Source organism: Aegilops tauschii, chromosome 5, assembly GCF_002575655.3.
Source record: "Aegilops tauschii subsp. strangulata cultivar AL8/78 chromosome 5, Aet v6.0, whole genome shotgun sequence".
Lineage (NCBI taxonomy): Eukaryota > Viridiplantae > Streptophyta > Magnoliopsida > Poales > Poaceae > Aegilops > Aegilops tauschii.
Genome location: NC_053039.3, coordinates 347,750,112 through 347,821,938, shown reverse-complemented (window position 1 = coordinate 347,821,938; position 71,827 = coordinate 347,750,112). Strand labels below are relative to the sequence as shown.

Sequence of the window (71,827 nt, the reverse complement as noted above, 5' to 3'; positions counted from 1 at the left end):
AATTCTAGCTCCAGTGACCGTACGATGTCCATCCAACGGCCGTAGTGCTTCTTCAACCTCTGGTCTTCTTGCTCCAGCCGCCCAAACCAGCGCCGGTCGTGCCGCCTGCTCCTGCCTCCCGTGGCCGGCTCTGCTGCCGCGCAGGCCTCACCGCCCCACCCCACTCCAACCTCTGGCCAGGCCATCCCTCTACTCACCCACAACCCATGTTATTCTACGGCGACGGCAGCCTCACACCGCAGCCGAACCAGTCAACCCTCATACTCCTCTCCATGTGGGCATCCACTGTCACGTCTTCCCCGGCTCCGTGTCATCCCCTTCCTAGGCCTCGCCGTCGTCAACCGCCTTGGTGCTCTCGGCGCGGCGTGGTCAATGTGGTCAAGGAACGACTTCCATCGGAAGAGTACTGTACGTGGAGAGGCTGACAGCTGGGTCCACAGCCGCAGCAAGGAAGTGCAACCTTATTACGCGTAAAATAATTATTCCTCCACCTGACAGCAAGGACCCATCGGACGGGCTGCCGTATTTGGCAAAAAACCGTTTCCTCCCTGACTGCTGGGACCCACCAGCTACATCTTCGCGCGCAAGAAAGTGCGTCCATATTACGGGCAAAAAAATGATTCTCCCCCTGACAGCTGGGACCCACCAGCAATAACTTCGCACCTCCCTGATAGTCGGGACCCACCTGGTCGAAGCGTACGTAGCGTTGTCATTCTGGTCGCGAACGTGTACGTACATACTGGTCGATCGGTCTGTCTGCAGGCTGCAGCGATGAATCGTGGCCGAGTAAGGAAGGGCACGTGTCGTAGTAGAGGCGCGGACATAGCATGTCACGCAGTCCCGTCAATATTGTGTACACGTACGTACAACCAGAGTGCAAGAAAGTAAATATGGCCACGTACGTACATACGGGCGGGGTCTCGAACGCCTAGTGTCGCATACGTACGGCCAGGGCTCGTGCACATGGAGAGGCAGCGGAGAGCAGCGACAGCATCCTGTTCATCGGCAGCCAACCGGCTGGGTCGGAACGGAGAAACTGCGTCATGTTCATCGGGAGGCAACGGAATACGTCGTGTTCATCGGGAGCCAATCGACTTGGACAGAACAGCTGAAATGAGGCCTGGGGTACCGTAGAACGAAGGAAACGGCCTTCTGTTCGACCGCCTATGGTTGAAACGGGATCCTATTCACCGGGAGAGGTCTGGCGTACCGCAAAACGAAGGAAACGGACTTCTCTTCGACCTCCTACGGTCGAAACGGGGTCCTGTTGATCGGGAGGGGTGTGGCGTACCGCAAAACGGTGGAAACAGACTTCTCTTCGACCTCCTACGGTTGAAACGGGGTCCTATTCATCGGGAGGGGTGTGGCATACCGCAAAACGGGACTCCACGGGCTACTGTTCATCCACCGTCTACTGCCTCGCTCCAGCCTCCATGGGTTACTGTTCATCCACCGTTGACCTCCTCCAGCCTCCACCTGCGACTGTTCATCCACAGCGTCTCCCTCCTGCCTCCACCAGCTACTGTTCAACCACCCCTCCATGGGCTACTGTTCATCCAGCCCTCCACCGGCTACTGTTTAACCAGCCCTCCACGGGGTCATGTTCATCCACCCCCAACCGGCTCGATCGGGGCCCTGTTCATCCAACGGCAACGGCCTCTAATACTATGGGGTCCTGTTCATCCAACCCCCACCGGGAACTGTTCATCCAACCCCCAACAACGCTCACTGTTCATCAAGAGACACCAGGTTCGATCGGCTTCAGTTAGCAGCAGTAGTGAAGGAATCGCTCGATCGGGTTCAGTTAATAGCCAGTGATCGATCGATTGCTCGGGTTCAGTAGTGCATAGCCAGTGCAATCGCTCGGGTTCAGTAGGCGTACGCCTCGCTTGGGTTCAGTTAGAGCCCAACGCCTCGCACCCACGCGTGTACGTGTACGAGAGAAACACGCAATCCCTCGGTCATCGCTCGGCCCCGACCACCCACCGTAACCGGGAACTCCCCGATATTTTTCTCATCCTCGCTCCTACCATGGTTTTTTCGTCATGGACGGCCCAAAGAATGTCATGCAGCTGCGTCTCCGGCCCGCCGAGGAAGAAAAACCCATTTTCTGTCATGATTTTTTGTCATAGAAGGAGGAGCCCACCACATCTATGATGATACCGGGTTTTGTCACAATTATCATTATAGAAGTGTCATAAGCATGACAGAAAAAAAAAACCATTCGGCCCAAAATGTCACGGATGTGTCTTTTTTTTGTAGTGGACGCTACGGCCCGAAGGGCGACTGTGACGCCCGGATAATTAGGCTACAGTAATCCCCTGGTAATGAGTGCCAAGTCATCACAATTAGTTTGCCAAACATCACTTGGTTCCAAATCAAACTCAAATTCAAATTGCATGTCAAATTGTTTTCTTCAAAATTTAAAAGACAAAATGTTTGTTGAGTTGCAAATATTCTCTAAGTAATTAACATATACTAACCAACATTTTATAAGGTATTTAAATGCCCAAAAATAACTAAAACAGGGTCAAAACAGTAACTTAAAATGCTTTTCCAAACTATAAAATTCCAAAACATTTAAGTAACTCCCAAACCTTTTTGTGGCAGAGTCTAAATTAGCAACACTATTTACGGACCAAGTTTCACATTTTATAAAACTAGTTTGCTATTAAAATTAAAGTCAAAACAGAAAGAATAAAAGTTACAAAACTATAAGAATAGTAAAAGAGCTAAAGGGCACTATGCACTTGAGCCCACTAGCTATAGTACAGGCCCAGCCCACCATAGCGGTCATCTCCTTCCCCTGTTCACCAGAGGCGCCGTGGACGCAGCACGCACGTCGACGCCGCCGATGCACACGCGTCGTTGATCCCGCGGTTCCATAGATGGGATAAGACCACCCTGGCCCCTCCTCGAACCCTAGGCCACCCCTTTCCTCTCGCACCCCCATGCCCTCTCACCCGAGCGCCGCCGCTCGCTGTCGTCGTCGCCGTTGCCATGGCCACGACCGCTCCCTGGCCGCACTGACTAGTCCAGGAGGACCGCCACCGTCGACTTCGTCCATCCAGAGCATCAAATCGAGCGGAGCCGTCCCGTGCGCTCGCCATCGACCTCCTATTCACCGCGTACATCACCGGCCGCCGTCGACGATTGCCTCGCCTCCAGTCCACCTCCGGCCTTCCCGTCGCTTCCGTTGGAACCATTGTGAGCTCCTCTTCCAAAACCCCCGCTCCCCCTGCTCTCCCCCTCGATCCGTCGCCTTTTAGCCGCCCGCACTTCGGCCGCCGTGGCCGGAGCTCAAGCTCCCGTGCGTGACCGCGCTGCTGCTGCTCTAGAACGTTGCTGCCTGTCGCCCCCTGCGCGCGCCCGGCCGCCGTGACCGCACCCGGCCGCCCGTGGTCGCGCCCCTGTGCCTGCAGCCGTCTGCCGCGCTGCACGCGGCTCCTCTTACCGCTGCTCCTGCTCCATGCGGCTGCTTGCTGCTGCTCTTTTGTTGTTGCCCCGCTGCTCACCCTGTTGGTTCTCTGCTCCCTGCCGCAAGGCCCTGCCTGTGCCGCTCGCCTTGGCCACCTCGACCGTGCCCTGCGCCCTCCCGCGCATGCCCCGCGTGCACGCCATGCCCACAGCTCGCGCGCCTCTCGTGTGGCTGCTCCTGGATGCCTCGTGTGCTTCAGGCCGTGGCTGCGCATGCCCAGCCGTGAGGCACGACTTGACTAATGGCCGGTCCATTTAATTAGTACTAGGTTAGATTAGGGGCTAAACTATCATATGCCAAGTGGGCCCTTGTACTTAATTAGTTTAGTTAATTGGGTAGGCCTATTTCTATTATTAGGTGTAGTCTATGACATGTGGGCCAAACTCCCTGTTGACTGGTCACCCTGGACTAGGTCAACCCAACCATTGGACCCCACTTGTAAGCCACTGAAACTAAGCTGCTGCTGTGTGCACCTAGCCAATTCCTTTTTAAATTCGAATTAATAATATTCAAAAAAAATAAAACTTCAGAAATTCATAGAAAATAATCCGTAACTCGGATGAAATTACTTTGTACATGAAAGTTGCTCAGAATGACGAGACGAATCCGAATCCGCAGCCCGTTCGTCCGCCACACATCCCTAGCATAGCAAACACGCAACTTTCCCCCTCCGGCTCGTTTGTCCGCAAATGCCAAACACTGGGAATACTTTCCCGGATATTTTCCCCCTTTGCCGGTATCACATACTACTGCGTTAGCTCACCCCTGGCACCGCGTATTGCCTTGTTATATTTTGTGATGCTTTGTTTGCTCCGTATTTACTGTTTCTTCCCCCCTCTTCTTCTCCGGTAGACCCCGAGACCGGCGTTGATGCGATTGAGTACGACTACGTCACCGACGACCCCTCCTTCTCGGTTGAGCTTCCAGGCAAGCCCCCCCTTGATCACCAGATATCGCCTACTCTTCTCTATACTGCTTGCATTAGAGTAGTGTACCATGTTACTGCTTTCCGTTAATCCTATCCTGATGCATAGCCTGTCATTGTTGCTACAGTTGTTACCCTTACCTGCTATCCTACTGCTTAGTATAGGATGCTAGTGTTCCATCAGTGGCCCTACACTCTTGTCCGTCTGCCATGCTATACTACTGGGTCGTGATCACTTCGGGAGGTGATCATGGGTATATACTATATACATTATATACATGACACATGTGGTGACTAAAGTCGGGTCGGCTCGAGGAGTACCCGCAAGTGATTCTGATGAGGGGGCTGAAAGGACAGGTGGCTCCATCCCGGTAGAGGTGGGCCTGGGTTCCTGACGGCCCCCGACTGTTACTCTATGGCGGAGCGACAGGGCAGGTTGAGACCACCTAGGAGAGAGGTGGGCCTGGCCCTGGTCGGCGTTCGCGGATACTTAACACACTTAACGAGATCTTGGTATTTGATCTGAGTCTGGCCATTTGGTCTATACGCACTAACCAACTACGCGGGAACAATTATGGGCACTCGACGTCGTGGTATCAGCCGAAGCTCTTCTTGACGTCAGCGACGGAGCGGCGCGCGCCGGATTGGACTGGAATGCCTGCTAGGCTAGGTCTGCTTCCGGTCGCGTACGCAATGTGCAGGTGTGCAATGGGCGATGGGCCCAGACCCCTGCGCGCATAGGATTTAGACCGGCGTGTTGACCTCTCTGTTGAGCCTAGGTGGGGCTGCGACGTGTTGATCTTCCGAGGCCGGGCATGACCCAGAAAAGTGTGTCCGGCCAAATGGGATCGAGCGTGTTGGGTTATGTGGTGCACCCCTGCAGGGAAGTTTATCTATTCGAATAGCCGTGTCCCTCGGTAAAAGGACGACTCGGAGTTGTACCTTGACCTTATGACAACTAGAACTGGATACTTAATAAAACACACCCTTCCAAGTGCCAGATATAACCCGGTGATCGCTCTCTAACAGGGCGACGAGGAGGGGGTCGCCGGGTAGGATTATGCTATACGATGCTACTTGGAGGACTTCAATCTACTCTCTTCTGCATGCTGCAAGATGGAGATGGCCAGAAGCGTAGTCTTCGATAGGATTAGCTATCCCCCTCTTATTCTGGCATTCTACAGTTCAGTCCACTGATATGGCCCTTTACACATATACCCATGCATATGTAGTGCAGCTCCTTGCTTGCGAGTACTTTGGATGAGTACTCACGGTTGCTTTTCTCCCTCTTTTCCCCTTTCTATACCTGATTGTCGCAACCAGATGCTGGAGTCCAGGAGCTAGAGATCCCGAGGATGATTCTACATGGAGTTCGGCTTCGAGGAGTAGTTAGGAGGTCTCAGGCAGGAGGCCTTGCCTTTTCGATCATTGCTACTTTTGTGCTAGCCTTCTTAAGGCAAACTTGTTTAACTTATGTCTGTACTCAGATATTGTTGCTTCCGCTGACTCGTCTATGATCGAGCAATTGTATTCGAGCCCTCGAGGCCCCTGGCTTGTATTATGATGCTTGTATGACTTATTTATGTTGTAGAGTTGTGTTGTGATATCTTCCCGTGAGTCCCTGATCTTGATCGTACACATTGCGTGCATGATTAGTGTACGGTCGAATCGGGGGCGTCACAGCGACGCAGCGGCAGCAAGCGGGTCGGGGCGACGGCGGGGAAGACCTCAGGGCGGTTGTAGGGACCGCGTGCCACGCTCGCTACGGCCCGACGGGGCGACGCAGCGGCAGCGCAAGGGTCGGTGCAGCCTCGGGGACAGCCTGGAGCGGACGGCCTCGGGGCGGGGTTGACCGCGGGCTACGGCACTACGGCCCGAAGGGGCAACGCAGTGGCAGCACGCGGGGTGGTGCAACCACGGGAACGGCCTCAGGGCGACGGCGGGGACCATGTGCTGCGGCGCTACGGCCCGAAGGGGCAACGCAGCGGCGACGCGGATCGGTGCAGCCACGGGGAGAACCACAGGGCGGCAGCACTGCGGCCCGATGGGGCGACGCAGCGGCAGCCCGTTGCTCGATCGGTGGTGGGGAGCGCTGAACTCGGGGATAGGGCGTTGATGGCCGGCGCAGGCGACGGGCGGGCCGATGCGCGGACGGCGGCTGGCCCGTCAGGGCGGCCTCGGCGCGCGCGGCCGCCAGGTCAGAGGAAGGCTGGCTGGTCGCGCCGGGGTCGAAGTAGAGGCGCGCGGGGTCGATGATGGCGGCGGGCGACGCAAACCAATCAAGCATAGGCCGGAAACCCAAAAATAAAACGCCGATCAAGATGACCGACGGGAAAGTGAAAAAACACAGAGCAAGGGCTCGGGAAAAGGACTTTCTAGGGCAGCCGGTCAACACGACCGGCGGGCGAAGCAAGCCACACTCACGGAGGTCAAGGTGGGGCTCATCATTGACACCACCTCACGTCCTCACCGATCGGCAAGATCGCCATGTCCACCATCCCATGGCCCTCGAGGACTCATACGCCGCCTTCTCCAATTGCTCCGTTCGGGTTAGGATCCTGCATCACAACTCCGGCGAAGATGCCGTCGCCGTTGCGTCCGCTAGTATCGGCAACGCTTCTGATCCTCCCGCGCACTAGAGCGTTTCGGTGGTCATTAAATTTAAAAAAAAACATGAATATTTAAAAAACAGGGCTGGGCCGGCAAAATTCAGGGCCCTGTGCGAAACTAAAAATGGGGCCGCATCTCACTAGAAAGATAAACTATCGAGCAATTATAAAGTATGTGATATATTGTCTGACATAAAAATTCTTTTGTACTGAAACACAATTTACTAAAGATGAATAAAATAAAATTAAAGTGATACGGCAACAGATATCAATTGGAGATTATATGTCAATGTTTGGCAATTAGACGAACCGTCTTACTCACCTAGTCTTCTATCTTATCCGGTTGAACTGCTATACTGTGATCTTTAATCGAGGAGGCAATCATGCAAGAATCTATCTCCGTAATGATCCCTGCAAAAATTTAATTAGAAAATAGAAATTAAAATAATAGGAGTAGAAGCCAGCAGTATTCCTATCAAACCCTCTGAGAACCTGAGAACACTGTACATCGCTGCAAAACTGTACATCGCCCTTCAGTTTCTGATCGATCTATTTTTTAGGAGAGATTTACGTATCGAGCAGATCAGCATGCCCTGGCGGCTGGCATCCAGCAATCGAGGCATCGAGCCATCAAAGGCATCGAGCAGCGGCCTGGTGGACTCACGTGCGGGGGGAGTACGCGCCAGCAGGCAGCGGGCCAACTCCATGCGCGGCCCAACACCTACCCAAGGAATAATATGTACATAGACATGTAAATTTTTTGGGGCCCCTCAAATTTATGGGCCCTGTGCGGGCCGCACAGTTTGCACCACTATGGGCCCGGCCCTGTTAAAAAACACTCGGAGTTTTAAAACGCGAACATTGTTAATATTTTTTTTAGAAGTCAAGCATTTTTTTGAAATTTTCAAACATTTTATGAACTAACTTTTTCTGAATAATTGTTTTAAGCTAAAAACGAATTTTGAACTCCGAACAGTTTTTATAATCATGTTTTTCTCTATAAAAAAGTAACCTAATTTTTTTAGTATTTTTATTTTTATTTTTTGGAAATATAAATAAAACACAATATAGAGAAAATAGCAAAAACGAAAAAAAAAGGGTTCCTAAAACCGCCAAGAACCCACTAGAAGATTCCTCAAATCGGGCACGTGTGCTACCTTATGGGGCGTGCCATATTCTTGTTCAGTTGTGGCACCCTTCTTTATAGAAGTTGGAGATCTAGCTAGCGTTTTATTTCTTTTGTTATTTAACATGTAACACGATCAACTAATGGTTCGGCACATATCTATGTTAAGCATGTTTGTACGATTGCCGTGATCGAAAGATGGATCAGTGAGACCCCTAGCTGCCAAGTGGCTGACTCTCCAACAAATGCTTTCAGTTGAATAAAGCTCACAATTTCTCCTTGCAAAAAAAAAATTATTTGCGTCATTTCTACAATAATTTGTAACAAAGAGTGTCAAATGGAGAATACATAAATATGCGGCCTGGAAAATTGAGAGCAACAAACTAAGGGGTACCCTTTTGCGGGAGCCCCTCAAGGGTAATTTTTTATGGGCTGAGAGTACGTCACTTGACACCCTCTCAGCCACCGTCACGTGTCGCGTGCCGGGCGCTCCCTTGGGCTTCCCCTAGATTTTGAAGAAAAAGTCTGACTTTTTTTCTAGTTTTAGATGCGTTTTTTATTTTTTGGCTTTCCGGTTTTCGTAGGCTTCCCCTAGATTTTGAAGAAAAAGTCTGACTTTTTTTCATGAAAAACCCGTTTTATTTCTTCCAGCTGAGGCACATATTTGCTTCCGCTCATAAAAAACATGTTTTTTTTCTTCCATGAGAGACATAGGTTTACTTTTTGTTAAGGCACGGATTTGCTTCCACGAGAGGCACATACTTACTTCTTGTGAAGGCACAGATTTGCTTTCGCAGTAGACATATATTTGTTTCTCGTGGAGGCAGAACTTTGCCTCTCGAAAAAAATAAGAAAAATTTGACGAGGGGCACATGTTTGTTTCTTGTGGAGGTACATGTTTGCCTCTTGTGGAGGCACATGTGTACTTCGACAAGAGGCACTATGCCTCTCGAAAAAGGAAACAAAACACGTTTTTTTTGTTCCACAAGAGGTATAGATTTCCTTCTCGTGGATGCACGTATTTCCTTCTGTGAGAATCATAATTGTGCCTCTCGGAAAGGGAGAAAAAGTAAAAAAAAAATGTTTCTTGCAATGTTTTTATCCTGTCAATTCTTTCTGGGTTTTTTCATGAAAAAATGTTCTCGAAACTGTTGGGAAACGTTGCATGGAAAATAAAAAAATTACTACACACACGCAAGATCTATCCATGGAGGTGCATAGCAACGAGGGGGGAGAGTGTGCCTACGTACCCTCGTAGACCGTAAGCGGAAGCGTTTGACAACGCGGTTGATGTAGTCGAACTTCTTTGCGTTCCAAACGATCGAGCACCGAACGTACGGCACCTCCGCGTTCAGCATACGTTCAACTCGATGACGTCCTCCGCCTTCTTGATCCAGCAAGACGGCGAGGTAGTGGATGAGTTCTGGCAGCACGACGGCGTGGTGACTGTGATGGTAAATCTATCTCCACAAGGCTTCGCCTAAGCACTACGAAAATATGACCGGGGATGTAAACGGTGGAGGGGGACGCCACACACGGCTAAGACAATGTTCTGGCTATGCTAGGCGCCCCCTCCCACATATATATAGGTGGGAGGGAGAGGGGAGAGGCCAAGAGGCGCCCCAAGTAGGACCGAATCCTACTTGGGCTCCTGCCCTTTGCCGCGCCCCTTCCTTATTTGTCGGAGGGGGAAAGGAAAGAGCGGAGAGGGAAGGAAGGGAGAGGGCGAATCCCCCCTTTCCTTTCTCCCATGGGTCGGCTTCCTTAGGGGGGGGGCGCTGATGACCCACAAGCATAGGAGATCTACGTAGTCCTTTCGATAAGTAAGAGTGTCGAACCCAACGAGGAGCAGAAGGAAATGACAAGCGGTTTTCAGCAAGCTATTCTCTGCAAGCACTGAAATTATCGGTAACATATAGTTGTGTGATAAGATAATTCGTAACAGGTAACAAGTAACCAAAGTAACTAAGGTGCAGCAAGGTGGCACAATCCTTTTTGTAGCAAAGGACAAGCCTGGACAAACTCTTATATAAAGCACAGCGCTCCCGAGGACACATGGGAATTATTGTCAAGCTAATTTTCATCATGCTCATATGATTCGTGTTTGTTACTTTGATAATTTGATATGTGGATGGACCGGTGCTTGGGTTCTGCCCTTCCTTGGACGAACCTCCCACTTATGATTAAACCCTCTCGCAAGCATCCGCAACTACAAAAGAAGAATTAAGATAAATCTAACCATAGCATGAAACATATGGATCCAAATCAGCCCCTTACGAAGCAACACATAAACTAGGGTTTAAACTTCTGTCACTCTAGCAACCCATCATCTACTTATTACTTCCCAATGCTTCCCCTAGGCCCAAATAATGGTGAAGTGTCATGTAGTCGACGTTCACATAACACCACTAGAGGAAAGACAACATACATCTCATCAAAATATCGAACAAATACCAAATTCACATGATTACTGATAACAAGACTTCTCCCATGTCCTCAGGAACAAACGTAACTACTCACAAAGCATATTCATGTTTATAATCAAAGGAGTGTTGATTATCATTAAGGATCTGGACATATGATCTTCCACCAAATAAACCAACTAGCATCAACTACAAGGAGTAATCAGCACTACTAGGCCACAGGTACCAATCTGAGGTTTTGAGACAAAGATCAGATACAAGAGATGAACTAGGGTTTGAGAGGAGATGGTCCTGGTGAAGATGTTCATGGAGATTGACCCCCTCTCGATAAGAGGATCGTTGGTGATGACAATGCCTTCAATTTCCCCCTCCCGGATGGAAGTTTCCCCGGCAGAACAGCTCCGTCGGAGCGCTAGATTGGTTTTTCCCAAGTTCCACCTCGAGACGGCGGCGCTTCGTCCCGAAAGCTTCCTTCTGATTTTTCCAGGTCAAAACACACCATATAGAAGAAGATGGGCATCGGGGGCCTGCCAGGTGGCCCACAAGGCAGGGGGCGCGCCCTCCACCCTTGTGGATGGCAGGTGGCCCCCCTCTGGTGCTTTCTTCGCCCAATATTTTTTTTATATTCCAAACAATTCTACGTGAAGTTTCAGGACTTTTGGAGTTGTGCAGAATAGGTCTCCAATATTTTCTCCTTTTCCAGTCCAGAATTCCAGCTGCCGGCATTCTCCCTCTTCATGTAAACCTTATAAAATAAGAGAGAAAAGGCATAAGTATTGTGATATAAATTATAATAACAACCCGTAATGCAATAAATATCAATATTAAAGCATGATGCAAAATGGACGTATCAACTCCCCAAGCTTAGACCTCGCTTGTCCTCAAGCGAAAGCCGATATCGAAAAATATGTCCACATGTTTAGAGATAGAGGTGTCGATAAAATGAAATACGGACATGAGGGCATCATGATCATCTTTAGAACAGCAACATATATTGTCATATAATTTCTTATGCTAAAGTAACAATTCGTTCACAAGGTAAAGTATGAATCAGAAACTCTACTGAAAACTAACAAACTATGATCTCAGTCATTGAAGCAATTGCAATTTATCATAACATCGGTAAGAGTCAATATAAGAGCTTTTCAGCAAGTCCACATATGATACGTCTCCAATGTATCTATAATTTTTTATTGTTCCATGCTATATTATATTCTGTTTTGGATGATTAATGGGATTTGTTATACACTTTTATATTATTTTTGGGACTAACCTATCAACCGGAGGCCCAGCCCAAATTGCTGTTTTTTTGTCTATTTCAGTGTTTCGCAGAAAAAGACTATCAAACGGAGTCCAAACGGAATGAAACCTTCGGGAACGTGATTTTTGGAACAAACGGGATCCAGAGGACTTGGAGTGGACGTCAAGTAACAGACGAGGAAGCCACGAGGTAGGGGGCGCGCCTACCCCCCAGGGCGCGCCCTCCACCCTCGTGGGCCCCTCGTGGCTCCACCGACCTACTTCTTCCTCCTATATATACCTACGTACCCCCAAACCATCAGAAGCATCCACGAAAACCTAATTCCACCGCCGCAACCTTCTGTACCCATGAGATCCCATCTTGGGGCCTTTTCTGGCTCTCCGCCGGAGGGGGCATTGATCGCAGAGGGCTTCTACATCAACACCATAGCCTCTCCAATGATGTGTGAGTAGTTTACCTAAGACCTTCGGGTCCATAGTTATTAGCTAGATGGCTTCTTCTCTCTCTTTGGATCTCAATACAAAGTTCTCCTCGATTCTCTTGGAGATCTATTTGATGTAACTCTTCTTTTGCGGTGTGTTTGTCGAGATCCGATGAATTGTGGGTTTATGATCAAGTTTATCTATGAACAATATTTGAATCTCCTCTGAATTCTTTTATGTATGATTGGTTATCTTTGCAAGTCTCTTCAAATTATCAGTTTGGATTGGCCTACTAGATTGATCTTTCTTGCAATGGGAGATGTGCTTAGCTTTGGGTTCAATCTTGCGGTGTCCTTTCCCAGTGACAGCAGGGGCAGCAAGGCACGTATTGTATTGTTGCCATTCAGGATAAAAAGATGGGGTTTATATCATATTGCATGAGTTTATCCCTCTACATCATGTCATCTTGCTTAAAGCATTACTCTGTTCTTATGAACTTAATACTCTAGATGCATGCTGGATAGCGGTCGATGTGTGGAGTAATAGTAGTAGATGCAGAATCGTTTCGGTCTACTTGTCGCGGACGTGATGCCTATATACATGATCATACCTAGATATTCTCATAACTATGCTCAATTCTATCAATTGCTCGACAGTAATTCGTTTACCCACCGTAATACTTATGCTCTTGAGAGAAGCCACTAGTGAAACCTATGGCCCCCGGGTCTATTTTCCATCATATTAATCTTCCAACACTTAGTTATTTCTATTGCCGTTTATTTTACTTTGCATCTTTATTTCTCTTTATCAGAAAAATACCAAAAATATTATCTATCATATCTCACTCTCGTAAGTGACCGTGAAGGGATTGACAACCCCTTTATCGCGTTGGTTGCGAGGTTCTTATTTGTTTGTGTAGGTCTGTGGGACTCGAGCGTGGTCTCCTACTGGATTGATACCTTGGTTCTCAAAAACTGAGGGAAATACTTACGCTACTTTACTGCATCACCCTTTCCTCTTCAAGGGAAAACCAACGCAGTGCTCAAGAGGTAGCAACATACTCAATAATCATTTAGTCTTTCACAATTGCTAACACTCACGCGATACTTATGGGTTCAAAGCTTTAATCGGACACAGAGAAAGATAGGGGCTTATAATTTCTCCTCCCAACCTTTTACCTCAAGGGTAATGTCAACAATAATACTTTATGAAAACCTACATCCCAGTGGACATATATATCCGGATCTCTCCAACACATAGTGCTTGCCAAAAGAAAAAGTGTAAAAAAGGAAAGGTGAAGATCACCATGACTCTTGTATAAGGGTAGAAGATAAAGGTAAAAGATGGGTGATGTGTCTCCAACGTATCTATAATTTTTGATTGCTCCATGCTATATTATATTCTGTTTTGGACATTATTGGGCTTTATTATACACATTTATATTATTTTTGGGACTAACCTATTAACCGGAGGCCCAGCCCAGAATTGCTTTTTTGGCCTATTTTAGAGTTTCGCAGAAAAAGAATATCAAACGGAGTCCAAACGGAATGAAACCTTCAGGGACGTGATTTTCGGAACGAACGTGATCCAGAGGACTTGGACCCTACGTCAAGACATCAACCAGGAAGGCATGAGGTAGGGGCCGCGCCTACCCCCCTGGGCGTGCCCTCCACCCTCGTGGGCCCCATGTTGCTCCACCGACGTACTTCTTCCTCCTATATATACCTACGTACCCCCAAACTACCAGATACGGAGCCAAAAACCTAATTCCACCGCCGCAACCTTCTGTACCCGTGAGATCCCATCTTGGGGCCTTTTCCGGAGCTCCGCCGGAGGGGGCATCGATCACGGAGGGCTTCTACATCAACACCATAGCCTCTCCGATGATGTGTGAGTAGTTTACCTCAGACCTTCGGGTCCATAGTTATTAGCTAGATGGCTTCTTCTCTCTTTTTGGATCTCAATACAATGTTCTCCCCCTCTCTTGTGGAGATCTATCCGATGTAATCTTCTTTTGCGGTGTGTTTGTTGAGATCGATGAATTGTGGGTTTATGATCAAGTTTATCTATGAACAATATTTGAATCTTCTCTGAATTCTTTTATGTATGATTGGTTATCTTTGCAAGTCTCTTCGAATTATCAGTTTGGTTTGGCCTACTAGATTGATATTTCTTGCAATGGGAGATGTGCTTAGCTTTGGGTTCAATCTTGCGGTGTCCTTTCCCAGTGACAGCAGGGGCAGCAAGGCACGTATTGTATTGTTGCCATTCAGGATAAAAAGATGGGGTTTATATCATATTGCATGAGTTTATCCCTCTACATCATGTCATCTTGCTTAAAGCATTACTCTGTTCTTATGAACTTAATACTCTAGATGCATGCTGGATAGCGGTCGATGTGTGGAGTAATAGTAGTAGATGCAGGCAGGAGTCGGTCTACTTGTCTCGGACATGATGCCTATATACATGATCATACCTAGATATTCTCATAACTATGCTCAATTCTATCAATTCCTCAACAGTAATTTGTTCACCCACCGTAATACTTATGCTCATGAGAGAAGCCACTAGTGAAACCTATGGCCCCCGGGTCTATTTTCCATCATATTAATCTTCCAACACTTAGCTATTTTTATTGCCTTTTATTTTACTTTGCATCTTTATCATAAAAATACCAAAAATATTATCTTATCATATCTATCAGATCTCACTCTTGTAAGTGACTGTGAAGGGATTGACAACCCCTTTGTTGCGTTGGTTGCGAGGATTTATTTGTTTGTGTAGGTGCGAGGGACTTGTGCGTGGCCTCCTACTGGATTGATACCTTGGTTCTCAAAAGCTGAGGGAAATACTTACGCTACTTTGCTGCATCACCCTTTCCACTTCAAGGGAAAACCAATGCAGTGCTCAAGAGGTAGCAATGGGCCCTTCGCAGAGGGAAGCAGAGGTTGTCATGCGCTTTTATGGTTGGATGCACAAAATCTTAATGTAAAATAACGCCACTTTATATTGCCGCTTGTGATAAAGAACTTTATTATGCAGTCCGTCGCTTTTATTTCTTCCATATCACAAGTTCATATAAAGCTTATTTTCTTCACACTAATAGATCGTACATATTTAGAGAGCAATTTTTAGTGCTTGCACCGATGACAACTTACTTGAAGGATCTTACTCAATCCATAGGTAGGTATGGTGGACTCTCATAGCAAAAATAGTTTAAGGGATGTTTGGAAGCACAAGTAGTATCTCTACTTGGTGCAAAGAATTTGGCTAGCATGAGAGGGAAAGGCAAGCTCAACATGTTGGAGGATCCATGACAATATAACTTCTATTCGGATATAAGAAAACATAACTCATTATGTTGTCTTCCTTGTCCAACATCAACCTTTCAGCATGTCATATTTTAATGAGTGCTCACAATTACAAAAGATGTCCAAGATAGTATATTTATATGTGAAGTCTCTCTTTCTTTATTACTTCCTATTAATCGCAACAATGACCAAAACTATGTTTGTCAACTCTCAACAAATTGTATTCGTCATACTCTTTATTTGTGAAGTCATTACTCTCCATAAGATCAATATATGGTCTTTTTATTCTTTCTTTAATTCTTATACCCTCAAGATCATAACAAGAAAGCAAAGCCCTCAACTCAATACTACTCTTTTATTATATAGCTCACGGACTCGATTACATAGGTAGATCTCAAAACAAAACTCAAAGCTAGATCATACTAAAAACTTTATTCTACTAGGTCAAGATATAATCAAAAGGATCGAACTAAGAAAAATGATAAAGGTAAAGATGTGATGGTGATACGATACCGGGGCACCTCCCCCAAGCTTGGCAGTTGCCAAGGGGAGTGCCCATGCATACCCATGTATTTAGATCTCTTTCTTCGGAGGTGGTGATGTGATATTCTTGGCGATGATGCCCCTTAGGATGCGATTTTCCTCCTCAAGCCTATTATTTTACTGCTTAAGATCCATTACCTCCTTGCGGAGTTTACCCGTGACGGCTAGAGCTCCATTCACCCCTGGATGTTTCATAGCTGCGGGGGGAAAGCAACACTCTTTTTCATATTTTCATAAGAGAGAAAGTTAGCACTGGGAGGGATGGCCGAATTTGGTATTGTTGAGCTCTGAAGTTCCTCCAGCATGAATCTAGTTTGAAGACGAGAGGTAACTTCTTGATCCTCCTCCATGGCATCCACCCTTTTCAAGTCGGCCTCCATCTCTTCCTCCGTTAATGGCTCGAAGTGGTCAGCTTCGCTGTTTGCTCTTGTGCCCGGCATCGGATGAGAGACACGACTCTCCCCACTGACTCTTGCGAAGACATCTTGCTCCAAATCTGCTGCAGAAACAACTCAAAACGAAAACAGGGGATTTTGCCATGGTACGGTGGTCAAAACCTTCGGGAGATTATATAATGAATTTTTACCGACCAAAAGAAGTATTATGCAAGAAAACAGAGTCCGGAGGGCACACGAGGTGGCCACAAGGCAGGGGGGTAGGGCGCGACCTCCACCCTTGTGGTCTCCTCGTGTCTCTTTCGGACTACTTTTTTCTTAATTTTTTAAATATTCCAAAACAGAGAAAAATTGCTGTTGGAAGCGTTTTGGAGTCGGTTTACTTACCGTACCACATATCTATTCCTTTTCGGAGTCTGAAACGTGCTGAAAAGTATCCCTTATGTACTCCTCCGGTGTTATGGTATTAATTATATTGGTCTCAACATTTATGGGAGTACCTAAGATATAATGTTTGATTCTTTGACCGTTTACCACCTTCGGATTTGTGCCTTCGGCGTTGTTGATTTTGATGGCATCGTAACAATAGACCTCCTCGATAATGTAGGGACTTCCCATTTAGAGAGAAGTTTTCCTGCAAAAAATCTTAAACGAGAGTTGTATAGAAAAACATGATCACCTACATTAAACTCACGCTTTTGTATCCTTTTGTCATGCCATCTTTTAACCTTTTCTTTAAACAACTTGGCATTCTCATAGGCTTGGGTTCTCCATTCATCAAGCGAGCTAATGTCAAATAACCTGTTTTCACCGGCAAGTTTGAATTCATAGTTCAGCTCTTTAATAGCCCAATAAGCTTTATGTTCTAGTTCGAGAGGTAAGTGACATGCCTTTCCATAAACCATTTTATAGGGAGACATACCCATAGGATTCTTATAAGCAGTTCTATAAGCCCATAATGCATCATCAAGTTTCTTAGACCAATTCTTTCTAGATTTATTAACAGTTTGCAAAATCAATTTAATCTCTCTATTGCTCAATTCTACTTGACCGCTAGACTAAGGATGATAAGGAGATGCAATTCTATGGTTAACATCATATTTAGCAAGCATTTTACGGAAAGCACCATGAATAAAATGTGAACCACCATCAGCCATTAAATATCTAGGGACTCCAAACCTCGGAAAAATAACTTCTTTAAGCATCTTAATAGAAGTGTTATGATCAGCACTACTAGTTGGAATAGCTTCTACCCACTTAGTAACATAAGCAATAGCAACTAAAATATGTGTATACCCATTAGAGGAACGAAAAGGTCCCATATAATCAAAGACCCAAACATCAAATGGTTCAATAACAAGTGAATAATTCATAGGCATTTCCTGACATCTACTAATATTGCCAATTCTCTAGCATTCATCACAAGACAAGAAAGACTTACGAGCATCCTTGAAGAGAGTAGGCCAATAAAAACCGGATTGCAATACATTGTGTGCAGTTCTATCTCCAGCATGGTGTCCTCCGTAAGACTCGGAGTGGCACTTGCGTAGTATCTGTTCATGTTCATGCTCAGGTACACAACATCTAATAACACCATCTACTCCTTCTTTATAAAGGTGTGGGTCATCCCAAAAGTAATGTCTTAAATCATAGAAAAACTTTTTATTTTGCTGGTATGTGAAACTAGGTGGTATAAATTTAGCAACAATGTAATTAGCATAATCAACATACCATGGAGTATTACGAGAAGCATTTATGACAGCTAATTGCTCATCAGAAAGCTATCATCAATAGGCAGTGGGTCATCAAGAACATTTTCTAAACTAGACAAGTTGTCTGCAACGGGGTTCTCAGCTCCCTTTCTATCAATAATATGCAAATCAAATTCTTGTAACAAGACAACCCATCTAATAAGTCTAGGTTTAGCATCTTTCTTTTCCATAAGATATTTAATAGCAGCATGATTAGTGTGAACAGTTACTTTGGAATCAACAATATAAGATCTGAACTTATCACAAGCAAATACAACTGCTAAAAATTCCTTTTCAGTAGTAGCATAATTTCTCTGGGCACTGTCTAGAGTTTTACTAGCATAACGAATAACATTCAATTTCTTATCAAACCTTTGTCCTAGAACAGCACCAACAACATAATCACTAGCATCACACATAATTTCAAAGAGTAAACTCCAATCAGGCGATTGAACAATAGGTGCAGAAATCAAGGCTTTCTGAAGTATTTCAAATGCTTCTACACAATCATCATCAAAAACAAAAGGAACATCTTTTTGCAAGAGATTAGTGAGAGGCCTAGAAATTTTAGAGAAGTATTTAATAAACCTCCTATAGAAATCAACATGACCAAGGAAACTTCTTATACCTTTGATATCTTTAGGACACTGCATCTTTTCAATAGCATCTACTTTAGCTTTATCAACTTTAATACCTCTTTCAGAAATTTTATGCCCCAAGACAATACCTTCATTAACCATTAAGTGGCACTTCTCCCAATTCAAGACAATATTAGTTTCTTCACATCTTTGTAAAACTCGATCAAGATTGCTTAAGCAATCATCAAAACACGTTCCATAAATGGAGAAATCATCCATGAAAACCTCAACAATCTTTTCACAAAAATCAGAGAATATAGCAGTCATACATCTTTGAAAGGTAGCATGTGCATTGCATAAACCAAAAGGCATACGTCCATAAGCGAAGGTACCGAAAGGGCATGTAAAAGTGGTCTTTTCTTGGTCCTCCTTTGACACAGGTATTTGAGAGAAACCAGAATAACCATCTAGAAAGCAAAAATGTGTATGTTTGGATAATATTTCTAGCATTTGATCAATAAAAGGTAGAGGGTAATGATCTTTTCTAGTATCTTTATTTAATTTACGGAAATCAATTACCATTCTATAACCTATAACAATTCTTTGTGGAATCAATTCATTCTTATCATTAGGAACAACAGTAATACCTCCCTTCTTAGGGACAAATGAACATGACTTACCCATCTACTATCAGCAATAGGATAAATTATACATGCCTCCAGAAGCTTTAGTATTTCATTTCTTACCACTTCTTTCATCTTAGGATTTAACTGTCATTGGTGATCAACAACTGGTTTAGCATCAGGCTCCAAATTAATTCTGTGCTGACATAGAGTGGGACTAATGCCTTTAAGATCATCAAGAGTATATCCAATAGTGGCACGGTGCTTCTTCAGAGTTTTCAATAATTTCTTTTCTTCATGCTCTAAAAGGTTAGCACTAATAATAACATGATATATCTTCTTTTCATCAAGATAAGCATATTTCAAAGTATCAGGTAATTGTTTAAGCTCAAACACGGGATCACCCTTGGGTGGAGGAGGATACCCAAGGATTTCAACAGGCAAATTGTGTTTCAAAACAAGTCCTTGATTAAAGAATATTTAATCTATTTCCCTTCTTTCATTCATAAACATATCATTTTCATGGTCTAGCAAATATTGTTCTAAAGGATCAGTAGGAGGCACAACAATAGAAGCAAGACCAATAATTTCATCCTTACTAGGTAATTCTTTATCATAGGGGTTGTCTACGAAATTTAGAGAAATTAAAATCATGAGACATATCCCCTAAACCAACAGTGACAATATTTTTCTCACAGTCTATCTTAGCATTAATAGTATTCAAGAAAGGTCTACCAAATATAATGGGACAAAAATCATCTTGTGGGGAAGCAAGAACAAGAAAATCAGTAGGGTATTTTACTTTCCCACACAAGACTTCAACATCTCTAACAATCCCAATTGGTGATATAGTATCTTTATTAGCAAGCTTAATAGTAACATCAATATCTATCTCAGCAGGTGCAATATCATTCATAATTTCTTTATATAGAGTAAAAGAAATTGCACTCACACTAGCACCCACATCACATAAGCCATGATAACAATGATCTCCTATTTTAACAGAAACAACAGGCATGCCAACACAACAATTCTAGCAGCTTCATCACAAAAATAAATAATATGCCCATCAATATTATCAACCAAGAGATCTTTAACCATAGCAATACTAGGTTCAACTTTAATTTGTTTAGGGGGTGTAGGTGTTCTAGTATAACTCTTACGAACCACAGTTGAAGCTTTAGCATGATCCTTTATTCTAACAGGAAAGGGTGGTTTCTCAATATAAGCAGTAGGAACAATAGGGTCAACATTATAAGTAATGGTTTCTTCTTCAACTTTATTAGCTTCTACTACTTTCACTTCAATGGGAGGATGATATTTCAACCACTTGTCCTTAGGGAGATCAACATGAGTAGCAAAAGATTCACAGAAGGAAGCTACTATCTTAGAGTCAAGTCCATATTTAGTGCTAACATCACGAAAAGCATCGGTATCCATAAAAGATTTAACACAATCAAACCTAAGGTTTATACCTGACTCCTTACCTTCTTCGAGTTCCCAATCTTCAGAGTTGTGTTTAATTCTTTCCAATAAATCACATTTGAATTCAATGTCCTTCTTCATAAAAGAACCAGTACAAGAAGTATCGAGCATGGATCGATCATTATGAGAAAGCCGAGCATAAATTTTTTGTATAATAATTTCTCTTGAGAGCTCATGATTGGGGCATCAATATAACATTGACTTAAGCCTCCCCAAGCTTGAGCGATACTTTCTCCTTCACGAGGCCAAAAATTATATATATAATTCCGGTCACGATGAACCAGATGCATAGGATAAAACTTCTCATGAAATCCCAATTTCAATCGGTTGTAGTTCCAAGATCCAATATCATCACATAGCCTATACCATGTCAATGCCTTTCCCTTGAAAGATAAAGGGAAGACCTTCTTCTTGACAACATCCTCGGGCAAACCTGCAAGCTTAAATAATCCACAAACTTCATCCACATAGATTAGGTGCATATCAGGATGTAATGTTCCATCTCTTGCATAAGGATTAGCTAGCAGTTTCTCTATCATACTCGAAGGAATTTCATAATAAATATTTTTAGTAGGTGCAGTATGTTGAGGAGCAACTCTTTGCTCTTCCGGTCGAGGTGAAGATACCCCGAACAAGCCTCTCAAAGGATTATTTTCCATAGTAACAAGTGACAATAAATTTCAGCACACTATATAAATGTTTCCTTACCAAAGGCGCTTCACTCCCCGGCAATGGCGCCAGAAAAGAGTCTTGATGACCCACAAGTATAGGGGATCTATCTTAGTCCTTTCGATAAGTAAGAGTGTCGAACCCAATGAGGAGCAGAAGGAAATGACAGGCGGTTTTCAGCAAGGTATTCTCTGCAAGCACTGAGATTATCGGTAACAGATAGTTGTGTGATAAGATAATTCGTAACAGGTAACAAGTAACCAAAGTAACTAAGGTGCAGCAAGGTGGCCCAATCCTTTTTGTAGCAAAGGACAGGCCTGGACAAACTCTTATATAAAGCAAAGCGCTCCCGAGGACACATGGGAATTATTGTCAAGCTAGTTTTCATCATGCTCATATGATTCATGTTCGTTACTTTGATAATTTGATATGTGGGAGGACCGGTGCTTGGGTGCTCCCCTTCCTTGGAAAAGCCTCCCACTTATGATTAACCCCTCTCGCAAGCATCCGCAACTATGACAGAATAATTAAGACAAATCCAACCATAGCATGTAAAATATGGATCCAAATCATCCCCTTACGAAGCAACACATAAACTAGGGTTTAAGCTTCTGTCACTCTAGCAACCCGTCATCTAATTATTACTTCCCAATGCCTTCCCCTAGGCCCAATAATGGTGAAGTGTCATGTAGACGACGTTCACATAACACCACTAGAGGAAAGACAACATACATCTCATCAAAATATCGAACGAATACCAAATTCACATGATTACTTATAACAAGACTTCTCCCATGTCCTCAGGAACAAACGTAACTACTCACAAAGCATATTCATGTTCATAATCAGAGGAGTATTAATTATCATTAAGGATCTGAACATATGATCTTCCACCGAATAAACCAACTAGCATCAACTACAAGGAGTAATCAACACTACTAGCAACCCACAGGTACCAATCTGAGGTTTTGAGACAAAGATCGGATACAAGAGATGAACTAGGGTGTGAGAGGAGATGGTGCTGGTATAGAAGTTGATGGAGATTGACCCCCTCTCGATGAGAGGATCGTTGGTGATGACGATGGCTTCAATTTCCCCCTCCCGGAGGGAAGTTTCCTCGGCAGAACAGCTCCGCCGGAGCCCTAGATTGGTTCTGCCCAAGTTCCGCCTCGTGATGGCAGCGTTTCGTCCCGAAAGCTTCCTTCAGATTTTTTCCAGGTCAAAACACGCCATATAGTAGAAGATGGGCATCGGGGGCCTGCAAGTTGGCCCACAAGGCAGGGGGCGCGCCCTCCACCCTTATGGATGGCAGGTGGCCCCCCTCTGGTGCTTTCTTCGCCCAATATTTTTTATATATTCCAAATCAATTCTCCGTGAAGTTTCGGGACTTTTGGAGATGTGAAGAATAGGTCTCTAATATTTTCTCCTTTTCCAGTCCAGAATTCCAGCTGCCGGCATTCTCCCTCTTCGTGTAAACCTTATAAAATAAGAGAGAAAAGGCATAAGTATTGTGATATAAAGTATAATAACAACCCATAATGCAATAAATATCAATATAAAAGCATGATGCAAAATGGACGTATCATGCGCCAGCCCCCTGTGGGCTGGTGTGCTCCCCTCTAATGGCCCAATAGGCTCATCACCCTTCTTGGGGTGCCCGGTAACCCTTCCGGTACTTCGATGATCACCCGGTACACTCCAAAACACTTCCGGTGTCCGTATATCATCGTGCTATATATCAATCTTTACCTCTCAATCATTTTGAGACTCCTCGTCATGTCCATGATCACATCCGGGACTCCGTACAACATTCGGTTACCAAATCATATAACTCATATAAGACTATATCGTCAACGAACGTTAAGCGTGCGGACCCTACGGGTTCGAGAACTGTGTAGACATGACCGAGACACCTCTCCAGTCAGCGAAACCTGGATGCCCATATTGGTTCCTACATATTCTACGAAGATCTTTATCGGTTGAACTGTTATGACAACATACGGAATTCCCTTTGTCCATCGGTATGTTACTTGCCCGAGATTGATCGTCGGTATCTTCATACCTTGTTCAATCTCATTACCGGCAAGTCTCTTTACTCGTTCCGTAATACATCACCTCGTAACTAACTCCTTAGTCATTTGCTTGCAAGCTTATGATGTGTATTACCGAGAGAGCTCAGAGATACCTCTCCGATACTCGGAGTTACAAATCCTAATCTCGATCTATGCCAACTCAATAAACAGCTTTGGAGATACCTGTAGAGCATCTTTATGATCACCCAGTTACGTTGTGACGTTTGATAGCACACAAGGTATTCCTCCGGTATCCGGGAGTTGCATAATCTCATAGTCGAAGGAATATGTATTTGACATGAAGAAAGCAATAGCAATAAACTGAATGATCAATATGCTAAGCTAACGGATGGATCTTGTCCATCACATCATTCTCCTAATGATGTGATCCCGTTATCAAATGACAACACATGTCTATGGTTAGGAAACCTTAACCATCTTGGATCAACGAGCTAGTCTAGTAGATGCTTACTAGGGACACTCTATTTGTTTATGTATTCACACATCTATTTAAGTTTTCGATCAATACAATTCTAGCATGAATAATAAACCTTTATCATGAATAAGTAAATATAAAATAACAACTTTATTATTGCCTCCAGGGCATATTTTCTTCAGAAACCTATTAACATGGATATATAGTTTTGAAGATCTCGACTCGAGGAATCCAACGGTGAAGACAGTTTGATATTTTGACACACGGTTTAAGAGATAAAATGGTTTGAAAAGCGAATCTACGATAAAATGGAAAAACTCCCAGGTTGCCACTTGTCGGCACCTGAGGAGGTGGGAGTGACCTTTGCAAGGGATACCCCTTACTCAAATCCTATTTCACAGGTTCAGCGTCAAATAATTTGTATTTGGTACAGGTCGCATACCCCCCTCCTCGCTAGACTAAATGTGCTGCCGACCCATTTCTTCCCCCTACCGATTTTTGTTTAGTTTTCTTTTTTTCCCTTTTCATTTTCATGACCTTTCTAAATATTCGTGAACTTTTTTAGATTCGCTTCAAATTTATGGATATTGCTTAAATTCATGAACTTTTGTTCACATTCATGACCTTTTTTCAAACCCGTATAATTTTTCTTTCGAATTTGTAAAAAACAATTGTATTTGTTACCCTTTTTTGATGTTTTTTTCGAATTCATGGTTTTTTTGATATTCGTGAACTTTTTTTGTTTTTCATGAACTTTCTTTTTAAGTTCGCAAACTTTTCCATCGTTTCAAATTCATGAATGTTTTCAAATTTTTAATTCCTGTTCAAATTTATGAAAAAAATCAAATTCATGAAACCTTTTTTTTCAAACTCATGAACTTGTACCGTATTCATCAACTTTTTTTCAAATTTGCAAACTTTCTTTTCATGATTTTTTTCCAAATTCATGAACTTTGTAAAACTCGTGAACTTTTTTTATCCTTCATGAATTTTTTTAAGTTCAAGAACCTTTTGAAACTCATGAACTTTTTCAAATTGATGAACTTTTTTGCAGTCATGATTTGTTTTTGTTTTTCATGAAAGTTTTTAAGGTTTGTGGTTTTTCCAAAATTGTGAACATTTTTGTGTTCATGAACTTTTTCAAATTCCTGAACTTTTATTTATCAATTTCTTGAAAAAAAACAAATTCGCCATTTTTTTTAATTTTAAAAGCCAACGGTCAACAAGTCAAATGGTTTGTTGTCAAGGTCAACCGAGCAATCAAATGAATAGACTGAGCATGCGACGAAGCGAGTGTTGTGCTTTTAATGGGCTGGCCTATGTGACCATGTGTATAGGCACTAAAAAGTTCAACCGACGCTTAAGGCACCGTGTAGGAGCTCTCTGCACCTTAGCTAGCGATTTCAAGGAAAAATCAGGAAACGTCTAATCAGTGAGTACTTAGTCCTCGGAAGGGTCACTTGGGATGGGTTGGGAGCGCGTCACTTGATGTGTGCTTAGTTGGTGCCATGTGTTGCGCTCTAGGCACTTCCTCTCGATATTTTTTTATTTTTCTATACTTCTTCAACTTTTATATGTTTTTTTTCAGTTTTTTCGGCTTTTCGGCTTCCCCCCGGCTTTTCTTAGGTTTTGGACCCTTTAAAAAAATGCATTTTCCCCCTTTAGTGAGAGGCGTGGATTTACTTCTCGTCCAGGCACGAATTTTCTTTCGCGAGAGGCACCGCCGTGCCTTTCGGAAAAGGGAAAAACATGTTATCTTTTTCTTCCGTGAGAGGCATGACCGTGCCTCCCGAAAAAGGAAAAAAACCTCTCGCGAGCCTCCGTGCCTCTCGTGAAAGAAAAAAAAGACATTTTATTTTTTTCCTACCACGAGAGGCACGGATTTACTTCTCGTGAATGCACGAATTTGCTTCCGCGAGGCACAGCGTGCCTCTGTGAAAATGAAAAAAAAACACATTTTTTTTCTTCCGCGAGAGGCATGGATTTACTCCTCGTGGTGGCACGGATTTAGTTTTCATGGAGGCACGGGTTTGCTTATCCAAGAGGCATGACCGTGCCTCTCGCAAAAGAAAAAACGCGTTTTCTTCTTTTCCTTTCGTGGGAGGAACACATTTATTTCTCGTGGAGGCACATATTTGCTTCCGCGAAAGGCACGGTTGTGCCTCACAGAAAGGGAAAAAACGTGCTCCCATTTCGATTTTTTCATGAAAAATAGTTCGTCGAAACTTATCAACATGGGATCTAGTTTTGAAGATCTCGAGCGAGGAATCCAATGGTAAAAAGGTTCGAGATATGAACACGCGGTTTGAGAGATAAAATGTTTTGAATAAATGAATGTACGAAAAAGGAAAACTCCTCGGTAGCGACAAGTGGCGCATATACAATGTGACACTTGTCACAACCTGGGAAGGTGGGAGTGACCTTTGCAAATAGTACTTTTTTATGGGAAGGCCTCATAGCTATTTTAAAATTCTCAAATCGAATCAATTAAGAACCAGTTCAAATTCATATAGCTTTATTAAAACTCAAACAATGATTACATCATCCGCTGAAAATTTAGCAATAAAAACCGAAGGTGCATCCACCATTCGTATGCCCCCACTCAGCTAGCTCATGAGCAATAACATTAGACTCTCTATTACAATGCTCAACGTAACCTCCCCGAACTCTCTCAATAACTCCCTACAATCATCTAAAACTGGAGCCCATCGTAGCCCTATTAGCAACATCTTCGACCCTTCTCTAGTTCAGGTCCTATTAGGGCATGTATAATGCATAGCTCAGGGTGATGTCCCGTATGCCATGTAGGATCGGATGCCAGAAAAAGTAGTTTCGGATGAGAAAGTGGGATCCTTTGCGGGAGACAGGTGTTTGAAGAGAAAAAAGTGTGATTCGGTGTAAAAAGTTGAAAAAGTTAGAGTGAAAAGTAGAGGTACATATGTAGTAGAGTCTTTATTTTCTATTCTTTGATGAGGCCCACTAATGATACCTTGCATTGCGGAGAAAAAAATCTATATAAATGTCTCAAACTACTTTTTCTTGAAAGGCATATGCATATATATCCATATGCCACAATTGTACATGCCAAAAGCGTGTTGACGACCACTTCGAAGTTTCTGTCCACCCGACCCAATTGCCCAAGTTGCACGCGCGCAAATCAGCATCCGATCCAACCAAAAACAAACAAAGCTCTCTACACATGTGGTGACTATACAAAGCTGCCACGCAGCGCAGGGCGTCCGTCTTCGCGGACTGCAAACAAACTGCTCCCTCGACGCAGCAGTTGACTCTCCTGATCTCTCTGCCATGGCTGGGCACACCCACGCTCGCTTCCTCCTGGCATGCCTCGCCGCCTCGATCCTGTTGACGTCGCAGGCGCAGCCGGCCACGCCGACGGAGGTCAAGGTGGGGTTCATCGTCGACGCCGGCTCGCCAGTCGGCAAGATCGCCACGACCACAATCCCCATGGCCCTGGAAGACTTCTACGCCGCCTACCCCAACTCCCCCGTTCGGGTTCGGATCCTGCCGCACGACTCCGGCGGAGACGTCGTCGCCGCCGCGTCCGCCGGTATGGACCGACGGCCCTTCTGATCCTCTCCACGCGCGCACCAGAGCGTCTCCACGGTCGTTGTTTTGACAGCCCTTCTGTTCTTGCCTTTGCTGCGTGCGTGCAGCGTTGCAGCTGATGACGGTCCAGGGAGCGCGCGCCATCCTCGGCCCGCAGTCGTCCGTCGAGTCGGCCTTCGTCGCCGACCTCGCCACGCAGGCGCAGCTCCCCGTCGTGTCCTTCTCGGCCACGAGCCCGTCGGTGTCGCCTGCCACGGCGGCGTTCTTCGCCCGCGCCGCGCTGAGCGACGCGTCGCAGGCCGACGCCATCGCCGCGCTCGCCACGCACTTCGGGTGGCGCCGCGTCGTGCCCATCTACCAGGACGACGACTACGGCGCCGCCTTCGTGCCCTTCCTCGTCGACGCCCTCACCGCCGAGCGCACCGAGGTCCCCTACCGCTGCGCGCTCCCGGCCGCGGCGTTGCACGACGCCATCGCCGCGGCGCTGCTACGCATGGAGTCCGAGCAGACGCGGGTCTTCGTGCTGCACACGCGCCCCGAGCTCGCGAAGAAGGTGTTCGCCGCCGCCGTGGACACCGGCATGATGGCCGAAGGCTACGTGTGGATCATCACCGACGGGCTCACGGGCCTCCTCGGCTCTGTCGACCCGCCGCAGGGGGTCATCGGGCTGACGCCGTACGTACCAGACACGACGCGGCTGCGCGGCGTCAAGAAACGATGGGCGCACCGGTACATGCGCGACCACCGGGACGCCGAGCCGGCGCAAGCCGTGATGGGCTGCTACGCTCTGTGGGCGTACGACGCCGCATGGGCCGTCGCGTCCGCAGCAGAGCGACTCAGCTCCGGCGACTTATCGTCGCCACCTGGGCTTGTAGGCGGCAAGGGCGGCCCGACCGACATCGCCGGGCTCGGCAAGTCAACATCAGGCCTCAACTTCCTCCGAGCTATCAACAGCACGAAATTCGATGGCCTGGGCGGCAAGTTCGAGCTCGTGAACGGCGAGCTCGCCGTGCCGGCGTTCCAGGTGGTGAACATCATGGACAACGGAAGAGAGAGGGGCATCGGGTTCTGGACGCTCCTGCACGGGCTGAGCCGGCACGGTTCGAACGAGTCGAGAGGCGAGCTCGGGCCGGTGATCTGGCCGGGAGATTCGACGGTCCGGCCAACGGGGTGGGTGCAGCCGACGAGCGCGCGGAAGCTGCGGGTGGCGGTGCCGGGGAACGTGTCGGACAGCTACAAGCCGATCGTGCGGCTGGAGGTGGATCCGGCGACGAACCAGACGACGGCCAGCGGGTTCGTGATCGAGGTGTTCGAGGCGGCGGTGCGGCTGCTGCCCTACGCCCTGCCGTTCGAGTACGTGAAGGCGGCGTCCATGCCCTACGACGACCTTGTCCAAGCGGTTGGCAATGGGGTAAGTAGCACTCCTTAATCTAACCTGCTTTCATGATGCTGTAACTTATCATTACATACTTGTTAAGTCATGCACTATGATCCCAAAGATATCACTCCAATTAACCACCATTTTCTACCCTGACGTGATGATATGCAAGTTACACGTTACATAAAATTAAACTAGGATCAGTACTCTATGCTGGATCAAACAAACGTATATCATACACTGATATATATACTAGTACTCCCTCCGGTCCTTTTTACTCTGCATATAAGAATTTTCTGAAGTCAAACTTCATAAAATTTTACCATATTTATATGAAAAAATATCAACATCTATAATGCTAAAGTTATTCGATATGAAAATTTAAGTCAAGATGCATCTAAAGATAATGATGTCACGTTGTGAATGTTCGTATTTTCTTCTATAAAGTTGGTCAAACTTTGCGAGGTTTGATTTCAGACAAATCTTATATGCGAACTAAGAAGGACCGGAAGGGGTACTAATAAGTGTCAAGATATAGCAAGGGTCAACTTGATAACAAGAGTAGTACTATTCTTTTTGTGAGAGAAAAATAGGTGTGTGGGCCAGCATAGACTAGACTACACACCATGCAGTACATGTGTGGTTGGGACGAGAGTTTTTGGACATACCTTGTTCAAGTTTCTTTGACGAATATTTTGACTTGAATAATATTCCTAGCCATTAAGCCAGTTGACCGGGTTTTTTTTTTTGCGGAGTTAGGCCAGTTGACCATTGAATGCTAGTGTACCATTGTTGTCAAGGTTTCCTGTTCCCTTTGAAAACGTCAGTGTTATCAATTTGTTGGTTAACATCCATATCCATGGACCGGAGACATGTCAATCTATATACTTCCTCCATTTTAGAATATAAAGTGTATTGATGTTCATGCAAGTCAAACTTGTGTATGTTTGATCAAGATTACTCTCTCCGTCCTATAATGTAAGACGCTTTTTGTTATTATGAGGGAGTATAAAATAAAGTATTGATATTTATAATATAAAATCATAAATTATGAAAATACTTTTGGTGATGGATCTAATGTACAAATTTGATATTGTAGATATTGATATTTTTTTCTAAAAACTTGATCCAAACATTCACATGTTTGACTTTAAAAAAAACCAGATACCTTTTGAAACTGAGGGAGTATAAGCCAAACAAGTAATAGACTGTCGTTCCTCTTACGTATGTGGATTCATTACATATTTTATTATTTTCTATCTTACTACTCCCTCTGATTCAAAATAAGGGTCGTAGTTTTGAACTAAGATTAGTTCAACCTTAGTTTAAAATTACAACATTTATTATGAATCGGAGAGAATAGTATTTATTAGATACCTACGCGGTAAAAAATGTGTTCATGCATTCATTAGATAACTCACAATGACTTTATTGAAAAACAATGTGTCGATTTAGTGTACCCCCCCCCCCCCCCCCCCCCCCCCCCCCCCGCCCAATCCATATTACTTGTATTAAAGTTGTACTAGAGCAGCAACAAGTAATATGAATTGGATTTGTACTATATTGTTTGTATATATACTTTTTTGCACATAAAATGGGAATATTGCAAAAATAAAGGTCTATGATGATGGTGTTTTTTTAACATTGCAACACGTATTAGGAAAACTAATGCACGCTAGAGCATTTATTACCAGTGGCTCATGATCTAGTGCATGAAACCTAAACAACCTTTCACCCTTGTTAACTCGTACTCCCTCTATATCAAACTATAAGATGTTTGTTGATACAAATGGAGTATCAAAAAAGTCTTATATTTTGATACAAGTGAAAATTTGGTATGCAAGTTGTTGCTAAAGGGCGTTCTTTTTTTATAGAGTACCATTTTAATTACCAATCAGTTATTAGAGAATGATAAAAAGCCACTCTCTCACAAGGCCCCTAGAAAAAAAAACATATCGGCAATAGTTTAAACTTTTCAATTTGCATAGTTTTAAATGGTCTGATGACGGCTTTGTGATTTACGAGGTGGAGAAAATCTAGATTTGGTGGCTAGCACTCCCTTAAATTTTGTAGTACTATCTGTGCAATTTGGAACCTAGCGAGGCATGATGTGTGCCCTGCCAACGTGAGCCCACTATGTCACGGTTGACGACATCACGCCCCACGTACTGAACGTTCCACATGGTCTCAAGGCTGGGATCTGCATCGGGCAAAAATTGCCAAATTTCACCTCAGGTCAAAAGTATTTCACAAATTAAATTGTTTTTAGAAATATTTCACACAGCCGACTATTTTGTGCAGCACTCGATAGCAAGACGCTGACTTTACTGTGCAGCGCCTATCACTCAAGCGCTACACCTGTGCAGCGCCCGACAGAAAGGCGCTACACTACACTGTGTAGCGTTTGTCTGTAAAGCGCTGAACAGTAGAGTCAACGTCTTGCTGTCGGGCACTGCATATAAGGGTTAGTTGGGTGAAATACTCTAAAAACAGTTTAGTTTGTGAAATACTTTCACGCTGATGTTAAATTTGTCCATTTTACCTCTGCACTGCACGCAGCGCGCTTACTGGAATCTTCGGTCGTGTGCCGACGAGCTCGTCGTACGTATAGCGTAGAGTAGGTGGCCCTGTCTGCTTGTTTCGGGAATCGAATCGTGCTCGGGTGATCTCGTCTGGCGGTAAGCGATTAAGCAACCGATGATGATTATATTATACTGCTTAAAATTAGCAACAACTGGTTGCAGTTTTGTATAGTAGCAGTAGGCGAGCTAGTAGCACGAGAGATCCTTGTCATCCTACTAGGCCACCAGGACTGTATCGGACCCTGCTTGGCTGGTCCGGGTATCATTTATCGTAGAAAAAGTCGTGCGCGTGTGAAACATGTGTGCACTCTTTTCCCTTTGTTTTTTGTTGGATTTGGAGGAGGTGACACGCCAAAGACCGCTACCGTCGCCGAAAACGATGGGCGACCACGCCGAAGATGCATTGGATAACTATATAAAATAAGAAAATAAGATCTAGCACTATAGAAGAAGCTTACCCGGATGAGATCGCGTAAATTCACTTTCGACGTGAGTCGAACACCGGTCTGCAAGGATGTGCCACTATCACCTTGCCACTGGGCTGCTGCCCAGTTCTCAAGATGCATGGATAACTCATATCGGCTGCATTGCCGGTCGTATTGATCATACACTCATATCGGTCGCTGTTTTTATAGGCTAAACAAATGACTTGGATACTGGATATTTTATTATGAACTGCATACTATAACATTATCAATTATCAAAGATATACTTGTTGAATAAGAGGCCTTGCAGATTATGTGTAGACCCATCAATTTTCCCATTACATGCTGAAGATTTCTTTCCAAAACTTCAGCACTCAAAACATTTTATCAACGGTTGCCAAAAAAGTCTTTTAGATTTGTTTGAATTTGCTTTTATTTGGACCCCAACAATTATATATTCTGACTACTCTAGTTATCGAGTCAAATTAACAGCTACTCCCTCTGTCCCGTACGTAATATAAGAGCGTTTTTGACACTACTGTAGTGTCAAAAACACTCTTATATTATGAGATGGAGGGAGTAATTCTTTCGAACGCACAATTGAGCAAACAATCTTACTGATTGATGACTTGAATTCACTTACAAGTGGTCAAAGAGTTTTTGTCGAGCAAGCTATCAAGCTATAATTGTTGAAGAAGAGGCCTTGCCGATTATGTATAAACCTATCAGTTTTCACATTACATACCGAAGGATTTCTTTCCATTGAGCAAATTTTGGATAAATTAATCAACCTTGTCGTTCCTCCATTTTCTGCAGACGTTCGACGCGGCGGTGGCGGACATCACCATGACGGCGAACCGGTCGAACCACGTGGACTTCACGCTGCCTTACGCAGGGACGGCCATCGCCATGTTGGTGCGGGTGCGCGACCAACGGAGCAACAAGCGAACATGGGTCTTCCTCAAGCCGCTCCGCTACGACCTCTGGCTCGTCAGCGCCGCCTTTTTCCTCTTCACCGGCTTCGTGGTCTGGGCCATCGAGCACCGCGGCAACCGCGAGTTCCGCGGGCCGGCCTCCTACCAGGTCGGCACGCTCCTCTACTTCGGCTTCTCCACCCTCGTCTTCGCCCACAGGGAGACGCTCAAGAGCAACCTCTCCAGGTTCGTGGTGCTCGTCTGGGTCTTCGTGGTGCTCATCCTGCAGTCCAGCTACACGGCGAGCCTCACGTCCATGCTCACGGTGCCGCAGCTGGAGCCGGCCGTGGCCGACTACGGCGAGCTGCAGCGGGGCACGGAGATGGTCGGGGTCATGAACAACTCCTTCGTGCTCAGGGCCATGACGGCGTCCGGGTTCCCGCAGGGAAGGCTCGTGCGGTACCCGAACTCGCAGACCATCCATGAGTGCCTGCTCAACGGCAGCATTGGCGCCGTCGTAAACGAGACGCCCTACCTCAGGATCTTCCTCAAGACCTACCGCGACAACTTCACCATGACGGGACCGCTCAACAAGACCGGCGGGTTCGGGTTCGCGTTCCCCAAGGGGTCGCCGTACGTGACGGACCTGTCGCAGGCCATCCTAAAGCTCACCGAAAGCGATGAGATGAACATGATCGAGCGCAAGTGGTTCGGCGACCCCAACGACGATGGTGCCACGCAGGACGGCGGGCCGTTCACGTCCAACAGCCTCAGCTTCAGCAGCTTCTGGGGCCTGTTCCTTATCACCGGCGCCACCTCACTCCTCTGCTGCGTCGTCCACCTCGCCACCTTTGTCGCGGCCAACCGACGGGAGCTCCCGCCGCACTTGTCCTGGAAGGACTGGCTCTCGAGTTTGTTCAAGCTCTTCGACGACAAGGACCCCTCGTCGCACACATTCAGGGTCAAGGACGACGGCGGCGCCGTGTCTGTCCGGAACGACGCGGTTGCCTCCCCTCCTATTGCGCACAGCGAGCTTGGCAGCCCGCTCAGCGCGCCCTACACGAGCGAGTGGTCGGGGACGGCAAGCCCGGCGACCGGTGAGATCGAGCTGGCCGCCGGTGGACAGGAGAGGCATGAGGTGGCTCCCAACCCTGACGGCTCTGGAGAGAATGGCAGAGGCCAGTAGCTGATCAACTGCCGTTCGATCTTCGACTTATTTCTCTTGCAGCGAACCAATGATTACTGATTGTTCCCAGGGAATTGCGATGGTGATGAGTAGATTGATTGTGTGAGCAGTGGGTGTTGAATAATTAGGCATTTTCCCGTTTAGTTTAATCCAGAAAAATAATGGATAAAATATGAATAGCAATATATTGATGAAACTAGAAACTAGCAACAATTCGTTGAGACTAGTCATACAATCAAAATCATAAGCAAAATGCATCATATCCATGTCAATTGCTATTAGCAATAAACCAAATGCTAGCCCTAACAGTGAGGATAAGATGGCATACGGCGCAGTAGCAGAAGGTGCAGATGTCCCGATCGTCATGTCGCTGAAGAGGTCCTTGACGTCGGGGAACTCGTCGTCAGTGATGTCGCCGTTTGCAGCCACGATGAACAAGACTCCAGCAGTCGCGTAAGGACGCTCCCCAAAAACCTGATCGCCCCTCTCCCGTACCGGATCACAAGAGGCGGGGTTTCGGAGGCCTGCTGTCTCACTCTCCGGTGCACGCCAGGAAGCGAGATGGGAAAGAGGTAGACGATGCAATGCTCTGGAACAATGCGAAGAGTTGTGTCTCGTTGGAAAGAGGAGCGACCTCTTATAGGAGCAACGAGATGAAACTGAAATGGACGCACTAATTCTCATTAAGGAGAGGAGAAACAGACGCACTAAAAATCCTATTAAGTGGTCAGTTTCGTCTCCCATTAGTAGGCAAACCGTTTCAAGTTCTTGCATGACAAAATATGCTAGCACGCACGGTATGAAGAAACCAATGTACTAATGAAGAAATGAAACCGAAACCAAAATATTGATGCCATCAATGAGGAGATGAATGTCATCATTCACCACCATTCGGTTTCATTTTCCACTAGCGCAAATATTTTAACTTCTTTCTTGTCATGCATGAACGTGCCACATGAGCCTATGGGATTTTTCTAGAAACTATTGGATATAACATATGGTTTAAATCCCAATAATTCTAACAATCCCCCACCAGATCCCAGAGGCACATCAAGTTTGCCTATGGTTCCAAAACATTGTTTATATACCGGTGTTTCGGTGGAGACTGTTAAGTTGAACTTTCACCTAGAACTCCACGCTACACTTGTTCACAACTTGAACAGTGGACTACGCCTTGAACTGCAAGTTTTGTGCAAACAAGTTTCACGTAAAAGCCTTGACCGATACTAGACCGCTGAAAACTTTCCCGCGGGTAGGAGCATATGCGTCATACTCCGGGGCCTCTTCATGAGTTTATTAGAGAACACCCAACTCTCACAGACCACGACGTTTAACAGTCTAACTCATATAGGTGTGTTCTTTCTAGATGTTCTGTAGGACAACATCTTTGCCTACCCAAGCCATTCAAAACACATTAAGATAAATATCAGCCTACCATACAGATTAGGAGAGAATTGCATCATAACGGAGTGGATTTTTGTCAAATAAATATTCTCCTCTCAGTTATCCAATAGTTTCTCTCGCCAATTCTAATTCACGGGATCTCCGATCACAAAGAATGGGTTATCACCATGAACAACTTATGTAGTGGGTCTCAATCCCATCTTTTTCGATGCATTGTCTATCACATTTCGTGATAAACCCTTTGTGAAGGGATCTGCTAGATTCTTCGATGTGTTTATATAGTTCAACGCTATAACTTCGGAGTTTCTCATGAACCTGACAGATTTCAGTCTATTTCTCACGTGTCTTGATGACTTCTTATTATCCTTAGAACTGTTTACCTTGACGATCACTGTTTGATTATCACAGTTCATTAGAATAGCTGGTATTGGTTTTTCAACCACCGGCAAGTCCATCAAAAGTTCTCGAAGCCATTCTGCTTCAACCGTTGCCGTGTCTAATGCTGTGAGTTCTGCTTCCATTGTTGACCTTGTTAAGATGGTCTGCTTGCAAGACTTCCAGGAAACAGCAGCACCACCAAGTGTAAACACATAACCACTTGTCGCTTTAAGCTCATCAGCATCAGATATCCAATTTGCATCACTATAACCTTCAAGTACTCTTGGATACCCGGTATAGTGAAGCCCATAACTCGCAATACCTTTCAGATAGCGCATTATTCTCTCAAGTGCATGCCAATGAACATCTCCCGGGTTTGAAACAAATCGGCTTAGTTTACTCACAGAAAACGAGATGTCAGGCCTCGTAGCACTAGCTAAATACGTAAGCGAGCCAATGATTTGAGAATATCTCAATTGATCCTTTGTTTCTCCCTCGTTCTTCCGAATTAAAACACTCGGATCATAAGGTGTCGGAGAAGGTTTGCAATCTGAATATCCAAAGCGATCCAGAATCTTCTTCATATACTGAGACTGCAAGAGAGTGATCCCACCATCACCACCTCTTAAAAGCTTGATGTTCAAGATAACATCAGCTACTCCAAGGTCTTTCATCTCAAAGTTTTGATTCAGAAAATCTTTCACTTCCTGAATGACCTTGAGATTTGTTCCAAATATAAGTATGTCATCAACATACAAACATAATATAATTCCTTCGCCCCCACCATGGCGATAGTACACACACTTGTCGGCTTCGTTTGCAACAAAGCCCGTAGATGTCAAAGTTCTTTCGAACTTCTCGTGCCACTGCTTAGGTGCTTGTCTCAAACCATACAAAGATTTCAACAATTTACACACTTTTCCTTCCTGACCATCTACTACAAAACCATCGGGTTGTTCCATGTAAATTTCCTCCTCCAACTCTCCATTTAGGAAAGCTGTCTTAACGTCCATTTGATGAACGAGAAGATTGTGTGAGGCGGCCAATGAGAGTAGTACTCGAATGGTGGTCAATCTGGCCACAGGCGCATAAGTATCAAAGAAATCTTCACCTTCTTTTTGGGTATAGCCCTTGGCAACAAGTCGTGCCTTGTACTTTTCAATTGTACCATCGAGCCTAAGCTTTTTCTTAAACACCCACTCACACCCTACAGGTTTACACCCATAAGGACGATCAGTGATCTCCCATGTCCCATTAGCCATGATAGAATCCATCTCACTACGCACAACTTCTTTCCAGTAATCAGCATCATAAGATGCATAAGCTTCTGAAATAGAAGTGGGAGTATCATTCACGAGGTACACAATGAAATCTACACCAAATGACTTTGTGGTCCTTTGTCTCTTGCTCCTTCTAGGAGCTTCATTGTCATCCTCCTCAGGAATATCTGTGTGTTTCTTCTCGGAATGTTCCAATGGAACAGTAGGTCCAGGAGTTGTCTGTGACCTCTGACTAGATGAGCTAGGCATATCCTTCATAGGAAAAATATCCTCAAAGAAAGTCGCATCATTCGACTCCATGATGGTACCAACATTCATGTCAAGTACCTCAGATTTCACCACTAGAAATCTATAGCCAATGCTATGGAAAGCATAACCCAGGAAAACGCAATCAACTGTTTTTGGCCCAAGCTTACGCTTCTTGGTAATTGGTACATTGACTTTCGCCAAACAACCCCAAGTTCGTAAGTAGGAAAGTTTAAGCCTTTTCCTTTCCCATTCTTCAAACGGGGTAATCTCTTTATTCTTCGTAGGAACTCTATTTAGGACATGACTTGCAGTCATCAAAGCCTCCCCCCACCATTCCCTGGAAAGTCCCGCTGTATCTAACATGGCGTTAACCAAATCAGTTAGAGTTCGGTTCTTTCGTTCGGCAACCCCGTTTGACCGGGGAGAGTAGGGAGGCGTCCTCTCATGTATTATACCATGTTCCTCACAAAATAAATTGAACTCATTGAAAAAATACTCTCCACCGCGATCCGACCTAAGCCTTTTGTAGCGACCAGACCTCAAACAGTCTGTGCTCTGTGCTTTAGTGTCATCCCGGGATCAGTAATGCTGACACGCACAGTACAAATGGAGGATTTATAACAGAGTAGCAATCACACACTTATTAAAACGAGTATCTCAAAAGAGAATAAGTATGATAAATATGGCTTAAGGCCATCTAATACGATAACAACGGAAGACTTGGAAGATAAGTGAGTCCATCAACTCCAACGGCATCACTGAGTATAAGACCACGACCTAAGGCACCTTACTCGTCGTCTGAAAAGTCTGCAACATAAAACGTTGCAGCCCGAAACGGGTCAGCACTTGGAATATGCTCGCAATGTAACACATAGAGAGTAATGAACATAATAATGCTATACTACATGCATATATGGCTGGTAGAAGGCTCTATGGTTACAGTTTTGCAAAAAGCCAATTTTTCCCTACTGCAAAGGAATAAATTTTATTTAACTATCATGGTGGTTGTTAAAAATTGAGAATGGTTGACAGCATTCTCAATCCCAATTAAGTATCATCATTAACCCAACAAAATTAATTAAAGTAACATGGTGATGAGATTCACATGATAATCCAGATACTAGATACTCAAGATGTCCATAACCGGAGACACGACTAATCATGATTAGTTTGTACACTCTGCAGAGGTTTGTGCACTTTTCCCCACAAGACTCGACCGCCTCCGCTTGATTCTCACACTACATGATGTTTGAGAAACGGATGACCGAGACACAGTCTTTCAGAAACAATAACCCTTTACTCCGGGTGGACAATTACACCTACTTCCCCCTACATCTGCTAGCCCACCTCTTCAAGAGATCATGTAACCTACTCAACTTTGCTAGAGCCCATAATAGCTTGTGGCTGCACACGGAAGTTTCTAGCATGAATAATCTCATGATCCCTTTGAGCCTGGGTGGCGGTCCATAGGATGAGCACACGGGTACTCCGGGATATCCAAAAATACAGGCAACACTGGGTTCCCCAGGTGCCTCAATCCACCCAGATGTGAGTTTTAGTTGCCACCTTAGGTAAACCATTAATTATCAATCTCACATCTGTCGTGAATATCTCTCAAACCCAATCCACGTCTACTAGCATAGCATAGCGATATAAGCAAACGTAGAAGTAACTCCCAAGGTTTGATAATAAACAGGGCAATAGGTACTACCTCATCTACTTCCCAATACCCACAATTTAATTAGATCCTAACCATGCTATGTTTGAGGGTTTGATCTAATGCAATAAAACTGGGTAGTAAAGAGGTATGATCAAAGTGTTACTTGCCTTGCTGATGATCCGTGAAACTTAGAGATTCGAAGTAGCAAGCGGCGCACTCTGGGTACTCTATCGCAAACAAACAAGCATACAATAAGCACTCATCAAATGCACAGGTAAAACTCAAATAAAGATCTAACCAGAAAGTTCAACTTAAGAACTACGGTTTGCAAAAAGAATCAAATCAAACGAAGCAATGAAAGTCAAACGACGAAAGAAACGAGCTTCGTTACTAATCTGGATCTAAGTCAACTTTTACAGTAGCAAAAACTTGTTTGAGTAGGTTAAACGGAAAGAGAATTTCGAGACAAAACTCTAGGCGCTTGAATCGCCTGATTCCGATAAACGAGCGAAAAGATAAACCAGAACGAAAATCTGATCAGAAATCGCGATCTGGAATAATCGCGGAAAATCGGACGAAAAAGAAAACTGACGAACAATTAAACGAACGGATGTTCGTTAACAGCGACTAACCGACGAACACGTTCGTTAAAACGAACGGGTCGGTGAACGTTCACTAATTAATTAAACCGAAAAAATAAACCGATCTAAAAAAATAAAACTAGGGTTCCAAAAAAAATAAACCGAGGCGGTTTTTGAAAAAAACTGGACGGTCGGCGGCGGCTGCGGCTACCTCGTCGGGGCAACTCCGGCGGGGCTCGGGACGGGCTCCGGCGGGGTCGGACGGGGGCGGCGGGGCTCGGGGTGACGTCGGGGCGGCGAGACGGGGCTTCGGCGGCGGCGTACGGGCTCCGGGGCGGCGGCGTCTTCGGCGGCGGTGTCGGGCGCTCCTGGCGGTGGGGACGGGTGCGGGTCGGGGCGGCGGGGTGAGAAAAGGGACGGGGGGGAGTATATAAGAAGGGGGGTTGCCTTGGGGAAGGGGCAACGGCGGCGGCGTCGTGGCCGTGCGGGAGTCGGGCGGCGGCTCCATCTCCAGGTGGGAGACGACTCGCGGCTGGGCCGCGCGGGGAGCTGGGCTTCGGCCCAGTCGGCGCGCTCGGCGTTTTTTTTAAATAATTTCGCCGAACCAAAAAAAACATAGAAAAATAAATAAAAATCCAAAAATGGCAAAATAAATTTTCGCCGTCTAGTTAAAATAATTAGAACGAGATGAACATTTTCTTGGACCAAAAATGCAGTTTTGAAAAACGTGCAATTTTCATAATGCAATTAATATTGCAAATAAAATCCGAATAAAATCCAATATTTGATTTTAATATTTTTCCTCCAATACTTCAATTATTTTGGAGAAGTCATATTTTCTCCTCTCATTTATTTTAATACGAAATATTTTTCGGAGAGAAAAATAATTAAAACCAAAATTCCTCGTTTTATAATTTGATAAAAATCAAATATGAAAACCGGGAAAATCCCCAACTCTCTCCGAGGGTCCTTCAGTTGCTTAGGATTTTTCGAGGATTTGCCAAAATGCAATAAAATATTCTATGCAATGATGATCTAATGTATAACATTGCAAATTGAAAATTTGGGATGTTACACCTTTTGATCTTTCGATCGAGTTGATTCTCTACTTCGGCTTTGTAGATTTTAAAGTAGTGCAAAGCCTCATCTTTTGTTTTCAACAAATATATCATGCAATATGTAGTAGAGTCATCGACTAGTGTCATGAAATATCTTTTTCCACCTTTTGTCAACACACCATTCATCTCACAAAGATCTGAATGTATGAGTTCAAGTGGTGCCAAATTCCTCGCCTCAACAGTCGCATGAGACTTGCGAGGTTGCTTTGCTTGCACACAAATTTGGCACTTAGAACCTTTAACAATTGTAAATTTTGGGATTAAACTCAAATTTGCTAGCCGCGTCATGACACCAAAGTTAATATGACAAAGTCGTGAATGCCAAACATTTGATTCGGTTTCACTGCAAACATGATTAATAACTTTAGTGCAAAAGTCTGACAAAGATAAGCGGAACAAGCCTCCGCTCTCATAGCCCTTCCCAACAAATTGTCCACACTTAGATACTACAACCTTATTGGACTCAAATACCAATTTATAACCATCTCGACACAAACAAGAACCGCTGACAAGATTTTTATTTATAGCAGGGACATGCTGCATGTTCTTCAGTCGCACGATCTTTCCCGAAGTAAACTTCAGATCGACCGTACCAACACCATGAACAGAAGCATGTGTCCCGTTTCCCATGAGCACGGGTGTAGTTCTTGCGACCTGATAAGAAGAAAACATGTTTATGTCATAACACACATGTACATTGGCACCGGTGTCAATCCACCAATCTGGAGAATGACATACTGAAAGGATGGTAGGAAATTTACCATACCCGACATCTTTCATGTCAACATCGCCAATAACAACATTAGCGGTCTTGCTATTGTTCTCATTCTGACGCATGTCCCAGCGGTCCTTGCAGGATGAAGCCCAATGTTCTTCACTGCCACATACATGGCACTTTCCTTTCTTCTTATAAGTATCCTTCTTCTTCTTGAAGTTGACAGGTTGTGGGGCTTTGTACTTGCCATCAAATTTTCCTTTGCCCGCATAGTTTTGTTTCTTGGGTTTGTGGGTTTGGAAATTTCTCTTTTGTACCAAATTGGCACTGGAATTCCCCTCATGGAAACGAGAACGTGTGTCTTTTGCCCTCGCCTTCTCTTCTACATCAAGAGTGCCAATTAGATTGACAACAATAAACTCTTGCCTCTTATGCTTCAGAGAGGTAGCAAAATTCCTCCATGAAGGAGGAAGCTTGGCAATGATGCCTCCGGCAATGAATTTGTCCGGTAACACACAATTGAGATGCTCAAGTTCTTTAGTGAGCGACTGAATCTCATGAGCCTGCTCAACAACGGAGCGGTCATTAGTCATCTTGTAGTCATGGTACTGTTCCATGATATACAACTCACTTCCTGCGTCCGCGACTCCAAACTTGGCTCCGAGTGCATCCCACATATCTTTACCGACCATGATGGTCATGAATGGATCGACAATCTTGTCGCCAAGAACACTCAAGACAGCACCTCTAAAGAGGGTGTCTATAGCCTGGAAAGCTTGCTCCTGCTCAGTAGTCAGCTCTCCCTCTGGCTTCCCTTTAGAGGCGTGAAAACAGTCCATGGTGGTAAGCCAAAGAACTACCCCCGCACGCCACCTCTTATAGTTCACGCCCTCAAATGGTGCGGGCTTGAGAGTTGCAGCAAAAGCAATAGGAGAAAATTGCCTACACATATCAGGTTTTTGGTTTGTTGAATAATTAGGCATTTTCCCGTTTAGTTTAATCCAGAAAAATAATGGATAAAACATGAATAGCAATATATTGATGAAACTAGAAACTAGCAACAATTCGTTGAGACTAGTCATACAATCAAAATCATAAGCAAAATGCATCATATCCATGTCAATTGCCATTAGCAATAAACCAAATGCTAGCCCTAACAGTGAGGATAATATGGCATACGGCGCAGTAGCAGAAGGTGCAGATGTCCCGATCATCATGTCGCTGAAGAGGTCCTTGACGTCGGGGAAGAAGTCGTCGTTGGGGAACTCGTCGTCAGTGATGTCGCCGTTTGCAGCCACGATGAACAAGACTCGAGCAGTCGCGTAAGGACGCTCCCCAAAAACCTGATCGCCCCTCTCCCGTACCGGATCACAAGAGGCGGGGTTCCGGAGGCCTGCTGTCTCACTCTCCGGTGCACGCCAGGAAGCGAGATGGGAAAGAGGTAGACGGTGCAATGCTCTGGAACAATGCGAAGAGTTGTGTCTCGTTGGAAAGAGGAGCGACCTCTTATAGGAGCAACACGATGAAACTGAAATGGACGCACTAATTCTCATTAAGGAGAGGAGAAACAGACGCACTAAAAATCCTATTAAGTGGTCAGTTTCGTCTCCCATTAGTAGGCAAATCGTTTCAAGTTCTTGCATGACAAAATATGCTAGCACGCACGGTATGAAGAAACCAATGTACTAATGAAGAAATGAAACCGAAACCAAAATATTGATGCCATCAATGAGGAGATGAATGTCATCATTCACCACCATTCGGTTTCATTTTCCACTAGCGCAAATATTTTAACTTCTTTCTTGTCATGCATGAACGTGCCACATGGGCCTATGGGATTTTCCTAGAAACTATTGGATATAACATATGGTTTAAATCCCAATAATTCTAACAGTGGGCACCTAGTGTACATCGTAGACAAGCGCAATTGTAAATTGTAAAACCGCCAGGAAAAAGGTTATATATGTTGATACATTAATTAGTCTATGTTTTAGGACTATCTCCATCTCTAACTCCATTATCTATTTTATTAATACAAATGCTCCGAGATAGCTGTAATTCCTTGGGATAAAATAGGAAGAGGGATTGAGCCCGACCCGCTAGGCTCCCGCTAGGGTTTCCGCCGCTGGCGCCGGCGCCCTAGCCTCCTCTCGCCGCCGCCGGCCCTCCTCCTCCCCGGCGCATCCCACCCTCCTCTTCCCCCCTCCCCTCCCGTTCCCGCCCCTGCGCCGCCTCCCCGGGAGGTGGCCGGGGCGGCGCGCCCCTCCCCTTCTTCTCGGCCCCCTTCTCCGGTGGTTCTCCCCCGCCGCCGCCGGCGGGTGCCCCCGGCGCTGGCCCGGGTGGTGCCGGCGGTGGCGGGCCCTTCTGTCCCCGCGCGCTCGTCTCCTTCCTGGGGCAGGTGATGGCGGCGGTGTTGCTCGGCTAGGCGGCGGCCCGGCGACCCGGCGACGGTCGCCGGCGGTGGGCGCGGTGGTGCTGCCCTTGGCGGCAGGGCGGCGTGGTGACGTGCGGTGGCCGGCGGTGCGCCCCCGGCCCAGATCTGGGCCCTCCCGGCCCCATCTGGGTCCTAGCGGTCCGGTTCCCCGGCGTGGCCTCGTTGTCTGCGACGCGGTGTGGAGGAGGAGCGGCTCGGATGTGGGGCGGCGGCGCCGACGGCGTGCCGGCAGCAGCGCGAGGGCGGGAACTTTACGGGCCCACGAGGGCTCGGCCGGGCCTGGTGTGCTCCTACTATTGCGTCCGGATGGCTACCTTCGCTGACGGTGGAGGTGGGGCCCTCCCGCTTGCCGACGGTGCTGATGCCCTAGTCCCGGCTCTGATTCTTCGCCGTGCTGTCCTCACTTCGCGGTGCCGTGGTGAGACGGCGTGGGGCTTCATGACCGCGTTGGCGCAGGGTGGTGGTTGGTTTGGTGGCAGGCTCCGGAGCTCCCGAGGTGCGGGTTGGGATCGGGGGAAACTCCTGTCGGTTTGGCCGACACCGGATCGGTGGCGCCTGTGGGTGCCACCTGACCTTCCGGGAGGGCGTCGGGGGCTACCCTTCCTCTCGCTTCGTCGTGTACCGGGGGAAACCCTTGGCAGCAGCGTCGTCATCGTCGCGATCCTTCTTGGAGGTGTTGATAGGTGCCGGCGCTTTGGAGTCTTGGAGCGACCAGACCTCAAACAGTCTGTGCTCTGTGCTTTATTGTCATCCCTGGATCAGTAATGCTGACACGCACAGTACAGATGGAGGATTTATAACAGAGTAGCAATCACACACTTATTAAAACGAGTATCTCAAAAGAGAATAAGTATGATAAATATGGCTTAAGGCCATCTAATACGATAACAATGGAAGACTTGGAAGATAAGTGAGTCCATCAACTCCAACGGCATCACTGAGTATAAGACCACGACCTAAGGCACCTTACTCGTCGTCTGAAAAGTCTGCAACATAAAACGTTGCAGCCCGAAACGGGTCAGCACATGGAATATGCTGGCAATGTAACACATAGAGAGTAATGAACATAATAATGTTATACTACATGCATATATGGCTGGTAGAAGGCTCTATGGTTACAGTTTTGCAAAAAGCCAATTTTTCCCTACTACAAAGGAATAAATTTTATTTAACTATCATGGTGGTTGTTAAACATTGAGAATGGTTGACAGCATTCTCAATCCCAATTAAGTATCATCATTAACCCAACAAAATTAATTAAAGTAACATGGTGATGAGATTCACATGATAATCCAGGTACTAGATACTCAAGATGTCCATAACCGGAGACACGACTAATCATGATTAGTTTGTACACTCTGCAGAGGTTTGTGCACTTTTCCCCACAAGACTCGATCGCCTCCGCTTGATTCTCGCACTACATGATGTTTGAGAAATGGATGACCGAGACACAGTCTTTCAGAAACAATAACCCTTTACTCCGGGTGGACAGTTACACCTACTTTCCCCTACATCTGCTAGCCCACCTCTTCAAGAGATCATGTAACCTACTCAACTATGCTAGAGCCCATAATAGCTTGTGGCTGCACATGGAAGTTTCTAGCATGAATAATCTCATGATCCCTTTGAGCCTGGGTGGCGGTCCATAGGATGATCACACGGGTACTCCGGGATATCCAAAAATACAGGCAACACTGGGTTCCCCAGGTGCCTCAATCCACCCAGATGTGAGTTTTAGTTGCCACCTTAGGTAAACCATTAATTATCAATCTCACATCTGTCGTGAATATCTCTCAAACCCAATCCACGTATACTAGCATAGCATAGCGATATAAGCAAACGTAGAAGTAACTCCCAAGGGTTGATAATAAACAGGGCAATAGGTACTACCTCATCTACTTCCCAATACCCACAATTTAATTAGATCCTAACCATGCAATGTTTGAGGGTTTGATCTAATGCAATAAAACTGGGTAGTAAAGAGGTATGATCAAAGTGTTACTTGCCTTGCTGATGATCCGTGAAACTTAGAGATTCGAAGTAGCAAGCGGCGCACTCCGGGTACTCTATCGCAAACAAACAAGCATACAATAAGCACTCATCAAATGCACAGGTAAAACTCAAATAAAGATCTAACCAGAAAGTTCAACTTAAGAACTCCAGTTTGCAAAAAGAATCAAATCAAACGAAGCAACGAAAGTCAAACGGCGAAAGAAACGAGCTTCGTTACTAATCCGGATCTAAGTAAACTTTTACAGTAGCAAAAACTTGTTTGAGCAGGTTAAACGGAAAGAGAATTTCGAGATGAAACTCTAGGCGCTTGAATCCCCTGATTCCGATAAACGAGCGAAAAGATAAACCAGAACGAAAATCTGATCAGAAATCGCGATCTGGAATAATCGCGGAAAATCCGACGAAAAAGAAAACTGACGAACAGTTAAACGAACGGACGTTCGTTAACAGCGACTAACCGACAAACACGTTCGTTAAAACGAATGGGTCGGTGAACGTTCACTAATTAATTAAACCGAAAAAATAAACCGATCTAAGAAAATAAACCTAGGGTTCCAAAAAAATAAACCGAGGCGGTTTTTGAAAAAAACCGGACGGTCGGCGGCGGCTGCGGCTACCTCGTCGGGGCAACTCTGACGGGGCTCGGGACGGGCTCCGGCGGGGTCGGACGGGGGCGGCGGGGCTCAGGGCGACGTCGGGGCGGCGAGACGGGGCTTCGGCGGCGGCGTACGGGCTCCGGGGCGGCGTCATCTTCAGCGGCAGCGTCGGGCGCTCTTGGCGGCGGGGACGGGTGCAGGTCAGGGCGGCGGGGTGAGAAGAGGGACGGGGGGAGTATATAAGAAGGGGTGGTTGCCTTGGGGAATGGGCGACGGCGGCGGCGTCGTGGCCGTGCGGGAGTCGGGCGGCGGCTCTGTCTCCAGATGGGAGACGACTCGCGGCTGGGCCGCGCGGGGAGCTGGGCCGTCGGCTGGGCTTCGGCCCAGTCGGCGCGCTCGGCGTTTTTTTAAATAATTTCGCCGAACCAAAAAAAAATCGTAGAAAAATAAATAAAAATCCAAAAATGCCAAAACTAATTTTTCACCTTCTAGTTAAAATAATTAGAACGAGATGAACATTTTCTTGGCCCAAAAATGCAGTTTTGAAAAACGTGCAATTTTCATAATGCAATTAATATTGCAAATAAAATCCGAATAAAATCCAATATTTGATTTTAATATTTTTCCTCCAATATTTCAATTATTTTGGAGAAGTCATATTTTCTCCTCTCGTTTATTTTAATACGAAATATTTTTCGGAGAGAAAAATAATTAAAACCAAAATTCCTTGTTTTATAATTTGATAAAAATCAAATATGAAAACCGGGAAAATCCCCAACTCTCTCCGAGGGTCCTTGAGTTGCTTAGGATTTTTCGAGGATTTGCCGAAAATGCAATGAAATATGGTATGCAATGATGATCTAATGTATAACATTCCAAATTAAAAATTTGGGATGTTACAAACCTACCCCCTTAAGATGAATCTCACCCTCGAGATTCGGGTTGGCTAGAAAAATAGGTGAGAGTGGTTCTTCCGTAGATCTTCCTCTCGCTCCCAGGTGGCTTCGTCCTCAGTGTGGTGACTCCACTGAACTTTGCAGAATTTGATAACCTTGCTACGGGTGACTTGGATGGCATACTCAAGAATCTTAACTGGTTTCTCCTCATAGGTCAAATCACTTTCCAACTGAATCGCTTCCAGTGGCACTGTATCTCTCAGTGGTATATCAGCCATATCTGCGTGGCACTTCTTCAACTGGGAAACGTGAAATACATCATGAACTCCTGACAATCCTTCAGGCAATTCCAGCTTGTAAGCAACTTCTCCCATATGCTCCAAAACTCTGTATGGTCCTACAAAACGTGGCGCTAACTTTCCCTTAACTACAAAGCGCTTCACTCCTCGAAGTGGTGATACTCGGAGATAAACTCTGTCTCCGATTTCGTGAACTGTCTCCTTGCGTTTAGAATCCGCATAACTCTTCTGCCTGGACTGGGCTACCTTGAGCCTATCGCGAATCAACTTCACTTTCTGTTCTGATTCCTTAATCAAGTCTGGTCCAAACAACTGGCGGTCTCCAACTTCGTCCCATAACAATGGTGTTCTACACCTCCTTCCGTACAAAGCTTCGAAAGGGGCCATCTTCAAACTGGTTTGATAACTGTTGTTGTAAGAAAACTCTGCATATGGCAAATTGTCGTCCCAACTAGATCCATAATCTAGCGCACAAGCTCTCAACATGTCCTCCAAAATCTGATTGACTCTCTCGGTCTGTCCATCTGTCTGTGGGTGAAAAGCTGTACTGAACTCTAGCCTGGTACCCAAAGTTTCATGTAACTGATTCCAAAACTTCAAAGTAAACTGGGTTCCTCTATCTGATACAATGGTCCTCGGAACTCCATGCAAACATACGATTCTGGTCATGTATATCTTTGCCAACTTAGCACTGGTGTAAGTGGTCTTCACTGGGATGAAATGAGCTACTTTCGTCAAACGATCGACTACAACCCATATTGAGTCATGGCCTGAACGAGTCCTAGGCAATCCCGTGATAAAATCCATGCCTATTTTATCCCACTTCCATTCGGGTATCGGCAATGGCTGTAGCAATCCTGCTAGCTTCTGATGCTCTGCCTTCACTCTCTGACATACATCACAAACTGCTACATACTCCGCAATATCCTTCTTCATTCCGGTCCACCAGAAAGTATCCTTCAAATCCAAATACATCTTGGTATTTCCTGGGTGAATCGAATACGGTGAATCATGGGCCTCTTGCAAGATCAACTTCCTGATCTTTGGATCATTGGGCACACAAACGCAGTCGTCAAACCATAAGGTATCGTGCTCATCCTCACGAAATCCCTTGGCCTTTCCTTTGCTCATCCTTTCCTTTATCTCGTTAATCTCCTTGTCTGTCTTCTAAGATTCTTTGATCTTTTCCATCAGGGTAGACGGAATCTCCAATGTTGCTAAATAGCCTCTTGGAACTATCTCCAAACATAGCTCGCGAAGATCCTCGGCTAATAATTTCGGTAACTCTCCGGTCATGAGGGTGTTAACATGGCTCTTGCGGCTCAACGCATCAGCTACTACGTTAGCCTTCCCTGGGTGATAATGCAATCTCATATCATAATCCTTAATGAGCTCCAACCATCTCCTTTGCCTGAGATTCAACTCCTTCTGCGTGAAAATGTACTTCAAACTCTTGTGATCCGTGTACACCTCACAATGGTTTCCGATGAGAAAATGTCTCCATGTCTTCAACGCATGCACTACGGCTGCTAACTCCAAATCATGGGTGGCATAATTCTTCTCATGGGGTTTAAGTTGTCGTGAAGCATATGAAACAACTCTTCCTTCCTGCATAAGCACTGCTCCAAGTCCTCGACGTGAAGCGTCGCAATATACTTCATAATCCTTGCGTTGATCTGGCAGAATCAACACTGGTGATGTAACCAAACGTTTCTTCAAGTCTTGAAAACTAGCTTCACATTCCTCCGTCCAATTGAACTTGGTGTCCTTCTTTAACAGCTCTGTCATGGGCTTAGCAATCCTCGAGAAAGTTTCAATGAACCTCTGGTAGTATCCTGCAAGTCCAAGAAAACTCCGGATCTCTCCAACTGACGTGGGTGATTCCCAGCTTGTCACAGTGTCAACTTTGGCGGGGTCTACTGCTATTCCTTCTCCGGATATAACATGTCCGAGGAATCCAACTTCCTTCAGCCAAAACTCACATTTGCTGAACTTGGCGTATAACTAATGTTCTCTGAGCTTCTCAAGTACCAAACGCAAATGCTCCTTATGCTCCTCTTCGTTCTTTGAGTAGACCAAAATATCATCAATGAACACCACGACGAACTTATCCAAAAACTCCATAAACACTTTGTTCATCAGGTTCATGAAATAGGCAGGTGCGTTAGTCAGACCAAATGACATAACGGTATACTCGTACAGCCCATACCAGGTGGTAAAAGCCGTCTTAGGTATATCCTGCTCTCGAATCTTCAACTGATGGTATCCTGATCGTAGATCGATCTTGGAAAATACCTTAGCTCCTTGTAATCGGTCAAACAGATCATTGATCATCGGCAGTGGGTACTTGTTCTTGATGGTCACTTCATTCAATCCACGATAATCAACAACCATCCTCAACGATCCATCTTTCTTCTCCACTAGAAGTACTGGTGATCCCCAAGGTGACGAACTTGGGCGAATATAGCCTTTATCCAGTAACTCCTTAATCTGCTTCTTAATCTCCTCCAAATCTTTTGCGGGCATCCTGTACGGTCTCTTAGATATCGGCCCTGTGCCTGGCAAAAGTTCAATCAAAAACTCAATGTCTCTATCTGGTGGCATGCCTGGCAACTCCTCTGGAAATACGTCAGGGAAATCCTTCACCACTGGTACTTCCTCCTGTACAACTCCTGATAAGGAATTCAATTGAGTCCTCTTCGGCATATGCCGGGATACATACTTAATCATTCTCCCTTCTGGGGTGGTAAGCAAAATCATCTTACTGGCGCAATCGATGTTTCCTCCATACATCGATAGCCAATCCATACCCAATATTACGTCCAAACCTTGCGACTCCAAAACTATTAGGTCTGAGGGGAAAACATGCCTACCTATGGCCAATGGCATCTGAAAACATCCTTGGCTTGCCATATACTCTGCTCCTGGCGAGGTTACTAACATAGGTGTTCTGAGAACTTTGGTGGGCAACTTAAACTTATCCACAAATCCCCTTGATATGTATGAATGCGATGCACCAGTATCAAAAAGAACGATTGCAGTAAATGACTTAACCAAAAACTTACCTATTACTGCATCAGGCTGTGCTTCAACCTCCTCCACGTAAACGTGGTTCACTTGTCCTTTATTGAACGGGTTAGGCTTCTTCCCAGAGCTTCCATTGCCATTTCCATTCTGGGCTTCAGGACATTCAGTTGCATAATGTCTAGTCTTCTGGCAATAGAAACAAGTAATGTGGCTCAGATCCCTCTTGGCCGGGGTAGATGGGTTATTACGGTTCTGCCCGTTGCTTCCTCCATTCCCATTACCATTCTTGGGTCCACTATGGTTGTGCGAACTACCTCCTCCATGGGTATGCTGAAACTGTCCTCCCGATTTCGGGGTAAAACGTGGCTTCTGCTGAGCTCCAGAATTGTACTTCCCTTGTCCATACTTCCTCTTACGGTTTTCAATCTGCTGTTGCTTCCCTTCAATCATGAGTGCTCTATCTACCAACTCCTGGTAGTTGTTGAAGGTTTCTACCATCAACTGCATGCTCAGCTCATCATTCAGTCCTTCGAGAAACTTCTCCTGCTTGGCTGCATCTGTAGCAACGTCATTTGGAGCATAACGTGCTAACTTACTAAAGTCCTCCACATTCTGGCCTACGGTGCGTCCTCCTTGGCGTAGGTTGCGAAACTCACGCTTCTTCATAGCCATAGCTCCTGCTGAAACATGGGCAGTACGGAAAGCTTGCTGAAACTGGTCCCATTTGACAGTGTCAATAGGGTGTGTGGCTGTGTAATTCTCCCACCATGATGCTGCGGGTCCATCAAGCTGATGTGCGGCAAAACGCACTCTCTCCGCATCTGTGCATCCTGCAGTGGTTAACTCCCTTCCAACTTTGCGGAGCCAATCATCTGCAACAATCGGCTCGGTGCTGCTGGAAAACACCGGCGGATTTAGCCTCAAGAAACGGGCTAAGTGATCAACAGGTGGTGGTGGTGGGTTGTTGTTGTTGTTGTTGCCTTGGTTCTGTACTAACACTTGCATCAGGGCATTCTGCTGCTGAATCAACTGAGTGATCTCTGGTGGGAAAACAAATCCGGTGGGAAAACAAATCCGGTGTCGCGTCTCGGAGGCATCTGATAGGTTTAGAAAAGATGAGAATTTAGAATAGAATGGGGTCTAGAGAGAAAACACTACCCATATGCTCATGAGACAAACACAATCAATATCACTCAATCAAATCAAACAAGGCATACAATCGATCTAACTATCGTTACAAAGTGCTCGGACTATACTATATACATGGGGGAATACTACTACTGATTATGGGGGTCTTCTAGAAATTTTGGTCGGTCGAAGACTCCATGATATCTGCTCCAGCTTCATCAACAAAGTCATCTTCACTGGGGTCTGAGTCGGTGTCGTCGATGATGATGTAGTTATTCGGGCAAGTAGAATCGTCATCTTCTCCTCCTGGAGCTGGGTCTCCCATGAATACTCCGATCTTCTTTATCAGGTCGTCATTCTTTTCCAACAACGTGGCGATCTCCTCCTCATATCCATCGCGTGTAGACTTGAGTTCTTCCTCCAACTCCGTGACTTGGTCAATGCCTTCTTCAGATCTATCATGTCTGCGCACATCTGGTTCTCCTGGCGACGAATGTGTTGGTTTTGCTCCTGGATGAAAGCTACAATTGATCCATCCTTCTTGGTGCTGATCATCTCCCATTGCTCATCTCGGCGTCCACAAATTTGATAAATAGTATCCTTAAGCTCCCTGTGGTAGATGTCTCCAATGCGTCCCATAGAGATGTGGGCTGCCATGCTCTTCCCTAAACTCCAGGTTGGTGCATCAAAGGAAAACTCTATAGGCTCAGTGACTGGCGTAAACGTCCTTCCTGGAACTTGAACTTGAATCTTCCAGCGCTCTTCTTCTGGTAGTGTGGCGTTGTAGGTCCCGGTGAAGCTTGGTATTCCGATGTTCAGGTACTTAGTGACTTCCTTCAAGTGTCGTCCAAAAGGTGTATCTTCATCCGGTTGCATGAACTTGTTCCTTGCATCCGCCATTCCTAAAAGAGTAGAAAGTGAAGAGGAGTCAGAAATGAGAAGAGAGTAGTGTTCTAGGGTTTAAGCTTAGTGGTCGTGTCCTACAGTCAGCGTGTGCTCTGATACCACCTTTGTAGCGACTAGACCTCAAACAGTCTGTGCTCTGTGCTTTAGTGTCATCCCTGGATCAGTAATGCTGACACGCACAGTACAAATGGAGGATTTATAACAGAGTAGCAATCACACACTTATTACAACGAGTATCTCAAAAGAGAATAAGTATGATAAATATGGCTTAAGGCCATCTAATACGATAACAGCGGAAGACTTTGAAGATAAGTGAGTCCATCAACTCCAACGGCATCACTGAGTAAAAGACCATGACCTAAGGCACCTTACTCGTCGTCTGAAAAGTCTGCAACATAAAACGTTGCAGCCCGAAACGGGTCAGCACATGGAATATGCTGGCAATGTAACACATAGAGAGTAATGAACATAATAATGCTATACTACATGCATATATGGCTGGTAGAAGGCTCTATGGTTACAGTTTTGCAAAAAGCCAATTTTTCCCTACTACAAAGGAATACATTTTATTTAACTATCATGGTGGTTGTTAAAAATTGAGAATGGTTGACAGCATTCTCAATCCCAATTAAGTATCATCATTAACCCAACAAAATTAATTAAAGTAACATGGTGATGAGATTCACATGATAATCCAGGTACTAGATACTCAAGATGTCCATAACCGGAGACACGACTAATCATGATTAGTTTGTACACTCTGCAGAGGTTTGTGCACTTTTCCCCACAAGACTCGACCGCCTCCGCTTGATTCTCGCACTACATGATGTTTGAGAAACGGATGACCGAGACACAGTCTTTCAGAAACAATAAGCCTTTACTCCGGGTGGACAATTACACCTACTTTCCCCTACATCTGCTAGCCCACCTCTTCAAGAGATCATGTAACCTACTCAACTATGCTAGAGCCCATAATAGCTTGTGGCTGCACACGAAAGTTTCTAGCATGAATAATCTCATGATCCCTTTGGGCCTGGGTGGCGGTCCATAGGATGATCACATGGGTACTCCGGGATATCCAAAAATACAGGCAACACTGGGTTCCCCAGGTGCCTCAATCCACCCAGATGTGAGTTTTAGTTGCCACCTTAGGTAAACCATTAATTATCAATCTCACATCTGTCGTGAATATCTCTCAAACCCAATCCACGTCTACTAGCATAGCATAGCGATATAAGCAAACGTAGAAGTAACTCCCAAGGTTTGATAATAAACAGGGCAATAGGTACTACCTCATCTACTTCCCAATACCCACAATTTAATTAGATCCTAACCATGCAATGTTTGAGGGTTTGATCTAATGCAATAAAACTGGGTAGTAAAGAGGTATGATCAAAGTGTTACTTGCCTTGCTGATGATCCGTGAAACTTAGAGATTCGAAGTAGCAAGCGGCGCACTCCGGGTACTCTATCGCAAACAAACAAGCATACAATAAGCACTCATCAAATGCACAGGTAAAACTCAAATAAAGATCTAACCAGAAAGTTCAACTTAAGAACTCCGGTTTGCAAAAAGAATCAAATCAAACGAAGCAACGAAAGTCAAACGGCGAAAGAAACGAGCTTCGTTACTAATCTGGATCTAAGTCAACTTTTACAGTAGCAAATACTTGTTTGAGTAGGTTAAACGAAAAGAGAATTTGGAGACAAAACTCTAGGCGCTTGAATCGCCTGATTCCGATAAACGAGCGAAAAGATAAACCAGAACGAAAATCTGATCAGAAATCGCGATCTGGAATAATCGCGGAAAATCCGACGAAAAAGAAAACTAACGAACAGTTAAACGAACGGACGTTCGTTAACAGTGACTAGTTCACTAATTAATTAAACCGAAAAAATAAACCGATCTAAAACAATAAACCTAGGGTTTCAAAAAAATAAACCGAGGCGGTTTTTGAAAAAAAACCGACGGTCGGCGGCGGCTGCGGCTACCTCGTCGGGGCAACTCCGGCGGGGCTCGGGACGGGCTCCGGCGGGGTCGGACGGGGGCGGCGGGGCTCGGGGCGACGTCGGGGCGGCGAGACGGGGCTTCGGCGGCGGCGTACGGGCTCCGGGGCGGCGGCGTCTTCGGCGGCGGTGTCGGGCGCTCCTGGCGGCGGGGACGGGTGCGGGTCGGGGCGGCGGGGTGAGAAGAGGGACGGGGGGAGTATATAAGAAGGAGGGGTTGCCTTGGGGAAGGGGCGACGGCAGCGGCGTCGTGGCCGTGCGGGAGTCGGGCGGCGGCTCCATCTCCAGGTGGGAGACGACTCGCGGCTGGGCCGCGCGGGGAGCTGGGCCGTCGGCTGGGCTTCGGCCCAGTCGGCGCGCTCGGCGTTTTTTTTAAATAATTTCGCCGAACCAAAAAAAACGTAGAAAAATAAATGAAAATCCAGAAATGGCAAAACAAATTTTCGCCGTCTAGTTAAAATAATTAGAACGAGATGAACATTTTCTTGGCAAAAAAATGCAGTTTTGAAAAAAGTGCAATTTTCATAATGCAATTAATATTGCAAATAAAATCCGAATAAAATCCAATATTTGATTTTAATAATTTTCCTCCAATACTTCAATTATTTTAGAGAAGTCATATTTTCTCCTCTCATTTATTTTAATACAAAATATTTTTCGGAGAGAAAAATAATTAAAACCAAAATTCCTCGTTTTATAATTTGATAAAAATCAAATATGAAAACCGGGAAAATCCCCAACTCTCTCCGAGGGTCCTTGAGTTGCTTAGGATTTTTCGAGGATTTTCCAAAAATGCAATAAAATATTCTATGCAATGATGATCTAATGTATAACATTCCAAATTGAAAATTTGGGATGTTACACCTTTTGATCTTTCGATCGAGTTGATTCTCTGCTTCGGCTTTGTAGATTTTAAAGTAGTGCAAAGCCTCATCTTTTGTTTTCAACAAATATATCATGCAATATCTAGTAGAGTCATCGATTAGAGTCATGAAATATCTTTTTCCACCTTTTGTCAACACACCATTCATCTCACAAAGATCTGAATGTATGAGTTCAAGTGGTGCCAAATTCCTCGCCTCAACAGTCGCATGAGACTTGCGAGGTTGCTTTGCTTGCACACAAATTTGGCACTTAGAACCTTTAACAATTGTAAATTTTGGGATTAAACTCAAATTTGCTAGCCGCGTCATGACACCAAAGTTAATATGACAAAGTCGTGAATGCCAAACATTTGATTCGGTTTCACTGCAAACATGATTAATAACTTTAGTGCAAAAGTCTGACAAAGATAAGCGGAACAAGCCTCCGCTCTCATAGCCCTTCCCAACAAATTGTCCACACTTAGATACTACAACCTTATTGGACTCAAATACCAATTTATAACCATCTCGACACAAACAAGAACCGCTGACAAGATTTTTATTTATAGCAGGGACATGCTGCACGTTCTTCAGTCGCACGATCTTTCCCGAAGTAAACTTCAGATCGACCGTACCAACACCATGAACAGAAGCATGTGTCCCGTTTCCCATTAGCACGGGTGTAGTTCTTGCGACCTGATAAGAAGAAAACATGTTTATGTCATAACACACATGTACATTGGCACTGGTATCAATCCACCAATCTGGAGAATGACATACTGAAAGGATGGTAGGAAATTTACCATACCCGACATCTTTCATGTCAACATCGCCAATAACAACATTAGCGGTCTTGCTATTGCTCTCATTCTAACACATGTCCCAGCGGTCCTTGCAGGATGAAGCCCAATGTTCTTCACTGCCACATACATGGCACTTTCCTTTCTTCTTATAAGTATCCTTCTTCTTCTTGAAGTTGACAGGTTGTGGGGCTTTGTACTTGCCATCAAATTTTCCTTTGCCCGCATAGTTTTTGTTCTTGGGTTTATGGGTTTGGAAATTTCTCTTTTGTACCAAATTGGCACTCGAATTCCCCTCATGAAAACGAGCACGTGTGTCTTTTGCCCTCGCCTTCTCTTCTACATCAAGAGTGCCAATTAGATTGACAACAGTAAACTCTTGCCTCTTATGCTTCAGAGAGGTAGCAAACTTCCTCCATGAAGGAGGAAGCTTGGCAATGATGCCTCCGGCAATGAATTTGTCCGGTAACACACAATTGAGATGCTCAAGTTCTTTAGTGAGCAACTGAATCTCATGAGCCTGCTCAACAACGGAGCGGTCATCAGTCATCTTGTAGTCATGGTACTGTTCCATGATATACAACTCACTTCCTGCGTCCGCGACTCCAAACTTGGCTCCGAGTGCATCCCACATATCTTTACCGACCATGATGGTCATGAATGGATCGACAATCTTGTCGCTAAGAACACTCAAGACAGCACCTCTAAAGAGGGTGTCTATAGCCTGGAAAGCTTGCTCCTGCTCAGTAGTCAGCTCTCCCTCTGGCTTGCCTTTAGAGGCGTGAAAACAGTTCATGGTGGTAAGCCAAAGAACTACCCTCGCACGCCACCTCTTATAGTTCACGCCCTCAAATGGTGCGGGCTTGAGAGTTGCAGCAAAAGCAATAGGAGAAAATTGCCTACACATATCAGGTTTTTGGATTGTTGAATAATTAGGCATTTTCCCGTTTAGTTTAATCCAGAAAAATAATGGATAAAACATGAATAGCAATATATTGATGAAACTAGAAACTAGCAACAATTCGTTGAGACTAGTCATACAATCAAAATCATAAGCAAAATGCATCATATCCATGTCAATTGCTATTAGCAATAAACCAAATGCTAGCCCTAACAGTGAGGATAAGATGGCATACGACGCAGTAGCAGAAGGTGCAGATGTCCCAATCGTCATGTCGCTGAAGAGGTCCTTGACGTCGGGGAAGAAGTCGTCGTTGGGGAACTCCTCGTCAGTGATGTCGCCGTTTGCAGCCACGATGAACAAGACTCCAGCAGTCGCGTAAGGACGCTCCCCAAAAACCTGATCGCCCCTCTCCCTTACCGGATCACAAGAGGCGGGGTTTCGGAGGCCTGCTGTCTCACTCTCCGGTGCATGCCAGGAAGCGAGATGGGAAAGGGGTAGACGGTGCAATGCTCTGGAACAATGCGAAGAGTTGTGTCTCGTTGGAAAGAGGAGCAACCTCTTATAGGAGCAACGCGATGAAACTGAAATGGACGCACTAATTCTCATTAAGGAGAGGAGAAACAGACGCACTAAAAATCCTATTAAGTGGTCAGTTTCGTCTCCCATTAGTAGGCAAATCGTTTCAAGTTCTTGCATGACAAAATATGCTAGCACGCACGGTATGAAGAAACCAATGTACTAATGAAGAAATGAAACCGAAACCAAAATATTGATGCCATCAATGAGGAGATGAATGTCATCATTCACCACCATTCGGTTTCATTTTCCACTAGCGAAATATTTTAACTTCTTTCTTGTCATGCATGAACGTACCACATGGGCCTATGGGATTTTTCTAGAAACTATTGGATATAACATATGGTTTAAATCCCAATAATTCTAACAGTGGGCACCTAGTGTACGTCGTAGACAAGCGCAATTGTAAATTGTAAAACCGCCAGGAAAAAGGTTATATATGTTGATACATTAATTAGTCTATGTTTTAGGACTATCTCCATCTCTAACTCCATTATCTATTGTATTAATACAAATGCTCCGAGATAGCTGTAATTCCTTGGGATAAAATAGGAAGAGGGATTGAGCCCGACCCGCTAGGCTCCCGCTAGGGTTTCCGCCGCCGGCGCCGGCGCCCTAGCCTCCTCTCGCCGCCGCCGGCCCTCCTCCTCCCCGGCGCATCCCACCCTCCTCTTCCCCCCTCCCCTCCCGTTCCCGCCCCTGCGCCGCCTCCCCGGGAGGTGGCCGGGGCGGCGCGCCCCTCCCCTTCTTCTCGGCCCCCTTCTCCGGTGGTTCTCCCCCGCCGCCGCCGGCGGGTGCCCCCGGCGCTGGCCCGGGTGGTGCCGGCGGTGGCGGGCCCTTCTGTCCCCGCGCGCTCGTCTCCTTCCTGGGGCAGGTGATGGCGGCGGTGTTGCTCGGCTAGGCGGCGGCCCGGCGACCCGGCGACGGTCGCCGGCGGTGGGCGCGGTGGTGCTGCCCTTGGCGGCAGGGCGGCGTGGTGACGTGCGGTGGCCGGCGGTGCGCCCCCGGCCCAGATCTGGGCCCTCCCGGCCCCATCTGGGTCCTAGCGGGCCGGTTCCCCGGCGTGGCCTCGTTGTCTGCGGCGCGGTGTGGAGGAGGAGCGGCTCGGATGTGGGGCGGCGGCGCCGACGGCGTGCCGGCAGCAGCGCGAGGGCGGGAGCTTTACGGGCCCACGAGGGCTCGGCCGGGCCTGGTGTGCTCCTACTATTGCGTCCGGACGGCTACCGTCGCTGACGGTGGAGGTGGGGCCCTCCCGCTTGCCGACGGTGCTGATGCCCTAGTCCCGGCGCTGATTCTTCGCCGTGCTGTCCTCACTTCGCGGTACCGTGGTGAGATGGTGTGGGGCTTCATGACCGCGTTGGCGCAGGGTGGTGGTTGGTTTGGTGGCAGGCTCCGGAGCTCCCGAGGTGCGGGTCGGGATCGGGGGAAACCCCTGTCGGTTTGGCCGACACCGGCTCGGTGGCGCCTGTGGGTGCCACCTGACCTTCCGGGAGGGCGGCGGGGGCTACCCTTCCTCTCGCCTCGTCGTGTACCGGGGGAAACCCTTGGCAGCAGCGTCGTCATCGTCGCGATCCTTCTTGGAGGTGTTGATAGGTGCCGGCGCTTCGGAGTCTTGGAGCCTAGTGGAAGATGCCGGTGGGCGCAACGATCGCGAAGCTTCTTCGATCTTGTTGATCCGCCGTTGTCGGCATTTGTTTCTTTTGCTCTTTCTCTGTCTTTTCTTTTGGGCGTGACTGTGCTGCTTCCGCCCCAGCACCTATCCCTTTATGGTTTGGTTGGTTGCTTTGTATAAAAAGCGGGGGAGACCCTTTTTCGGTAAAATAGGAAGAAGAAAGATGTATTGTAGTACATTTTTGTTTACCGTATAATCGATCAGTTTGTTGGTCTACTAGTTTTCATACCTTCTGACTGTATGTATAGCAATATGAAAGGAGATATGCCACCAGGTTCATGCTCTAGTTTTTTTTCCAATCTGGCTCTCCTCGTCGCCATGTTGCAATGTTGCAGTTGTTGTATATGTATATTGTTGTTGTTGCGGATTATTTCGTTATGTGATATCAATGCTTCACCACATGGAGTGCATGATTCAACGTGTTTATTGTGTGAAAATGGCGCCTTAGGATTGTCATTATGCAATAACCAAGGATACTAGATCTGCATATTGCCGATCCCGACAAAGAGTAGGACGTGGGACACGTGCCCACATTGGACAAAAAGTAGACGAGACTCGGATCCTTTTGCTACGTAAAAGTAATCCAACTATTAATGAAAGTCAGTTTTCCTCTTTTTTATTTGATGCACATGATTGGATGACCGCTCTACTATCCGCTCTCGGCGAACACATCCAAACGTCCACGGGCATTTGGTGTCGTCCGAAGACAGAACCGCGTCGGAGTAGCTTGTGCGCATGACTGACTGTTCGTGGACCGGAACCAGAGTGAGAAAATCAATGTGCCACTGGCAATTGCCCGCGTGATAGCTAGAGACATATGCCTCCCTTGCTCTGAAGTTCTCTACCAGTAGACATTAATTAGCCGTCGTTCTCGACCTAGCTTGTTTCTTTCATGAAGATTCTCCAACGAGCTTGTTTTGGCTTCTTGCCATGACTTTCATTTAGCACGTTAGTATTACAAAGATCTCGAGTTCTCACTAGCAGATCGCTGCTGAGGAAAACTCCAGTTGCAGGAACAGTGCGGCAGCCTACCGTGAAAAGCTGACTATTTGAACGGCCAGCCACGGCAATTTGGAGGGAGACCGACCTAGACCACCAGTGTGGTCAACAACTTTGACCCCGCACCGTCCGCACGTCGCTGCACTCTGGAAGGCTGGAAATGCCATGGATTGTTTCAGTTAACCGTACGTAGCAGAAGCAGCCACGCGTGCACATTTGGTTAGCTTGACCGCGCCACGTCTACTGATCAGCTAAGTTACGATCGACATGTATACAGACCGGGAGAATTCCATGGCTGGCGCCAAGTAATTCTGGTAGTCGTGTCATTAAATCTATTACGCACGCACGCAATCAGCTGAGTGTGAGCTTCGGGCGAGAGAGAGAGAGAGAGAGAGAGAGAGAGAGAGAGAGAGAGAGAGAGAGAGAGATGTGTGGCTGGTCAATGAAATGAACTGGCTAGCTGGCGTACAACCACAACCAGAACCACAGACTCATCGCTTCACGTACCAAAGCATCAGGCAACCATGGCAGCTGTGACGCTTCTCCGGGTGGCCACGGGGGTCCTCCTCGCTCTAGTGTTTCTGTTCGGCGCTTCCGGTGTCGCGGCGCGGCGGGGTGGCGTGGTTCCTCGGCGGCGGCGTCAGGTGGTGGACGTGGGTGTGATCTTGGACAGGTCGACATGGGTGGGGAACATCAGCTGGACGTGCATCCAGCTGGCTCTCGAGGACTTCTACGCCGACGCTAGGCACGCCGGCTACCGCACCAGGCTGAAGCTCCACCTCCGGGACACCGGACTCGACGCCGTCGAGGCCGCGTCCGCAGGTACGTACCCGCTGCACAGCCTCCCCGTTCAAACCGAGCAGTAGGCAATTACTCGCTACGAAGACGGGCACATGGGCCTAATGATCCTCTGAAAACACACGGGCTTATCTTTTGGGTGGGCCGATCATGGGCCTTGATTAACTTAAGACCAACCTCCATCAGTGCGACACGGCGAGTCCATGGCATCCGGCAGGGGTGGCGCCGTCGCCCTTTTCTACTTCTTTTCACTTCCCATGTCGCCGGCGGCCGGCGCTGCCCTGCTAGGGGCGCCCTCGGCTCCTTACTTGCTTGTTTCGACACCGTCGCCCCCCCACCCCCCGAGGTATAGATAGAAGGGTATCCCCTGCTTCCCCGTCTCCCTGCTCGTCGAGCCAAGTAATTTCGGAAGTCTCCGCGTCCACCCATGGCAGGGGAGACATCAGATTTGGAACTGAAGTATATCAGTTGAAAAGCTAGAGCTATTCTCAAAATTTGTTATTTATATCTGTTTATTATTCGAGGGAAAATATACTGTTGTCAGCTGTTATTTTTGTTAGGGTGAAACCGACCTCGTGTATCCCGAACCTTTTGTATTGCAGATTTTACACCAATTTAATCATATGTTAGTGAATGGTATAGAGCCACCCAAAATCTTAGGTGCTGCTATGTACTGTACCTATGCATGTTTTCCTTGCATTTGTTTGATAGTGACCCTTAATTTGCTGTAAAATATACTGTATGTTTTAAAGTAGTATCATTGCAGGTATTGATCTACTGAAAAATGTCTGTGTGCAAGCGATCGTTGGGCCGCAGACGTCAACTCAGGCTAAATTTCTTGCGGAGCTTGGGAACAAATCATCGGTTCCAATCATTTCATTCTCTGCAAATAGCCCGTCGCGATCTGGACAAACTCCATACTTCATCCGGACGGCATGGAACGACTCCTCTCAAGCAGAAGCTATTGCCGCACTTGTTCAGAAACACAGTTGGAGGGAAGTCATCCCTGTATTTGAGGATGATGATTCCAATACCAGGTTCATTCCTGATCTTGTTGGCGCCCTCAGACAAGTCGACACCCATGTTTCATACAGGTGCAAGATCCATCCTTCAGCTACAGAGGCTGATCTAAAGAGTACTATCTCCAGCTTAAAAGAGAATTGGACAAGTGTATTTGTTGTGCGTATGTCTCATACTTTAGCCCGTAACTTTTTCAAGCTTGCTAAAGATGAAGGGATGATGGACCGGGGCTTTGTCTGGATTACCGCATATAGCTTGACAGATATCTTTGATGTGGTTGGTTCGCCAGCACTTGATGTGATGCAAGGAGTTATTGGGTTGAAACCTTATGTTCAAGATACAGTGGAACTTCATAAACTTAGTCAGAGATGGCGTAAGAAATACCAGTTGGAAAATCCTGGAATTTCAGCAAGTATTCCCTCAGTGTATGGTCTCTATGCTTATGATACCATATGGGCATTAGCATTAGCAGCAGAGAAGGCTGGATATGTGAATTCAGACTTTGGGCCATCTGTAACAAACAATGGGTCCACTGACTTTGACAGAATTGATACTTCAAAGGCTGCTGAAAAATTGCGAGGCTCACTCTTGGACGTCACGTTCATGGGTATGAGCGGGAACTTCTGTATTGCAGACATGCAGTTAGTATCAGTCAATTACACGATAATCAACATTATCGGTCAGAAGAGAAAAGTAGTCGGTTATTGGACTCCAGGATCTGGCATCTCTGGCAGTCTAAATGTGAAGGCTGATCTTGGCACCATCAGATGGCCAGGAGATAATGAAAATGTGCCTAGAGGTTGGCTATTGCCAATGAATAAAACTCTCCAAATAGGCGTACCTGTCAAACCTGGGTTTGACGAATTTGTAAAATTTGAAAATGGTAAACCCAAGGGGTTCTGCATAGATGTGTTTGAGGCAGTAATTAATGCATTATCCTACGATGTACCCCTTCACTATAAGCCGTTTGCAGACAAGAAAGGAAATAGTAAAGGAACTTATGACGATCTTGTCTACAGTGTTTATCGTAAGGTATGCATGGACTTCTTTTTGTTCCATTTTTCTCCTTTTTATGATCTCTCCTACCCCAGAGGAGATATATTTGGAGCTAAAACTGGCAAAAATGAAATAAATTCGTGAGATGATCAGAATGGCCTATCCACACTAGGATTTCAGTGTTTTTCTTCTCAAATACTTAAGTATACAAAGAGTAGAGTGTAATTATCTAATTGACCATTGGTCATTAGTATGGTGATGTATAAAATCATATATCTGCACTCGTTCATGAAAGTTTTCTTTATTGTTGCTTGTTTAACCCGTGCACAAACAAGGAAAAAAATAGTCTACATTGACAAATTGTACGGTGCCTTTCCTTTTCCAGATTGTATTACAGTTTTTGTACAATTTACCATTCATGAGAATTTTCGAGATTTTGTCAGACTCTTCTTCTAGGTGATTATGCTTAATTGCTTGCATTTTGTCTTATCTGCATTATTTTAGTGGTGTATCAATATGAATACGCCCAAGTTGAGGGTTGTCTCCCAGTTATTAGTTTAATTAACAATTAAGTACTTTGCATATGTAACCCGCAAAAAAAAAGTACTTTGCATATGTTGTACTCTTGTAAAGCCCTGTAAGGTTAAAAGGGGAACTATAGCCTTTTAAAGTCATTGGAAGTAGCTCAACTCACTTTATATGTGTTGCTGGCAGGAATATGATGTGGTGGTAGGTGATATAACAATCTTGGCCAACCGTTCTCGATATGTGGATTTCACTCTTCCTTACACAGAGTCAGGGGTGCGCATGCTGGTTCCAGTTCGGGACCATAGGCAGAAGACTGCATGGACATTCCTAAATCCTTTGACAGCCGACCTATGGTTAGGAGCTGGGGCCTTCTTTGTCTTCACTGGTTTTGTAGTCTGGTGTATTGAGCATAGAACAAATAAAGATTTCAGAGGGCCCCCGGGCAGTCAAATTGGGTTGGTCTTCTACTTCTCCTTCTCAACACTCGTGTTTGCTCATAGGGAGAGGATACTGAACAACTTATCAAGAATTGCAGTTGTTGTTTGGCTTTTCGTAGTGCTGATATTGCAGCAAAGTTATACTGCAAGTTTAAGCTCAGTTCTCACAGTGGAACAACTTCAGCCAACAGTCACCAATTTAGAAGAAGTTATCAGGAACAGGAGCTATGTCGGCTACCTCAATGATTCTTTCTTGCCTGTTCTTTTGAAAAGGTTGAAAATTGATGAATCAAAGATTATTCCCTTAGACTCTCCTGAGCAATACAATGAAGCCTTAACATCTGGAAGAGTTGCAGTCATTATTGATGAGATACCATACCTTAAGGTGTTCCTTAAACAATATTGTCAGAACTACACTATGGTTGGACCAACCTACAAGCTCGATGGATTTGGTTATGTGAGTACCAGTTTCCTATTTTTGTATAGTAGCACATTTCTTGCATTCTAAATCCTAGATGCTGAATCAATTTCCGCTGCTATTTTGCTGTAGGATCATGCTAGTAGCTCAAATTTGTATATATTTATAGGCCATCAGACTATCTCCAGACGAAACATTATTAGAGTGAACTGTTGGTTAAAATTATAGTTTTAGCCAATCTTTGAATTGTACTTTAAAATTCCTGATTTGTCACATGTGAACAAGCTAACCAAGGACGAACTTAAGATTAGATATTTTCATTGTCAAGAACCTAAAAATGCTTGATCATGTTCTGTGGAAAGTGGTGCTATATTATTTGTTTCCAATTGGGAAATAGAATGCTTGTTTGCTTCTTGAAGTGTTGAATGACATGATAAATCTACTTAATAAGGTCTTCATTTAGTTTGCTTTAACTTTCTGTTTGTATTACACTAAGCAGTATCAAGTATATTGAGTTTAATTTCAGTAAGATCATTTGCCACTCTGAGAGCGAGCATTATGATCAATCACCTTACCAAGGGCTTGCGTGAATTACCAATATAACTGCCTCGCTTTATTTTGGGCTGGTGGAAATTGATAATTTAATAACTGGCTCAGCACTATGCCTGGCATTTATACCACCAGTGAAGCCTTTTCTGATCCTCATTGTGTGCTAACTCTGCAGGCATTCCCTCGAGGCTCTCCACTCGCACCTGATATTTCGAGGGGAATACTGAAATTCGCATCAGACGACAGAATGGTTAATATGCAAAAAGAATTGTATGGCGCTACATCATGCCTCGACAAAGATGACTCCCAAACTTCAAGCAGCCTTACATTGCTCAGCTTTCAGGGGTTGTTCATCATCACAGGAACATCTTCAGTGCTGGCATTAATCATGCACGCTGTCATAACCATTTACAACAACCGACATGAATTCAGCAGTGACGGCAGTCAGAGTTCATGGCCCAGATGGCCTGCCATTCTCTCTAAGCTCTTCCATGAGGGCGATAATCCATCTAATACTCCAATTAAAAATGAGCCTGCAATAGAAAATGTTGATGGTGCAACGGAGAGCCCACTAAACATAACTAATCACATTATCGAGCACCTCACAGACATGGATACAGGAAGCCCACCAGAAGGAGAAGGAACGCCAGGTAGGGAACTTTCAGTTCAGGGCACGGAACCATTGTCATTTGCATACATGCATTCTGAGAGGGGGCATAATGGAGCAGCTTCTTTGTCTCGGAATTTGAGCTCAATCCGCAGGAGACAGATAAGCATGGAATGACATACGTGGTGAGCGTGTAATTACTGATAACTGTAATTTAGGTATTCATTTAGCCCTCTGTATGTTTACAGTTTCTCTCGTTTGGAACACATAGCTTGATGTGCATTGCCACATTGGAAATTAATGGTAGTTGTGAGGAGCAACCAGTTCAGATGCTTGTGGTTTCGATAAAAAGAAAATTATTAGCCTGCATATTGATTTTCCAGGAGCTGTTTGTCTTGTAAGGTGCCACCTGATGCTATTTTCCAGGAGCTGTTACATACTATATATGGAACGCAAAATATGTACTCCACATGCAAAGTACTCCCTCCGTTCCTAAATGTAAGTCTTTGTAGAGATTCCATTATAAACCACATACGGATGTATATAGATGCATTTTAAGTTTAGATTCATTCATTTTGCTCCGTATGTAGTCCATTTAGTGGAATCTCTACAAAGACTTACATTTAGGAACGGAGGGAGTATATATAAATATGCAACATGTACTGTTTTTACTTGTATACTCCTAAACTTTTTCTAGCTTTCTGGCACTCTTGCCGCTTGCTTTTCATGAAGTAAAATCGAACAACTTTCTTGAACTTTTCTAGCATTCTCGAGATCGAAGCCTTTTACTTCTCGCCGGATATCACCATGCGTCATCAGCAGAACAACTTCAAGGTGACCTTGTATACAGCTCCACAGATTACTCTTGCTTAACATGTGTTGCCGAGTACATTTTGCATCATTGTGTTGATTCCAAAAATAAAAAATCCGAGAAATATTACACAGTATAGGCCTATCTCGCTTTGCAATGTGTTATACAAGATTTGCTCTAAGGTCCTAGCTAATAGACGGAGGGAGATTCTGGACGAGATCATTTTGGAGGAGCAAAGCGCGTTTGTGCCGGGCAGATTGATCACGGACAACATAATCACGACATACGAATGCATTCACTCAGTGAAACGGAAGAAAGGAAAGATAGGGTGGTGTGTTGTGAAGACGGATATGATCAAAGCATACGATTGTGTGGAATGGGCCTATTTGCAGGGGATCATACAGAGACTGGGCTTTGCAGAGGAGTGGGTATTGTTGATCATGCAATGTGTATCCTCCGTTAGTTTTCAAGTGAAGATGAATGGCTGAAAGTGCAACTATCCCTGGGTGGTTTTGGTAATTACTAACAACATATAACTCATTGAACTAATGCTATTTCAAGATAAATATTTTAAGAAAGCTCAATGATTGGCATGGCATGGATTAGGAATGTGGACCCCTCAAAATGCTAAGGACAAAAGATTGGCTCAAGCTCTAAAGCTCAAGACTCTACATTTTTATTTTGGTGATCCAAGATCACATTGAGTCCATAGGAAAAGCCAATACTATTAAAAGGGGATGAGGTGTTGCTTAATGGGTTTCTTGCTCAAAATGCTTAGTGATATGCTCCAAAGCCCTCAACCATTTCCTCATATCCACATTTGTCTCAAACCAAAAGTCAAACTCAGCCCCACCGAAACCTTCTATCCGGCGCCACCGAGTTCTCTTGACATAGCCATTGCCACAAACCCTAGTCACTTCGGTCTCACCGATAGGGATCTCGATCTCACAGAGATGGGATTGCAAACTCTCTGTTTCCCTTCGTAACGTTTCGGTCCAACCGAGATGAGCGATCGGTCCCACCGAGTTTGCAATGCAAACTCTCTGTTTCCCCTTCGTAACGTTTTGGTCCAACCGAAATGAGCGAATCGGTCCCACCGAGTTTGCCTGACCAACTCTCTGGTTAGCTTATTACCAAAATCGGTCCCATCGAGCTTGTGTAATCGGTCTCACCGAGATTATGTTATGCCCTAACCCTAATGAAATCGGTCCCACCGAGTTGACATGTCGGGGTCCCACCGAAAAGCCTAACGGTCACATTATGAACTGAATCGGTCTGACCGAGTTTTCTGATTCGGTCCCACCGAGTTTGGTAAATTGTGTGTAACGGTTAGATTTTGTGTGGAGGCTATATATACCCCTCCACCTACTCTTCATTTGTGGAGAGAGCCATCAGAACATCCCTACACTTCCAGCATACATTTTCTGAGAGAGAACCACCTACACTTGTGTTGAGGTCAAGATATTCCATTCCATCCACATAAATCTTGATCTCTAGCCTTCCCCAAGTTGCTTTCCACTCAAATCATCTTTCCACCAAATCCAATCCTATGAGAGAGAGTTGAGTGTTGGGGAGACTATCATTTGAAGCACAAGAGCAAGGAGTTCATCATCAACACACCATCTATTACCTTTTGGAGAGTGGTGTCTCCTAGATTGGTTAGGTGTCACTTGGGAGCCTCCGTCAAGATTGTGGAGTTGAACCAAGGAGTTTGTACGGGCAAGGAGATCGCCTACTTCGTGAAGATCTATCCTGTGAGGCAAGTCCTTCGTGGGCGATGGCCATGGTGGGATAGACAAGGTTGCTTCTTTGTGGACCCTTCGTGGGTGGAGCCCTCCGTGGACTCGCGCAACCATTACCCTTCATAGGTTGAAGTCTCCATCAACGTGGATGTACGATAGCACCACCTATCCGAACCACGGATAAAAAATCTCCGTGTCTACATTGCGTTTGCTCCCTCAAACTCCTCCCTTTACCTTCATGTGCAATTGTTTTACATTCCGCTGGTATACTCTTAGAATTGCATGTGTAGGTTGATTGCTTGACTTGTGCAAAGTTGCTAAAATCTGCCAAGACTTAAAATTGGGAAAAGGCTAGATTTTTATTTGGTCAAGTAGTCTAATCACCCTCCTCTAGACATACTTCCGATCCTACAAGTGGTATCAGAGCTACGGTCTCCATTTGCCTTGATTTCCATAGCTTTTGGTAATCATAGCCATGGTTTCACAACCTAGGAGAGTATGGCGTCTAGCGAGGGAAATTACCACCGTAGAGGTCCTTACTTTGATGGTAAAAAATTTGTTAGTTGGAAGCATAAGATGAAAATGCATATTCTTGGACATAACCCCGCCGTCTGGGCTATTGTGTGTATTGGCTTGCAAGGTGAATTCTTTGATGGGAGAGAACCGAACTGTGAAGCTACCGCGGAAGAGGTTAAGATGCTGCAATACAATGCTCAAGCTTGTGATATCCTCTTCAACGGATTGTGCCCCGAAGAATTCAACAAAATCAGCCGTCTTGAGAATGCAAAGGGAATTTGGGATACTTTGATTGATATGCACGAAGGTACCGACTCCATCAAGGAATCCAAATTGGATGTGCTTCAAAGTCAGCTTGACAAGTTCAAAATGAAGGATGGTGAAGGTGTCGCTGAAATGTACTCTAGGCTTGCTCTCATTACAAATGAGATTGCCGGCTTAGGAAGTGAAGAAATGACCGATAGATTCATCATCAAGAAGATCCTACGAGCCTTGGATGGAAAATATGATACCGTGTGCACATTGATCCAAATGATGCCCAACTACAAAGATCTCAAGCCTACAGAAGTCATTGGAAGAATTGTTGCTCATGAGATGCCACTCAAGGATAAGGAAGAGCTCCACAACAAGTCAAGTGGTGCTTACAAAGCCTCATGTGATGCTCCTACATCATCAAGTGAGAAACAAACCTTCAATGAGGAATTGAGCTTGATGGTGAAAAATTTCAACAAGTTCTACAAGAATAGAAGCAAGGAAAGAAGTTCCAAGTCAAGGTCCTACAATGACAAAAGATCTTCGAGTCATGAACGTAATTGCTACAATTGTGGAAGACCCGGACACTATTCCAATGAGTGTATGACTCCCTACAAAAGAAGAGAAGATTCTCCCAAAAGAAGAAGTAGAAGAGAAGAATCACCACCAAGAGAGAGAAGGAGTAGAGATGATCGTTATGAACGAAGAACCTCTCGGAGAAGCATGGATTCGGAAAGAAAGGACAAATCATCAAAGAGGTACACAAAACAAAGACATCAAGCTCATGTTTGTGAATGGGTATCCGGCTCCGACTCCGACCATCACTCCGAAAGAAGTTATTACTCCGACTCCGAATATACTCAAGATGAAGGTGTTGCCGGTCTAGCACTTGTGTCAACCAACTCCTATGACATATTTGAATCACCAAATGAAGGAATTGGAAGATGCTTCATGGCTAAAGGCCCAAAGGTATCACACCCTGAGTATGTTGATTTCAATAGTGATGAAGATGATTTGCTAGGTGATGATGATTTATTTGTTGACAACTCCAGTGATGAAAACTATGATGAACTTTCTATTAATCATGCTAATCAAGATAAAACGAATGATGATGATAAGAAGGAGATTGAGCGTCTAACTAAAGAACTAAACACTATTAAGTTAGCTCATGAAACTACCTTGGAAGATCATTGAGAACTTTTAAAGACTCATGAGAAGCTACGCTTTGAAAAGCTCAACCTTGAGCAAGAGCATGAGTTCTTAAAAGCAATCAATGATAATCTTCGCAAGAAAAGTTCTTCTTACATTGCCAAGCGTTTACTCTTGTCTACTTACATGCCACAAGTTAAATCTAGCAACAAGAACAAGAAAGATTCTTCTTCTAATAGTAACAATAATCATGCTAAATCCAATGTTGTTGCTTCTAGTAGTTCTCTTGATTCCACTAACAATTCTCTGAGCCAAGTTACGCTTGAGCAAGAAAATAGCTTATTGAAAGGAATTATAGAGAAAGGTGTTTAGAAGAGCCTTGCCGGAAGTAAGCAATTTGAGGAAATTGTATGCAACCAAGGAAGGCACCGGAAGAATCAAGGTGTTGGTTTTGAACGAAAGTTCAATGCCAATGGAGTTGAGTGGGAAGAAGATCAATACCCCAAGACGAAGTTTGTTCCTCAACAAGAGAAGTATGATCCTACTTCCTTCCAAGGGACACAAGCTCAAGATGATCTTCCACCACAAGACCACAAGCAAAAAGGCAAGGACAAGCTTCAAGAGGAGATTGATGCATTTGAAGAAGCTCCCAAGGCCTTGGTCAAATGGGTTCCCAAGACTACATCAAGTTCTACTTCATCAAGTACGACTACAACCCCAAGGATTCCCATCAAGATGATGTGGATCCCAAAGAAGAAGAACTAGAGAGTTCTTGAGGGTGACTCTGCCAACATATTTCACTCATATCATTTTGGCAAGGACAAGTGCAAACAACTTCCATATCTTGCACTAGTTCAAGGAGTCACAAACCCTCTTGTTGGTAAGACAAGGGACAAGGTAACCTAATGCTTTCATAGACATCATCTTATGTGAACATCACTCTATGTCTATGGATATCCTTGTTTGTTCCTTGTGGGACTAACCCGTGTAGGTATTGAAAGTGCAACTCACTCCAATGGATTGCCCCGAATGATCTACATCAACATTGAGCATCCACATCTTCAACACCTACATGAAGTCATCATCGACAAAACCCAATGTTAGTTCATCCCTCTTAGGGGGGATATCACATCTAGGGGGAGCTTTACTCTAATAAATTGAGCTAGAGCAACTCTAATGATGTGAACACAACAATGCTTTATGTAAAAGTGGTAACCCCACTTGTGCTTAAACGATGAGTATGACCTTTGATCAAATGTTCTCATTTGACTCCTAAGTCAATATACTCATATATAGATGACCTAGTCATCGCCAATTGCTTGATAGGTGCTAGAGTGTTT

At 45.2% G+C, this 71,827-nt stretch overlaps 4 protein-coding genes across 4 annotated transcripts; 2 read left to right on the top strand and 2 right to left on the bottom strand.

Moving 5' to 3' along the window:
• Positions 1-27,293: 27,293 nt before the first annotated feature.
• Positions 27,294-34,263, top strand: LOC109772454 (glutamate receptor 2.8). The gene is made up of 3 exons (XM_020331138.4): positions 27,294-27,675; positions 27,782-29,085; positions 32,876-34,263. The coding sequence occupies exons 1-3, from the start codon at positions 27,414-27,416 to the stop codon at positions 34,157-34,159; spliced, it is 2,850 nt and encodes a 949-aa protein (XP_020186727.1). The 5' UTR covers positions 27,294-27,413; the 3' UTR covers positions 34,160-34,263.
• Positions 34,264-37,010: 2,747 nt separating this feature from the next.
• On the bottom strand, positions 37,011-42,527 carry LOC141022851 (uncharacterized). The gene is made up of 4 exons (XM_073499124.1): positions 41,591-42,527; positions 41,423-41,483; positions 37,110-37,582; positions 37,011-37,015 (listed from the first exon to the last, which is right to left on the bottom strand). Exons 1-4 carry the CDS (start codon positions 42,525-42,527, stop codon positions 37,011-37,013), a joined length of 1,476 nt encoding a protein of 491 aa, XP_073355225.1.
• A 14,056-nt stretch (positions 42,528-56,583) lies between these two features.
• On the bottom strand, positions 56,584-57,453 carry LOC120964782 (uncharacterized). Its single transcript, XM_040389734.2, has one exon. The coding sequence runs from the start codon at positions 57,451-57,453 to the stop codon at positions 56,584-56,586; it is 870 nt and encodes a 289-aa protein (XP_040245668.2).
• Positions 57,454-61,157: 3,704 nt separating this feature from the next.
• On the top strand, positions 61,158-66,415 carry LOC109772488 (glutamate receptor 2.9-like). Its single transcript, XM_073500373.1, has 4 exons — positions 61,158-61,486; positions 62,229-63,514; positions 64,193-64,900; positions 65,586-66,415. Exons 1-4 carry the CDS (start codon positions 61,189-61,191, stop codon positions 66,192-66,194), a joined length of 2,901 nt encoding a protein of 966 aa, XP_073356474.1. The 5' UTR covers positions 61,158-61,188; the 3' UTR covers positions 66,195-66,415.
• Positions 66,416-71,827: the final 5,412 nt, after the last annotated feature.

Excerpts from the sequence above, each read along its gene's own strand:
- LOC109772454 (XM_020331138.4), top strand. The coding sequence starts at position 27,414 with ATGGCTGGGCACACCCACGCTCGCTTCCTCCTGGCATGCCTCGCCGCC. Across the intron at positions 27,676-27,781 it reads CGTCGCCGCCGCGTCCGCCG|CGTTGCAGCTGATGACGGTC; the intron begins GTATGGACCGAC and ends GCGTGCGTGCAG. Across the intron at positions 29,086-32,875 it reads TCCAAGCGGTTGGCAATGGG|ACGTTCGACGCGGCGGTGGC; the intron begins GTAAGTAGCACT and ends CATTTTCTGCAG.
- LOC141022851 (XM_073499124.1), bottom strand. The coding sequence starts at position 42,527 with ATGCCTAATTATTCAACAAACCAAAAACCTGATATGTGTAGGCAATTT. Across the intron at positions 41,484-41,590 it reads CATGAAAGATGTCGGGTATG|GTCGCAAGAACTACACCCGT; the intron begins GTAAATTTCCTA and ends TCTTCTTATCAG. Across the intron at positions 37,583-41,422 it reads TGCTTCTGTTCATGGTGTTG|CATTGGCTATAGATTTCTAG; the intron begins GTACGGTCGATC and ends TGCTTTCCATAG.
- LOC120964782 (XM_040389734.2), bottom strand. The coding sequence starts at position 57,453 with ATGCCTAATTATTCAACAATCCAAAAACCTGATATGTGTAGGCAATTT.
- LOC109772488 (XM_073500373.1), top strand. The coding sequence starts at position 61,189 with ATGGCAGCTGTGACGCTTCTCCGGGTGGCCACGGGGGTCCTCCTCGCT. Across the intron at positions 61,487-62,228 it reads CGTCGAGGCCGCGTCCGCAG|GTATTGATCTACTGAAAAAT; the intron begins GTACGTACCCGC and ends GTATCATTGCAG. Across the intron at positions 64,901-65,585 it reads AGCTCGATGGATTTGGTTAT|GCATTCCCTCGAGGCTCTCC; the intron begins GTGAGTACCAGT and ends CTAACTCTGCAG.